The sequence below is a fragment of the Manis pentadactyla genome, chromosome 4 (assembly GCF_030020395.1).
Source record: "Manis pentadactyla isolate mManPen7 chromosome 4, mManPen7.hap1, whole genome shotgun sequence".
Taxonomy (NCBI): domain Eukaryota; kingdom Metazoa; phylum Chordata; class Mammalia; order Pholidota; family Manidae; genus Manis; species Manis pentadactyla.
The window spans coordinates 87023859-87085560 of record NC_080022.1 but is presented as its reverse complement, the minus strand read 5'-3'; the positions used below and the strand labels follow the sequence as shown (position 1 = coordinate 87085560).

Below are 61702 nucleotides of genomic sequence, written 5' to 3'. Positions count from 1 at the left end.
GGAGGAGGGGATACTCCCAAACTCATTCTATGAAGCTAACATCACCCTAATACCAAAACCAGGCAAAGACCCCACCAAAAAAAGAAAACTACAGACCAATATCCCTGATGAACGTAGATGCAAAAATACTCAACAAAATATTAGCAAACCGAATTCAAAAATACATCAAAAGGATCATACACCTAGACCAAGTGGGTTTCATCCCAGGGATGCAAGGATGGTACAACATTCGAAAGTCCATCAACATCATCCACCACATCAACAAAAAGAAAGACAAAAACCACATGATCATCTCCATAGATGCTGAAAAAGCATTTGACAAAGTTCAACATCCATTCATGATAAAAACTCTCAGCAAAATGGGAATAGAGGGCAAGTACCTCAACATAATAAAGGCCATCTATGATAAACCCACAGCCAACATTATATTGAACAGCGAGAAGCTGAAAGCATTTCCTCTGAGATCGGGAACTAGACAGGGATGCCCACTCTCTCCACTGTTATTTAACATAGTACTGGAGGTCCTAGCCACGGCAATCAGACAAAATAAAGAAATACAAGGAATCCAGATTGGTAAAGAAGAAGTTAAACTGTCACTATTTGCAGATGACATGATACTGTACATAAAAAACCCTAAAGACTCCACCCCAAAACTACTAGAACTGATATCGGAATACAGCAAAGTTGCAGGATACAAAATCAACACACAGAAATCTGTGGCTTTCCTATATACTAACAATGAACCAACAGAAAGAGAAATCAGGAAAACAACTCCATTCACAATTGCATCAAAAAAAATAAAATACCTAGGAATAAACCTAACCAAAGAAGTGAAAGACTTATACTCTGTAAACTACAAGTCACTCTTAAGAGAAATTAAAGGGGACACTAACAGATGGAAACTCATCCCATGCTCGTGGCTAGGAAGAATTAATATCGTCAAAATGGCCATCCTGCCCAAAGCAATATACAGATTTGATGCAATCCCTATGAAACTACCAGCAACATTCTTCAATGAACTGGAACAAATAATTCAAAAATTCATATGGAAACACCAAAGACCCCGAATAGCCAAAGCAATCCTGAGAAAGAAGAATAAAGTAGGGGGGATCTCACTCCCCAATTTCAAGCTCTACTATAAAGCCATAGTAATCAAGACAATTTGGTACTGGCACAAGAACAGAGCCACAGACCAATGGAACAGACTAGAGAATCCAGACATTAACCCAGACATATATGGTCAATTAATATTTGATAAAGGAGCCATGGACATACAATGGCGAAATGACAGTCTCTTCAACAGGTGGTGCTGGCAAAACTGGACAGCTACATGTAGGAGAATGAAACTGGACCATTGTCTAACCCCATATACAAAAGTAAACTCAAAATGGATCAAAGACCTGAATGTAAGCCATGAAACCATTAAACTCTTGGAAGAAAACATAGGCGAAAACCTCTTAGACATAAACATGAGTGACCTCTTCTTGAACATATCTCCCCGGGCAAGGAAAACAACAGCAAAAATGAGTAAGTGGGACTATATTAAGCTGAAAAGCTTCTGTACAGCAAAAGACACCATCAATAGAACAAGAAGGATCCCTACAGTATGGGAGAATATATTTGAAAATGACACATCCGATAAAGGCTTGACGTCCAGAATATATAAGGAGCTCTCACGCCTCAACAAACAAAAAACAAATAACCCAATTAAAAAATGGGCAGAGGAACTGAACAGACAGTTCTCCAAAAAAGAAATACAGATGGCCAACAGACACATGAAAAGATGCTCCACATCGCTAATTATCAGAGAAATGCAAATTAAAACTACAATGAGGTATCACCTCACACCAGTAAGGATGGCTGCCATCCAAAAGACAAACAACAACAAATGTTGGCGAGGCTGTGGAGAAAGGGGAACCCTCCTACACTGCTGGTGGGAATGTAAGTTAGTTCAACCATTGTGGAAAGCAGTATGGAGGTACATCAAAATGCTCAAAACAGACTTACCATTTGACCCAGGAATTCCACTCCTAGGAATTTACCCTAAGAATGCAGCAATCAAGTTTGAGAAAGACAGATGCACCCCTATGTTTATTGCAGCACTATTTACAATAGCCAAGAATTGGAAGCAACCTAAATGTCCATCAATAGATGAATGGATAAAGAAGAAGTGGTACATATACACAATGGAATACTACTCAGCTATAAGAAAAGGGCAAATCCAATCATTTGCAGCAACATGGATGGAGCTGGAGGGTATTATGCTCAGTGAAACAAGCCAAGCGGAGAAAGAGAAATACCAAATGATTTCACTTATCTGTGGAATATAAGAACAAAGGAAAAACTGAAGGAACAAAACAGCAGCAGAATCACAGAACTCAAGAATGGACTAACAGGTACCAAAGGGAAAGGGACTGGGGAGGATGGGTGGGTAGGGAGGGATAAGGGGGGGAGAAGTAGGGGGGTATTAAGATTAACATGCATGGGGGTGTAGGAGAAAAGGGAGGGCTGTACAACACAGAGAAGGCAAGTAGTGATTCTACAACATTTAGCTATGCTGATGGACAGTGACTGTAAAGGGGTTTATAGGGGAGACCTGGTATAGGGGAGAGCCTAGTAAACATAATATTCGTCATGTAAGTGTAGATTAGTGATAGCAAAAAAAAAAAAAAAAAAAAAAAAAAGGGCAGTTCCTGTGTGGTAACCTCCAACGAGTTCTACACAAGGGTATAAAGGGCATATAAAAGTGTAGGCAAAGGGTCTGTTTGTGTTTATACAGAGGATCAAACCCTAATTGGGCTACCCCGAAAATGAACTAAGATACGATATGAAAAAGAACTTCCAACATCTGCACCCTCTGGAAGACTCATGCCAGAAGATGATCATCAAAAAACCCCAACAAAGATCCACGCACTGCTACAGCTGTAGATGCACTCATCCCACCAGTTCCTGGACCTGCCATGGGAATGAGGAAGGAGATATCTAAGCTGGCCTGTGCATATAGTAAAACAACAAAATTGGACTGGATCTATACTGTTGGAACTCAACCAAGAATTTGGAGAAGTGCAAATTGTAGCGCTCCAAAGTCTTACAACTACAAACTATTTATTGTTAAAAGAACATATGGCATGTGAACAGTCCCCAGGAATGGGTTGTTTTAATTTGTCTGATTTCTCTCAGACTGTTCAAGTTCATTTGGACAATATCCACCATATCATAGATAAGTTTTCACAAATGCCTAAGGTGCCTAACTGGTTTTCTTGGTTTCACTGCAGATGGCTGGTAATTACAGATATGCTTTGGTTATGTAACTATACTCCTATTATGTTAATGTGTGTGTGCAATTTAAGTAGTAGCTTAAAACCTATACATGCTGAAGTTACTCTACAAGAAGATATATCAAAGAAATAATCAATCTTCCCAAGTTTTCTTCCGCCTGCTACTTCTATAGCTTTTCTTCTTCCTTCCTAATTACAACCCTTAAATAGAATTCGTGCCTCATATCAAATTTACCGAGTATCATAATTCTTCCAAGTGGTAAAGATACCTCAAGACAAATGCTGGGCATAGAAGCCACAGGGCATAAATATGCAAAGAAGTAAAAAGCTAACTTTTTCAAACAATAAGGCTTCTCTCTCACTTACCAACTTCACATTTCCCTGTATGGCCCCGGAAGATGACTGGTTAGCCAGAGACGGGTAAGATTCCTCAAGGGAGGAACAACCTAAGACAGGCACAGTCGCAGGGGGGCCATCAGGTGAGAAATTGGGGATCAACAGAGGTGAGGCTTAGAACCTCACCCCCCCGTTCTGAGAGAAATCTTCTGCATACGTGGATGTTTTATTGCCCTGGTCTAGCTTGGATTAACACATAGTCTACAGGCACACACCTGATCATCTACATGTGCTCTCTTACAACACTAAACTATGTTTTCTACCTTTATCTTGTATCTACCTACCACTTCAGCATTTTATTAAAAATAATAATAATAAAGAGAGAAATGTGGTATCCACATATAAATCAAGTATAAAAACCAAATGAGTATTCATATTTGAACTGACTGTTTATAGTTCATAATGCATGAGCAAAACCGAAAGTTTCTGTGATGACTGCCCTTGTACTGTTCACTATGTAACTTATTCATTATGTAAGAATTTGTTCTACATGTAAAAACTTGTTTGTTATGCCTCAGAAGATTGGAGACTGACAAAAATTAGGCTTGGGGTGGAATAATGATTGTGCATTGAGCATTGACTCCCCTATACAGAATTTTATTGTCGTTAACAACCATTTGATCAATAAATATGAGAGATGCCCTCACAAAAAAAAAAAAAAAAAGGACAGACTTCCAATGGTAAAATAAATTAGTAACCGGGATGTGATGTATAGCATAAGGAATATAGTCAAGATATTGTAACAGCCTGGTAGGGTGATAGCTGGAACCTAGAATTATGTATATAAATGTTCTACCACTGTGTTGTACACTTGAAACTCATGTAATGTAATACTGTGTGTCAACTACCCTTCAATAAAAAATAATTATTAAAAAAAAAAAAATGAATATATAAATAAAATATGGTATATACATAACATGGAATATTATTCAAGCTTTAAAAAGAAGGAAATTCTGACACACTTGAAAACATTATGCTAAATAAAATATACCGCTCACAAAAGGATAAATATCATATGATTCCCCTTCAGCGAGGTACCTAGAGTAGTAAACTCACAGAAACAGAAAGTAGACTGGTGATTGCCAGGAGCTATGGGGAGGGAGAATGCAGGTTTTTTTTAATATGTACACACTTCTGGGGAAGATCAAAAAGCTCTGGAGGTGGCCAGTGATGCTTGCACAATGGTGTAAATGTACTTAATGCCACAGAATTGTATTCTTAAAAGTGGCTAAAGTGGTAAATTGTAAGTTAGTTAAATTTTACCACAATAAGAAAAATGTTTAAAATTTTTCATGAAGATGCTTAGCCCTGTGTAAAAATACCTAATATTTATCAGACTTATCCTTCTAAGATAAGATCATAAATAAATAGAAAACACCTAACTTTAAATTTTTAAAATATGTATATTATTTACTTTAACTGATGAATAACAACAAAATAATTTTTCTCCAAGTTGACCTTCAACCCTAGTGGGGACTAAACCCCACAGGTTTTTCATGTCTGGGTGAAAAGCAACTGGGTTTCTTTAAGGCTTTGCCTAGTTCCCTTCAGGCCTGGAAATATACCTCAAATTCTTGGCAACTTGATCCAGCACAAAAAAAAGTGGACCAGAATGTCATTGGAAGAAAAGCATGATAACAAATCCTGTATCCACAATATGACATTTGTTTTTCACATTAATATGGTATACATATATATATACATACACACACACACATATATTACTAAAATATTAACAGTAACCAACTCCAAGCAGTGTGATCACAAAAAAATGGTTGCTTTCTCTGAATATTTGTCTTCTTTTTCCAAAGTGTAGATGTGTTACCTTTAAAATCTACTAATCTAAAAAGGCAGATAGTTATCAGGCTTTGAAACTGTTTTGTTAACTTTGGGAAAAATCTTCCAGAGTGTATGCAAGAGTGGATCATTGAGAATCACCTACCCTCCAGAGATTTCCTTTTTTTTCTTTAATTCAAGTACATTTGACACTTCCTAATGTAGGCTTATTTGTTGTAATTTAACACTTTTCTGAGGACCAGAAGACAAGTCTCTTGCCAAAGAACATGTCACATAAACAACTTCCTCAGTGATTTTAACCTTCATAACAAATATTTCTGTCCCAAAGAGCACAGAAGTGACAGGATGTCCAAGTAAAATATGCAACAATGGCAAGAAATGCATTTATGAAATGGTCCCTGAAGTCCTGCAAATGCAGTCTTTGTATTCCATTTTTCCTTTTTGCCCCTCATTCTTCTGACTCCTTTGTTTTGATTTTCTCATTGTGGTGTCTTTTTTTCAGTCGCCTCTGAGCATCCTTTATGACAGTTACTGGGCGAAAGGGACCATGAGCCCAGTGCTCATTTTATAAGGACACAGAGCCTGGTACAAAGCAAGCAGTGAAGGACTTTTTTTGAAAACAGCCAAGATTGAAGCCTGCAAAGGCTGCTGTATGGTAGCAGTGTAGAGTTTAACCAGTTCTTAACGCAGTCCTGATTTCAGGGAGGCTTCAGGGAGGCCAAATTTGTAAACCCTTGGGGAAGAGCTGAGACTGACTGACATTCTGGTCAACTTTTTTGTGTGCTGGATCAAGTTGCCAAGAATTTGAGGTATATTTCCAGGCCTGAAGGGAAGTAGGCAAAGCCTTAAAGAAACCCACTTGCTTTTCACCAAGACCTGATTCATTTTTATTATCCTTAGAGTAAGGGGGGAAAAAAGTGTAAATTCAATAGCAGCTTTGTTTTACACACTTTCACTAACGTTAAGGTGCCTAGAATTTGAAAAAAAAATTTCTTGCATTTCTTCTTGGGCTTAGTCACACCTTTGTCTTTAATTGAAGTTTTTGGATGAGTGGTTGCTTATATCCTCCAAAGTGACTTAGGATCCTGGAATATCAGAATCATGTTTTGTGACTTCTCTGATATCATGGGCAGAGTTAAGCATTTTCCCAGGCACATAGTAATTACTTAATATGCATATGTTTATTTTTTTTTAATCAAAGAAATATATGTACTTTTCAAACAACAATGATAATAAAAATATTCTAAATGTTTAAAAGAGTTGCATAGAAAAAACAACAAGACAGTCCCCTGTACACACCCTCTGCTCTGTACTCCACCCATCCTTGACTTAGGCAACTACTTTTGAATTTTTATGGCCATTTCTGCTGGTACTTTATCCATATTGCTTTCCAACGTGCATACTATTTCTTGATTTATCAACATTGCATCTCCCTGTTGACTTTTTGCCTTGGTGGAGGATTTAAAGCCCTTATACCAACATTGTTTGCACACTCAGTTCCCATTTCCTCTCGTCCCAATAGAATAATAACACAATTTGGTGTTTAAGAAATAACCAATGCTCTATGATGATGATGATGATGTAAATTTTATTCACTACTAAGTCAAAGAGTATTCAAGAATTAATTTGTCTTTATCAACAACTTCTGTTTTACTTTCTTTCTTCATTGCAAAGTTTTCTATGTGACTAATTATTCCATCAAATCTGTCAAATGCTTTGTCAAATTTTTAAGAGCTCTTTCTTTTCCCTTTTCCCTAAAGCTCTCCCTTCTGGATTTCTGCATTTTTCTGCATAGCATCATTTTATGCCTCACAGCATCATTCTACGCCTGCACAGCATTATTCTGTGTCCCAAATCTTGTCGTCCTCCTTCTTGTTTCATCCATCCCCAATAGCTTTCTATGACAGGACATGGAATCTACATCTTTTGAGATCCTAGATGTGTAGAAATTGATTGTTTTTCCACCCTAGATTCTGAATCTGAAGGAATCAATGAATGGGAGAAGGAATAGCATGTGCACAGTCCCAGAGGCAAGAAAGCATGACACATCTGTAAAACCATGGAAGAGTCACAGGTTTGCACCAACCAGACGAACAATGAGAAACTAGATGACAGTGTTATTTTCATAAGAAGATGACTTTAAATGAGAACAAAAGAAGTAACTTCAGCTGACTATTAATTCAGTGATTTATGTAAGCCAAGAGTCATCTGGAAGAGCATGGGAGAGTCTTATCTTTGTAGTGAAACAGAGTTAGAGAAAATAACACTCATGATTTTATATTCTAAACCAAAATTCTAACAGCAGCAAAATGGTGTGAGGAAAGATGACTCAAAATGTTTGTCTGCTGCCTTCAACAATTTATCCTACTTCCATGTTAAATTATTACAGCTATTAAGTTATATGGTGTTTCCCAATCTTGAATGTGTATCAGAACTATTAAGGAGAGCTTTAAAAAAAAAAATCAAGTTCCAGTTCTCATCCCAGATCTGCTGAGTAAGAAACCCACTTGGTCAGAGTTTGGGAATAAGGATATGGGGTGAGGGGAAAAGAAAAGGAGATCACTGTGGGATCAACAATTAATGGAAGCCCACCTCTCTTCCATGCTCTTACAGCATCCAATTACCCTTCCATTCAGGGAGAAAAGGCTATGCCTTATTATCTCACTGTACTCCAATGTCCAGAATGCTCTGTGGCTAATGACACACTCAACAAACTTGTGTTGGATAAAAGAATACTCTTCACCTTAAACTATATAGGTATACCCTGCTTTTTGAAAGTTCCAGTTATGCCACTTTGTTTTTAATAAAAGATCTACACTAGTACCTCTTTTCACTAAAAGAAAGAATCCAAAGAGAATTTTCACTTTCACAAAAAATTATGAAAAGTGAAAATAGCCTTCAGCATTTGTTTTGCAGTAAGCCGTTATAGAGGCAGCGTGCACCCCCAGCAACAAGTGTAGCCCCACCAAGATCCTCCTTGGAAACTACACTCAGCATCTCAGCATCAAGCCACCAGAGCTTTGAACAGTGTCTGTGAGCCTCTGTGCTTTACCTTGATTTATTTTGTGCATCTGTTAGCAAGAGGCAACTGAAGGTATGAGAAGCCTGAGAGAGGCTATTTTTGGGGTCTGGGAATGCTAACATTTTTTCCATATAAATTAATGGTAATTGCTTCTTCTCTTTATGCCATTTCAGCTTACAAAAGTTTTCATAGGAATGCTCTACTACTTTCAGATGGGGAGGGAACCTTTAAATGCTGATTAAGAGAACTACCCCACAAACCTTGTCAATCCAAACTTACCTGCAAGATACTTGAAGGCCTTAATGATATGTGTTATACCAGCATACCCTAGGTATAATACCAAAGGTATAAATACATGAAACAGTAAATATAATAAGAAAGAAGTTATTGAAATATAGAACAAATAGAGTGTATAAATTTAGTATCAATTTTAACTGGTTGTTTTCTTTCTGATATCAAAGGCATAAGTCAAGGCATGCTACATTTTGTTGTCATTTTTTAAAGAATATATAAGCAAAAATGAAACTTCAAGATGGGAGATATGGCTGAGAGGGAGGGACAATAAGAAAGTCAAAGGCCAAAGGCCTCTGAGACACTCTGTTCCAAGCTAAGACAGTATTGAATAGGATGTAGGAATCCTATTAAAAGGAAATCTTAGAATGTTCTTAATACATTAACTTAATTAGCAGCATACAGTCTCTGTTAGATTTTCAGATAAATACTTACATGAAGGGAACTATCTGACTATTTGGAAGAGATAACAAAAAGCTGACTAATACCATCTTTAACAAGGACACTGAAAACTTCCTCATCCAGGAAGACAATGCTTAACAGGGTAAATTTAACTAATGAAGTGCCAGTATTTTTTAAAGTGTCAAATAATAATAATACAAACTTCAAAACAATTTGCCCCAAAATTTAAAATTCAAGTATCCATACTTTTAAGTCATCTAAACCAAACAAATCTTGAAATGCCCACACATGTAATTTTGGTGTGTAAGTCTCATACAAGGACAAACTGTGTGGTAAGCAATTTTCCTTCTCTTCCTTTGGGGAGAAATAGAAATTCTATCAGAGTATCCTATGGTCATTTTCTTTCCTTTCAGTTTTAGATTATTTTTCTGGTTATTAAAATAATACGCATATATTTGTAGAATCCATACAAGTGTAAAGGAGCACAAATAAAATAATTCAATGTTTTAGGATATTTTATTATAACCTTTTCGTATTCCTTACATAAAAGAACTATAGCCTGTAAGTTTAGAAACTTGAATTTTTTCCATTTATTGTCTTTATTAATAAATTTTGAATTATTTCTGATTATTCTATTGTAATATATTCCTAAAAAAATAAGTATGGTGTGAAAACTTTAAGAATTCTAATATATACAGCAAATTGCTTTCCAGAAGTTTTGTACCAAATTATCCATCAGCATTTGATGAGGGTGCTCATTCCATTTCACTCTATTTAGCACTGGATTTTTAAAAAATCATTCTTTGCTAGTCTGGAAAACAAATAAAATTTCCTTTTTGTTTTAATTAGCATTTATTTTTGTACTTGTAAGGCTGTTTTATTTACTAGCTAGTTACATTTTTCTTATGTGAATGGAAAATTCATGTCCTTTGCCCATTTACCTCTCAAGGTGTTACTGCTTTTATAATCATTTTGTATGAATTCTTAATATGTTAAGATTATAAACCTGTCTGTCATGTTTCTTCCAAATACCTCTTGAGTCTAAGTTGAGTTGCCATTGATTAGAAGGTACACCATTACTCTAATAACAGCTTTTAAGAAAGAAAAAAAGAAATACTGTATTTATAAGGTATTGATGTAAGACATCTTGATTTCAGAGATGTTAAAATGAAGGAAATGATAAGGTATTAACATTGGAGAATGTTGAAATGTAGAGTTGGCTCAGAATCAGTATAATATGTGTTTACTGTGGATTCTTATAAATTGATCACATCACCTGATGAGGATTGATACTGGACAAAGTAATATTGCCCAGTATCTAAAAGTGTACCCCGTTTGATGTTATACATGGATTTTAATAAGTCAGTGACCTATTAAGTCAGTGACAGTTAACTGAATTTGGATCATAAATTAGTCCACGCCGTTTAGGTGGTAAGTGCTGTAGAAATTGATGGGCAAGAACTCTGCTGTGAATGCTAACGTCATGTGTTGAGTTATATGCATCAGGAAACTTCTACATATGTATATATAGTCATACCTCTATATCTATATGTATAGCCGTACCTGTCTATCTTGAATATGTATGTATATGTGTACATGCATGTTCATGAGCACGTGTGTGATTGTGTGTATATAATGACCTATTAACATTGAGTGTTTAACATTTACAGAAGCTGCCATCATGGGGCCACTTTTCCAGAACTCTTCTCATATCCATTACCCAACAAAAATCATAGATAGGTCCTAGAAAATGTGGTGGTTTTGAAATATGAGGATTTACTGATGTGGAGTTATATATATGTAAAATTTGTTATAATCACATAATCTAAATTGGACTTCTCTTATTGTACCAAAATACTGAAAGTGATACTGTCATTATCATTTCTTACTAGTCACAGGTCTAGGGCTATTTGTAACCCCTCACAACAGCAATAATTATGTTTCTCATATATTGAGTGTATGTTCATGTGCTAATCACTGTAGAAGATTTTTTTAAGGTAAAGGAGTTCAGGCAGAACCAATAAAGTGGCTCCAACTTATTCATTCCAATATTTATTGAGCACCTGCTGTGTGCCAGGCACTGTTCTGCGTGCTGAAAGTACTGGGGAAAACAAGAAAGATAAGGGCCCTAACCTCCTGATACAGATCCTCCCTAACTGATCATGGGATTACATCCCAATAAACCCATATAAGTTGAAAATATCATCAAGTCAAATGTATATTTAATATACCTACTGAACATTATAGCTTACTTTAAACATGATCAGAACGTGTATTAGCCTATAACTGGGCAAAGTTATCTGATACAAAGCCTATTTCATAATAAAATGTTGAACACCTCATGTAATTAATAGACTATTGTTCTGAAAGTGAAAAACAGAGTGGTTGTGTGGGTGCAGAATGGTTATGAGCTCACTGGTTGTTTACCGGTGTGACCACGTGGCTGAGTGGGAGCTGTAGCTCACTGCTGCTGCCCAGCAACAGGAGATCATTTGGTGCTGCACATCACTTGCCCAGGAATAAATTTCAAACTCTAAGTACAGTTTCTACTGAATGCAAATCGCTTTCACACCATCATAAAGTCAGAAAATTCTAAGTCCATCCATGATAAACTGGGACCATCCATATTCACAACATGGTGAGTTTGCTGTGAGAACAGACAGTAAACAAGTTAACAACTAAGTATGAAAATGTCAGAGTGTGAGAAGTGCTTGAAGAAAATAAAATGCAGTTGTGTGACAGTGACCGGTGGAAACGTCTGTCTAAGGAAGTATAACCTGATAGGGCACCCAGGACTATCCTCTTTTGAGTCCCCATCCACCTGCATCTGCCACTTTATAATAAAGCCTTTTCTCTAAGACCAACAGACTTGGGCTTTAAGTTAGTTGAAGTCTGTTAGTCTTGCTTTAAAAGCAGTTTGGTGCAACTTGTCTGTAGTTTATAAGAGTTTATATTTGGGTATAAATATTCAAGATACAAGATAATGGCTGCTTTTTAGTGATAAAATTCTAAATGGTTACTGAGTATCTTGTACATGAGCAACATGGCTGCTCTCCATAAAAATAACCTCAGCCCCCTAAACAAAAGGCTCTTTCGGGCTGTTTTTCCAGGGTAGCCACCAACCAAAGCCTGCCAGTGGAAGACCTGAACCTCCCCGTCCGGAGGAGCCAAGCAGTTCCTTGGGATCCCGTGGTTGCCAAAGTGAAGCTCACTCCAGGTTCTGCACCCTTGAGCTCCATCTCTTTCCTGGGATGATGAGAAAATGCACTGTTTGCTCCTTCACTGGTCTAGAGACACAGTTTTCCCTTTGCCGTGGATCTAGGCATGGTGCCAGGGAGCAATAACGCAGGCTTTTGTTTTGCGCACACCTAGGAATTTACATTTTCTGAGTAAAGGTCATTCTACCGTTAGTGGATTTTTAAAATTTGCCTCTAATTAGGCAGCATGACCCAGTCTTAATCTCTTCACCCTATCCCAGCTGTATTCATCATCATTTTTTTCACATTAGTTTTTTTTTTCACAGTATTGCATTAAGATATTATTTATCTTGATTAGTTAGTTTTTTGTCTCTCCCTTGAATTTTGCCCCTGAGATGTGTGCCCTGTTCACCTCATCCTTGTCCTGATCCTGCTCTGAATGACTGTGTGGAGCAGAGCCCACCTACCAACCACACAGGACTGGGAGAAATGAATGTTTGCTGTGCTAAGCCACTGAGGTGTGAGAGCATTTGCTATAACATAAATATATATAGATATATATAGATGCAGATATAGATGATACAGATATAGATTTTAAGCAAAACTTACTCTGTGTTTACTAAGACATTTCTATTAATTTAAATAAGTGCAGCTGGCTCAATAAATTATTATTCATGTATTATCACACATTCAGGAAAGTTTCTGAGGAGATATATCAATACACTCTTCTCTTATGATTCAAGCTGGATTTCAAATAATCTCTTTAAAAATATTGAGTAATGAGTAATGGGGGAACCTATACATCAGAGTCTTGCTCTTTTCATTCCCCAAGGCAGAATATCTACTTCTGGGAGAAAAATCCATGGTATGAACAAGAGAAATAATCTTTTTAATGACTGGGAAGTTTGAAATACTGTACAGGAAGGAAGGTGAACCAATGCAACTGCTTCTTTGAATTTTTCTGAAGCAATGGCCAAGATTTCTGTCAGAAATCTTGAAGGATTGAAGGTCAGAGGAGTAACATTTGCAATCAAGTTAATTATAGTCTTTATCAACTTTGGGTTTGTTTCTTGGAGACGAGGATCTTTATTGTGTGTTTACCACTCTACAAGTAGATCCATAAACCACACACTGTCCATTCCTAGACGTGGCAATGCTTAATCCATATAAAGTGTCTTCACCAACTGAAGTCATTTACCTTAACTATTACAATTTATTAATTGCCCCTGAATTAATTGCAACCTGCATACCCAGTGGATGTCTCTTGAGTTTATCCTTTATCTAGTAAAGACTTTTATTTGTGTATTATCCAAAACTTGTCTTGTGGCTAACTCGGGAGACATGCCTGACAATTAGCTTCTACTACTATTTTGGAATCCATTAAAACCCTTACATCAGGGGTTCTGCTCAGAACTGTCTCCCAGTTCTGGTAGCATATACATATTGTTCTTGAGAGGTAATATAGCACAGTGGTTATATGCTATGGAGTCAGATATTCTGAATCTGAGCATCAATTTGGTGAACTGCATAATCTCAGACTAGCTACTAACTTCTCTGTGCCTCAGTTTAAATAGAACCTGTATCATGGTTGTATGAGGAATAAATGAGATAAGACTTGGCATAGAGTCAGTACATGACAATTATTAGTGGTTATTATTCTAATGTCCTTTAGGGTGGAGGCCACTTCTTTCCCTCTCCTACTCTGGTATTTCGTGTAAAAAGCTAAATTGAGAAGAGCGGCCCTGATTTGTCTTAGCAGAATCATTGATGTTAAACAGAAATTTGAACTGGGATTAAACACGCTGTTCCATAAAGAAGCCCTGTGGCAGTCCAGTCGCTGGGAAGTCAGCGATGCTGGTACTGGTCTTGGTGCAAGTGGGTCACAGGAAACTTGTGGGCTACCACGTCCCAGAAGCTCAGGTGCCAAGCCTGGCTCCAGGGAGCCTAGGTTCCACCCACAATGGGAGCTGTCAGCAGAGGAATTAGAAATCAGGATGGGATCTCCTCTCTCACTGGATTAAATTCAAAATATGCAACAGTGGCTAGAAATAAGATATCTTTGCCAAAAAGAAGTCAAGAAAAACAATGGACATTGGAATTTTCTCTTGAAGTTGATTTCCCACAGGGGCTTTTTAAAAACTTTTCTTGCTTGTTACCTGTAAATGTCTCAATTCACAGAAAAGATTAGTGACAAAAAAAAAGAATATTACTATATCCCCCAGTGTCCCAATGGCTATTTACGGAAGAGAAGATATCAGATAAAAGAATTAACTTTTTACTTCAATTTACTGAAAATATTTGCTTCCTGAATAATGGAGCTTAAGCCAAGAGTGACCTTTGAAAGCACTCAGACACCAATTTCTTTTCTTTCTTTTTTTTTTTTCCCTTGCAATGAGAGAAACAAGGCCTCAAAAGGAAGTAGGAGCTGCGACCCCGACTCTTGCTCTAGTGCTTGTTGTGATTTTTCGCCTGGCATACATTGTCTTCCTGGAGGTTCTGTAATGGAACAACAGTCCTGCAATGACCTGCACGCTGCCCAGAGGATTCATGGAGGGACACTGATAGCATGGTAACACTTGTAAATTCCAATTTCATCTTATACTCAAAGTGAGAAGGATCAAGCAAAGTTTGAAATCAAAACGAACATCTACTTCAAAGAGAGAAGCAATACATTTTTGGCTGTTTGGGGCTGGGACCCCAGGTATACATCTAGTCTTGTTATTTGGAGACTTAAGCCCTCTCAAATAATATTTGTGTTTTGAAGAATACAGAGAGAAGGAGAAGCAGCAGGGGAGGGGCTGATGGCCAAGGAGATTATCTTTGAAGGCATTTATGAGACCCTAAGTGGCATAAAGCCCAGACAAAATGCACTGTTAAACCTCTTTTACATCACTTCAATGAATATGTGTGCCACGCACTGTGTAGGAACTGGAGAACCAAAGGCTCTTCCCTAAAGGGAGGCAAACATGTAAAAATCTGTAATGCGATCTGATAAGCACAGGAACTAACTTGGATTTAAAGAGTCAGGCAGAACAGTTATGAGCACCGGTGACCTGAGTTTTGCAGCATGAATAAGTACAAGTGGACAGGATAGGAAGGGTGTTCTGGCAGAGGGAACAGTAAGTTCTTAGTGTTAACCACCAGAGATGGTGGCTCATGGCTAAAAATTCTGAAGGATGAGGAAGACTAGGTAGACAACATACGAAGAGCAATCCTGGCATTTGAAGTAAAGTAAATCTTAAAAGTTTCGTTCCAGATTTGATAAGCTCTGGAAGGTCCAAGGTCACATGCTGCTCACCTTTAGAGCCCTAACTCTAGCACAGTGCCTGGCAGATACTAGGGTATGTGGGATGAATGATTGTTGAGTAAATGAATGGATGCCTGCCAGGAGCAAGTATCTTCCATTGCTAGTCCTCAGAATTCGGCACTCTATCCCAAATGGAGCCTGGGAACCTCTGTACTTTTCAAAGCTCTCCTGAACCTCTGGCCTGAGACATGCTTCAGACACCTGTGACCAAGGGTAACACCTGGCAGCCGTTGTTTGTAAAGCACTGTTTTCTTAGCTTTGGGCTCTGCTGGGAAATGAAGAAATCTTAATAGAGAGATAAAAGTAAGCTGCAAGATAAATCAAGTTGTCCCTTAATAAAAACATGGACTATTAGGGGTGGGGTGTGCGGGTTGGTGAACGTATTAAATTTCTCCTTACAGAGTCTCCTCTTTTGATGTTGCATTTTGAATTAAGATCATTTTAGAGTATCAGAATAAGGTTAGCTGTGCCTCTAGCTATGTAGCTGACAGCACTCAAGAGCAAAGTGGTTAGCCTTCCCCAAAACCCTAGTCCATGAAGCCTTCTTTTTCTGAGTGACTAAAGTGTGTGCTAAGAAGCCTGTGGTTGTGAAGGCATTGGGGCAAATCACTTTCATTATGTTGGACTTTTAAATATAAAAACCATGCATATATCAGTGGTGATTTTTTTTTCAAACAGGACAGAATAATCAAGTAATCAAGTAATACTGATAACTGTTGAACCTAGGTAATGAGTAAATGGGAGAGGAGAGTATTGGTATATTATTCTTTCTACTTGTATATGTTTGAAATTTTCCATAACAAAATATATTTTTAAAAAGGCTCTCCATCCCTCCCAATGGTCTGTAACTGCTTAGGCCTCCAATTCCACTCTCTGGAGTTAGACAGGATAAAGATTTCTTTTATGTTCTTCCAAGAGTGTTCTGACAATATATAAGCACATATATGTATATATGGAGCCCGTTTTTTAATTTTTATATATATTTTTTTACTGAAGTATAGTTGACATACAATATTACACTGGTTTCAAGCATACAACATAGTGATTCGACAGTTATATACATTATTAAATGCTCACCCCAACTACTGTAGTTACTGTCAACATGGAAAGATGTTACAGAACTATTGACCATATTCTCTATGCTGTACTTTCATCCCTGTGACTAATGTATATTATAACTGGGATTTTCTGCCTCTTTATCTCCTTCATCTATTGCACTGGCCCACCCCAACCTCTCCCCCGTGGTAATCACCAGTAACTTCTCTGTGTCTAGAAATCTATTGCTGTTCTGACCATTTCATTTTGTTTTGTTTTTACATTCCACAAAAAAGTGAAATTAAAAGATATTTGTCTTTCTCTGCCTGGCTTATTTCACTTAGCATAATACCCTCTAGGTCCATCCATGTTGCTGCAAATGGCAGAATTTCTTTCTTTTTTATGGCTGAATAATATTCCATTGTGTATATGTACCACTTAGCTATTCATATATTGATGGACACTTTGGTTGCTTCTATATCTTGGCCATTGTAAATAATGTGGTAATAAACATAGGAATGCATATATCTTTTCAAATCAGAGATTCTGTTTCCTTCAGGTAAATTCCTAGAAGCGCAGTTACTGGCTCATATGGTATTCCTATTTTTATTTTTCTGAGGAATTTCCATACTGCTTTCCATAGTGGGTGCACCAATTTTGTATTCCTACCAACAGTAAAGAGTGTTCCTTTTTCTCCACATCCTCACTAATACTTTTTATTTCTTGTCTTTTGGATAGTGGCTATTCTGACTGGTGTGAGGTAATATCTCATTGTGATTTTGATTTGCATTTCCCTGATAATTAGTGATGTGGATCATCTTTTCATGTGCCTCTTGTTGGCCATCTGTATGTCTACTTTGGAAAAATGTCAATTCAGTTCCTCTGCCCATTTTTTAATTGGGTTATTTGGTTTTTTTTGGTGTTGACTCATATGAGTTCTTTATGTTTTGGGTGTTAACCCATTATCAGATATATCATTTATGACTATATCCTCCCATACTGTAGGCTGTCTTTTTGTTCTGTTGACAGTTTTCTTTGCTGTAAAGATGCTTTTTAGTTTGATGCTGTACCATTTGTTTATTTTCGCTTTTGTTTCCCTCTTATTTATTTCTTTGTCTAGGGAGCCTTTTTTAAATGTCATTTTACAATGCACGTAATTCTGAACCTTGATATTTTTTTTCCTTCTTAACAATGTATTGAAAAGCTCTTTCCATAGTTCTACCTCTTTTCTTTAATGACTGTATAGTTTTCCATAAGAAGTAGATATCAACTCTTTTTATACTCTGCAGCATTAATTTTTCATATATCTTTGAAATATAATAGGTAAGAAAGTATCTCATTAATTATAACTGGGTCAGCATTTTCCACATGTTTATTGGTCATTCACATTTCTTTCTCTGTGACGTGCTCATTCAAGTCTTTTGCCCATTTCTCCTTTAGGGACTTCTCTTTTTGGTCTTTTTTCTTATTTGTTTATAATATTTATCTAATAACAAGGCAATTTTCCTTTTGTCTGATGTAAGCTACAGGTATTTGGGGGCATAGTGTTGTGATATGGTCAAGAGTGGCCCTGTGGACCTAGATGACCGCTCTGCTGGAATACTTGTAACTCGTGAGAGGCGATATGGCCATGTGACTCCAAGCTCCCATCCACCAAAATATACTATCCACACACAATGTCAGAAGACTTGCCACTCTTAAGACCAAAAATACCAGATAGGAAAACCTTTTCTCAGCAAGTGCACACACACACACACACACACACACACACACACACACACACACACACACACTCAATTTAGGAGTCTTCCTACAAGCCTTTCATAGCAGCCTTCATAGATGAATCCAGACCAAGGTACTTCTATCAGAGGCTGCAATCTTTCTATTTCCAGAATGATGGCTGCTTTGGAAGTTCCACCCCACTGGGATGCCCTCTCCTCTTCTTCCCGTTGTGTTCCATTTGTCAATACACTCATACTAATCCAACTCTCCTCCCAAACACGTTCCACTTCCTGTGTTGCCATTTGGCTCTGACTCTGCACCTTTGCATTGGCACACCTTAGATAGATCACAGGTTCAGTGCCAGGCCACCACAGTGCAGCATATATTCCAATAAAGAAAGTCAAATGAATTTTTTGGTTTCCCAGTATATATAAGTTATATTTACACTATACTGGAATCTATTAAGTGTATGATAACATCATGTCTAAAAAACAATGTACATACCTTAACGAAAAAACACTTTGTTGCTAAAAAAATGGTAACTTACATCTGAGCTTTCAGTAAGTCATAGTAACTGCCCACAGATCATCATAGCAGGTATAACAATAATGAAAAAGTTTGAAGTATTTTGAGAATTGTCAAAATATGACACAGATACACCAAGTGAGCAAATACTGTTGGGAAAATGGTACCAATAGACTTGCTCAACTCAAGGTTGCCACAAACTTCTAATTTGTAAAAAAACACAGTATCTGCAAAGCACAGTCAATTATCTGCCTGTACCACCACTCCTTCTGGAGGGACACTTCTCCTCTATCTATTGGCTCTCTACTTATTCATTCTTTACGTCTTACATCAGCATCCTCTTCTCCAGGAGGCCTTTCTTAATGTTCTACCCTCAAGTTGACAGATGCACCCCCTTCTATGTGTTCCCACAGCACCCTGACTTCCATAATTCTTTGTCTACATCTGTGACTACATATGGAATGAGGGTTTACTATTTTCCATGCAATGTTAACAAAAATGTGTGACCTCATTTAATCCTCACATCAGTGGTATGAGATAGTCTCTACTGTTTAAAAATTCAACTGAGTGAATTTAAGGATCTAGCTTTATTCAGTGATTCATGAATCAGTTGCAAACTGTCTAGCAAATAGAAGGGAGCTTCCAGGAGCTGTACAAAAGGGAAGGATTTTATAGGTAGAAGGAAGGTGGGACAAGGAAGTTTAAAGAGTGGATTATTTCAGGCAAGATTGCCTTCCCTTATGGGAGGGCAGGCGGTTTTATTGGGTAGATTGCCTCAGTAGTGCTGATCAGAAAATTCCAGACCGACTGGCTAAAATTAGGTTAGGTATTGAGTCCTGGTGGGACTTAGCAAAAGTGACTCCATTTGTTTCTTTTTAACACTATGTTAAATGAAGAAGTTTAGCTGCTGCCTCATACACCCAATACATATCACAGTGCCTGATACTTAGTAGGTTTCCAAACAAATATATATTGAATAAATTAATTCTAAACCACTAAAATAACTGCTTGCCAAATTCTGCATTATACTATTCACAGCTTTTGTCCCAACATCTTATTAATATTCACAAATTCCCCAAAGCTTATAAATAATGCTGAAAACTGAAAAGTTTACCCACTAATCTCCATAAATAGCTGGTACAAGACTCCTTTTTCAGGAAACAACAACCAAGAGTGCACCTGAATTGCCGTTAGTCAGGCCCCAACCCCATACTTCTTCTGGGTTTCCATCCACCCATCAAGCCTCAATGGCTGGGATTCCTCCTCTAAAAGCACTGGCTTCCTGAGGTCCTGCAATATGCTCAGGCTGTTTTTCAGCATTTTGGCTTTAGGCTGTGATCTTTCCATGACCACCACTAAGATTCAGTTGACCTTTTGTCATGGTTTCAAAACAGCAGCCAAGAAACTAGGTTTTGAAATTGAATTGGACACCGAATGTTCTCCCAGCAATTTGGTTGCACTGTGGACTATTCAGGCTCAGCTGTCAATAAAGTTTTATCCAACAAAAAATGCCCCTCAACAAAATGATATTCATATGAGAATGAAACTGTCCCCAACTGACTTTACCTCTTGGTATTCATGACTAATGTCTATAGCACCCTGGTGGGACCTTGCTTATCAGTGACTTCCACAAGGCTCTCTCTCTGTTGTTCCACTCTGCATTGGTTCCTAAAATGGACTCAAAGTTCCTAAATAGCCTAAGAGCTTCTTCTCCTTGGTAGGGAACTAGGTGCTCTCTGCAGGCATAGAAGTGGTTTGTTTGAACCATTAAGCAAACTCAACCAAATCAAAGTAAAGGACTTTTTCAAGTCAATTGATTAGAAGTTGGTTCCTTTTTCCATGACATCTTAACCTAAAACTTTTATTGATTACTCCTGAAGATTAGGTATCAGAATTATACAAGGAATAATTGGAGGAGAATCGATTTGAAGAAAACTGAAGTAAAACTATTCTGTAAGAAGGGCTTATTCTCCTTTTTCTTTAATCTCCCTTGACAACATATTTGTAACATAGCAAAAAAGAATGAAATCAACTTTGTTATGAGAATTTCATAAAGAGGGCTATTTACCTGGTTCAGATTCCCATAATTCACCATACTTAAATGGGATTCTTTAAACTCAAGACAGTAAGAAATGAGAAAAATACTTGTTGATAATAGATGAACCCACATTTTGTACTGTGTATCATATGCACAACTAACAGTAGCTTATATTATTACTATTGATGTCCACTATGTATGGAAAAGCTATTTTGTTAAAAATCTCCTATGATGCTTACTTTTCTAGGCATGTATTATGCTTAGACAACTATATTTGCAGGGAATTTTTGGATATAGCCACATTTTATCATCAGTGTATCACCAGTGAAAAGCTGGTGTTTTCAGTATAAGCTTAAACTTTGTATCTCCAAATAAACAACTGAAATGTTCTTTTTTCTTTTTTTGAGAAATTAAGGTATTGTATACATACACTAAAGTGTTTAAATCTTAAATACACTGTTCAATTATTTTCTGTGTGTGTGTACACCTGTGGAAATACCACACAGACAAGACATAAAACATTTCCAGACTCCCAGACTGGTGCCCTTTCTCAGTCAATATGCTCCAAAGATAACCACTCTTCTTTGATCACCAAAAGTTAGTTTTACCCGTCCTTGAACTTTATGTAAATGGAATCATAATTGTATTCTTTTGTGCTCAGCTTTCACTCATTATGACTGTGAGATTCATCCACACTGTTGCACAGAACATAAGTTTGCCCTTTTTCATTGTTTATTTTTTTTTTGACATTTTACTGTTGATGGACATTTGGGTTATTATGAATAAAGCTACTAAGAACATCCTCGTATATCTTTGAGGTAAACATTTTTTCTCTTGGGCATAGACCTAGAAATGGATTGCTGGGGTACAAAAAAAGCTGAGTTTGGAATCTTTATCTTTAGTTAATTGAAAAAAAATGGTGGTAAGGGAGGAAAAAATCTATTTTTACTGGTATCTATTGTGTTACTTGACATTCTTAGAGAGTATTTATAGCTGCACTTGGCCAGATGGAACAGATTTGCTTCTAGGTAAAATCTCAAGGATCAAGTGGGTAAAGTGAGAAGGCACTTGAACTACATCAGTAATATATTGTACATGGGCCAATGAGAATTATTTGTGTGATTTATTTGAGCTTTTCAGGAAATGCCAGAGTCCCAAATATTCTGGTCATTGAAGATTCTTGGAAAGATGAGAGTACTCTGATTAGACTCAACTGTAAGAACACTGACACAACACAAAATCATGGACTCCAAGGAATGTGATGCAATTCAAGGGCAAGTAAACAATGCTCTGCTCTAGCTTTTGTCTTTTCCATTGACCACTGTGGGACATGGAACTTCCACTTGGAAGTTGCCAGTGAGAGTAAAAAGATTTTCACCTATTATATCATCCACAACACCCACCTTCAAATAAAATGTCTCCTCTTAGGGTTTTTCCTAGGTTCGAGCTTAAAGTTTTTATATGGGAATAAATCTGGTACCAAGTTCAAGTAAATAATTTAATCATGCTTATCCTCTGGGGAAGCTGAAATTTGATCAACTCCCTCCACATTGTAGAATTATTTCTTCTTTCCTCTGAATGCTTCTCTACCTTCCACAACTCTGCCCCCAACTCTCACAAGCAAATGATTTGTGTTTACCTTCTCTGTCAGAGCTTTCTTTTGCAAATCACTTTATTCTCTGTAAAACCTCTTTGAGAAGTCAGAACTCTACCTACCTTTTCATATCATTGATGTTAGATTAATTGTACAAAGGTTATTGTAGGGCTTTGTCTAGATTTTTTTTTAAAAAGGCATTCTGGGCCTAGTTCCAGATTTTTTGATTAACTGGGTAGTTCTGGAAATTAAGTCTGCTTTTGCGATTCCTCCTTGAATCACAGTATTTGTCCCTGGCCTCCTGTTTATGGGCATGCTGCTGAGAGTTTCTGCTCAGACAGGATGTGACAGCTTGGATTCTCATGAAAGTGCTCATCCTGAGGTCATTTCACCTCCATGTGTAATTATTTAGTTTTCTTAATAAATGAGGGAGTCAATGTTAAACCTTTTTTTTTTTAAATTTCTACCACGTCCTTATTATAGAAAGCAGCATGGCCCTCAAATCTTTTCTTCCTGATGACTTTAACTTCTGTTGGTACAATTTAACTTTGTTTCCAAAAAACTTGGATCAGAGCAGACAATTTTATACAACATGTAGGCAACCACTCCTCAAGACTGTCAAATTTGTTCCTACATTGGAATCTACATGCACAATTCAGAGAATTATGATGACTATAATTTTATTCAAATCAGTAGCATGCGGCTACATGAGAAACACCAATAAATTGAGAATAGTCAATATGTTGATTATAAAGCCAGATCTGCTCCACCTTCATGCAATGGGTCCAGGAGTTGCTTCTTGCTAAGTGGTCTTTCACATACCTTGCCATTAAAAAAACGAAGGGAAGGAGCTAATGTTCCTTAAGTGCCCCATGCCAAATACTCTGGAAACATTTTCTATGGGTTAACTTTCAATTCATTACAGATTACAGGAGGTGAGTGAAAGAATCTCACAACAACAAAAATGGGGAACTCCTTAGCCTATGGGTGTTATGGATTTTACAGATTCTTGTCCAGTCTGAGGGAAGTTTATTTTGGGGTGACTGGAAGGGCTTGAGCAGCTGAGTTTAGAAACTTTCTTGTCTTGTATAATTATTGGTTCAACTCATGAGTGTATTTTCTCAACTGCTGCTTCCGGCTCTTTGGGTCTTGTCCTATTTCAGTCTCATTAAGCATTTAAAGGAACTTGTTAATAATTTGCTTATCTGCCCCTATACTGTTGTTTAGTTGCCCCCCTGGGGGTGACGTGTCTCCTGGGTTGCTGCTCTGTTCTCATGTTGGATCTTGTCCTACTCAGGCTGCCTGTTCTCACTTTTCCAGAAATTCCTGGCAGTAACTCTTGCTTGGCTCCTGATTTTGTGCCTTCCAATGCTTGCTGACTCTCTCCACTTACCTCAACCACCAGTCAGTTCTGGACTGGCTCCACCTCAACTGGGACCACCTCATCTGGTTTACCACTCTTGAGAAGCCCCGCTCTAGATCCGATACACGGGACGTGATCGACCGAGGCACATGTGATTGTCCCTACAGCAATACCCCTATACAGTTACATTGAATGGACTTCATTGACCAAGAGTTATAAATGAGATAATTCTGGAAATTATTCTTTCCACTGGCCTATAGATCTAGGTGTAAACAATAAAAACAGGGTATTCAAGTGGTTGATTCTGAAAACCAACAAAGAGTTGCAGGAGAATCTAAATCTGTTTATTTTTTCAGAAAGAGAATCTGATGATTTGATAGTATCTCTGAACTAAGGAACTATGTGTCAGAATCATTTTCTGATGTTGAATAAGTTTTGCAAGATACAAAACAATGGGCAACCTCTGATTTTCTAACTATACAATGGATTAACATATTGCTACTTACCAGATCTTTAGTATTTCCTGATCTAATTAATCAGAGGGTTGATATTTTAAAAATAATTTTTTGTGAAAGGCTTGGCAGTTCCTCTGTGAGAGGAGAATGGTTACAAAGAGATTAAATGTAGCTCATCTCCCAAATGGCTGTCATCCATCCTTTCCCTCCTATATGCACACCACACCTCCATCTAAAGATGGACTGTCTCCTTTGCAAGGTGGAATCCGGGCTGCTTCAACAAATAGAATATGGTGGAAATGACATTGTGCCAGTTTCAGGCCTAGCTTTTGTATGGCCTGAATGTTTCTCTTTGCTGCTACTTGGAGCCCTGAGCCACCACGTCATCAAGTCCGAGTTACTTTGCTTGAAAGACCACTCTGAGGAGCACAGTAAAGCCATCTTGGATGCTCGGCCCAGATGAGCCTTCACATGGCTCCAGCCTCTGCAGCTCTATGACTGCAGCTGCACGACAGACCCATAGTGAAGTCTGCCTGGACAGGCTCATTCAACTCACAAAGCTAGAAAAGGGAACAAAATCTGTAGCTAAGCTGCTAAACTTTGGTGTAGTTATTTGCACAACAGTAGTTAACTGAGACAAATGAGTCCCAAGGTTCAGGGTAAAGCAAGAATCCAAACCAAGTACTTTCCATTACAAAATTTTATCTCTGAATTTCCCTTTCCACATTCAACTTAGCTGGCCTTCTCCAGTTGTTTTATCCATAGTTTTAGTAGTGAATGTGAGTTTTTACTGTTAAGCATAACTCTTATTATATGTAGGAATATATATATAAATTTTAAATTTTTTAAAATTTACTATGTGAATACACACAATCCACTAAAGCTTTTGGCACATCACAAAGACAGGCTTGTAGAATTAATGGTGGGGATTCCCAGTGGAGATCACCAAATTTTACATGTCAGTGATTTATTGGGCAACAGGGATACACCATCTGATATGTGCTCTTATTTGTTTTTTCTATAAGAGGGTACTAATGGAAGCCATTCCATGACCCACTAAAAATATCCAACATGATAATTTGCTCTCTGGCTTCCTAGACAAAATATCCTGCCTGATAATTTGCTATGTGGCTTCCAGGAGAAATTAATCCTCTACCATAGAGACTATTGCATCCCCCGGAAAGTAGAACTATCAAACTTCCTAGATCCTCAGCTTGGCTTCTGAAGAGCAAATCAGTCTCCCACTTAAACTTTTGACTCTATATCCTGATTACAGTAACTGAACCTTTGATTTGCTCTTTGTGTCCAAAAATAGAGAAGGAATGTATGTAAGAAAAAGAATGGTCAAAAATATATTTGACATTTACGACAGATTGGTTATTCTTGTATGTGCTTATAGGTCATCTTCTAGTCCAATGAAATAGGTACTTTTATTCCCCCCTGTTCTCCACTTCTCAGCAAATGCCACTAGTGTCTGTACTGTTGCTTAATTGCTAATCCAAGTGACATCCTTGATGCCTCTCCTACTGAAACAACTCCATGATCAAGTCATTGTGTCTATCTCTAAAACCACTGAACTGTGCAGTTTGTATGGGTACAATTAAACAAAATGTTATCATCTGTGAATTATATCTCAATAAAGCTGTTATTTTAAAAATTTAGAATATGTCTAAATCTTTCTACCTCTCCTCATCACCACTGCTGTCACCCTTGCTCGAATCTCCATCTTCTCTTGCCTAGATTAATGCAGCAGTTTCCTAAACTGTTACCTGGTTTCAGGTCTTGCCCTTTTAGGGTCTATTTTCACATATCAGTCAAAGCAATCCTCTAAAAACGTAATCCCTAACAAGTTACTTTCTTGCTCAAAGCCCATCCAATAATTTCCTCACACAGTGAAAATAAAAGCCTTCAAGGTCCCACATGATCTGGCCTCTCTTTCCAACCTCGGAACCCCCACTCTCCTGCTCTCTTTTCTCCCACCACACTGACCTTTAACTATTCCTAAAATGTGCGAAGTTCACCGCCTGCCTCAAGAATGAATAGTCTCAGCATTAGCTATTCTCTCTGCCTTGGACATGCTTCCTCCAGGTCTTTCAGACCCGTGGCTAGCGTTTTCTCATCAGAAACCTTCCAAGACCATTCTACATGAAACAGAAGTCGCACCCAGCCCTCTCCGTTTTGTCGCTCTCTCTTTAACCTGCTTTACTTTTTGTTGACAACACTCTTCACTACTTGGCATCATACGACATTGTTATTTTGTCATAGCAATGTAACCTCTATGACTGAAGTGGTGCTGCCTGTCTCTGGCACTTAAAATTTTACCTAGCACATAGCAGGTGCTTAGTAGGTACTGTGGAATGTTTAATAAGTGTGAACGATGAAATAAGGAGTGAAGGGATAAATATTTTAAACATTCCTCTTTGCTAAATTCAGCAGTTCTTCCTGCTTGAGGACACTCTCCTCGTATCACAGACAGCAATCTAGCATAACATAATTGTGCTCTGGGGGGTTCTTAGTTTCCCTCCCGAGGTTTGTAGGTTGCAAATGTCCCAGCCACTTTGAAGAGATATCAGCAATCTCAAACTGGCAGGAAGAAAAGGTCTCTAATATGCTCTCATTAAAGACTTAAAGTACCCTCGTCCTGCTGAAAGAACATTCAGGCTAATTTACAGGCTCCAGGCCACAAAAATATTTTCCTAAAATTATAAGTCCTAAAGCCCAAAAATATAGTCTCCAATAACTATTTATTGCATGTGGATATATGGCAGGCCCTGTGCTGGACACTGAATATATAAAAATAAATACAACATAGTCATTTGGAAGGTCCCTTCAGCTTCCCTTGGCTGGTTTTATGTCCATGATTTAAAAGAAACAATTCTGATTTTTCAACAACACATAATTTTGTTTGTTTTTTTTAATTTCAAAGAATGAACATATTTCTTATTCTCTACCCTGGTAGAAGCTGCCTTGAGATCCCTCCTTCCCAGTGACACCTCCCCTCTTCTCCCACTGCCCCCCACTACAGACTCTGTTTGCTTTTCACTTACTGTGCTCTTGGTTCCCACCCACTTCCAACGGTCCCTCCATCATTCCATCTCCACAAGGTTCACTACCAAACATCTCAAAAATCTCCATTATGCACTGAAGTTGTTTCCTTCCCATCACCAATGAATTCCTCTTCGAATCTCAGCGCCAGTTCCTACATTTGCATCCTCTGGTGCTTTCCAAAGTATATAACCCTGTTGGCTTCTCCCTCCTCCTCAGACTCATGTCCAACTCAGCTCAGAGATCCTACACTATTCTGTTCTCCTCTCCTCTCCTCCCTGTCAGTGCCCCTGCCTCCCTCCCTCCCCGGCCTATCCTCATCTTCCCACATCCCCATGTGGAGTCTCCACAAGGCTCTGCCTTTCAGCCACAATTCCCCTTTGATATTCTCATCTGCAACCACTGCTTCAACTTCCACATTTTAGGGGGACTCACAGGTCCACATCTTCAATCACAACCACAATCCTAAACTCTATTCCCACAGATATGTATGCTTACTAAACATCTCTACCTGAAATTCCTCAAACTCAGCATAGCTAAAGTAAAACATTATTTTCCCATTCTACAAATCAGTTATCTTTCTTATTTTTCTAATTCCATTAAGGATATCACCAAAGTCCAATCATCTTCAGCTTTTCAATCTCCCTTTCCCTCTCCTTCTCTCTCTGCATTGCTCCCCAAACTGACCAGTTTTGAAGTCTGGGTGATTGCCTTTGTGGCTTACCTGTATGTTTCTGCTGTGCTCATTATACTTGTCACTTCCCTGGTTCTCCCTTTACTATTTCCTGCCTGGACTCTTCAAGCAGCCTCATAAACAACTTCAGCTCCCTCTGATCCATTTTTCAATTAGCTTCCAAAACCCTATATGGCTTATTGCCTGCTGAATAGACTCAATTCCTTAGTCTGGAATTTAGGTCACTATTATTTCTCTATGTGACAACTGACACCCCACCAAAAGTAGACTGTTCCCTTTTTCCCTGACTACACCTTTTGCTTGAGCACCTTCATGTCTTTTTCTATACTCTTCTATATACCCAGACCGCTTTTTCCCCATTTCCATCTTGCAAAATCTTGCTTTTTAATGCCTGGTCTAAATCATACATCCTCTATTAAGCCTTGTATGACTAACCCCAGTCAAAGGAGGAAATGTCTCCTTCCTCTTACCTCTAGTTATTTGTGTATAGCTTACTTCCTCAACTGTATTCTAAACTCCTTAAAAATGGGATGACTTCTCTGGTAGGTTATATTATTATTCCCAGATATTCACTGCCTTCCTTGTGGGGGAATTATGCTTGTCTGCCCCTCATAGGAGGTTTAGCTACATGATTAGCCTTGGCTGATAAAATTTGAGCATTTTAATTATGCCACTTTGGGCCCATCGTATGTTTCTATTATCTCTTTTGTCCCCCTGCCACATGTAGGTTCATCCCAATTAACTGCTCTTCCTGCATAGACCCCAGAATAAAAAAGATGGGAAGTAGAGCTGCACATAACACACTGGACATTAACATAGATGAGAAATAAACTATTGTGTTGTAAATTACTGAAATGTAGGGCAGCATAACTTAGCCTAAACTGAATCATCTTCTTTCCAACTCAACAAATATTCAGTCATTCCTTCCACAATACTGAGAACATACTCTATGTCAAACTACACACTACAGAACATACAGAAATTTGTAAAGCATTATGTCTGTCTTCAGTTGTCTTAGTTCTGAATAGTAAGACATGTTTTCAAGTTGCTACAAGGCAATGCAAAATGCCATAAGTCTGTTTGGATACTTCAGAACAAATTGCTACCAGGTTTTGAGAAAGGGAAAAATAGCGTTATACTGGAGGAAATCAGAAAAATTTGCATGTAGTATTATTTGCATCTTGAAGCACAGGCAGCACACAGTAAACTTTGAAGATATGTTGAACAGAGAAATAAATAGACAACTAGTTATAGCCATTAAAGGCTGACATTTCTGTGTCAATGAAACCACACCAGAGCAAGTGAAATATCCCAAGGTTAAAAGATGATGGCACTTAAGAACTTGTGAGTGGGTGAATTTGCTTTAAGTAAATCTTTTGTTGAAAGAAATCTTACTCATCGACTCTGGCATCTTTTAAGCTCCAATTATTTCTGGTTAGTCATGTGGCTTTTCATATGATCTGCTGCTTTTGGCAGGCTGCTTAGGCGAGTTTATCTCACAGTCAGCAACTGAAGGCTTTCTATTTTCAGTTTTATCCTTGATGGGAACCATCAAACAGAACCTTCGCGGTTGGTACTTCTGAGTTCAGTAGGGCTGGGAGGATTGGGGATTGACGAGGCATGGACAAACCTGCAAAGTGGGCAAAGACAGCCACCTTAAATAGCTCAGAACAGAATTTTCAGAAGAAATCTTTCCCTCCCTAACTCTGACACATGTTTCTGTGATGATTCAAATGATAAATGCCCTTTTCCCGGCTTCATAAATTACAAATTCAGGAATTGGTTAAACAGCTTAATAATTCAGCTGTGCCACAGATAAAGAAATTTTAAAGACAGGAGAACAGGAGGGCCACAAATTAACTTTTGCCCGAACTGTCCCCTAATCTAGACTGAACCATTGAGCAAAAACCCTATCTCTAAGGTCTCTTCAGCTCTGAAATTCCGTGAGTCTATGCAACTATGCATATTCAAAAGATTTTCCTCTGGGAAGTGGTTAGCCTATCCTCACTGGACATTTGTCCAAATGGCAGTGGGACTGGGGATCCTTATCCACACTGCCACGATGTTCCTGACTAAGCAGGGTAAACAAGTTTGGTGACATGCCAGCTCCAGAGGCCCCCACAGGATGACAATAGAAACCTCACATGCCTACACCTGAACCTAAATGCCCCACATTGGAATATCTTTGGATAATGCCAACACCGTGTCAGATGTAGGAAAGCAGACTTTCGCCTTCTCAAGCAGAGACCATTCTCTAAAGATAAATAAACTGAGAAAGTGAGGGGTGCTGAGTCTGACAGGGTTTCTGAGAGAAGAATAACTTCACACCCTCCACACTTCAAACCTGACCTCACCCCCCATGGTCATCCCCTGACTCTGGACAAGTTGCTTATTCTCCCTGTGCCTCAGGACTCAGATCTCAGTCCTCGCCATGCTTTGCCAGAATGAGGTTCTTTTGTGGATATGAAAGTTCCCAGGGCCCAGCACTCACATGAATTTAATGTGTGTTAATTCACTTCCTCTCAGGACTCCCCCTCAGCCCATTTCAGTTCCATGCATGAATATTATATGATTAATTTTCTTTTTCTTTGTCTTTTAGTTTATTATTGCTCTCACGTATGCTTAATATGTTTCACAGTGAGCTGAAAACTATACACACACAAAATGTACAAAATCCAACATGAAAAAAAAGTGCTAAATCACCCAACATAGAACCAGCATCTACTTTCAGGCTTATCAACAAAATCTGAGATGTCTTATCATCCAACAAAAATTCACTTGGCCCATAACAATTTTAACTTTAAAATTCTCTAAATACTAATGCAGAGCTATCTCCTTGTTCATCCCTGATAATTACCCAAGTCTGGAAGCTCCCATTCTGGAAGCTGGTGGTCTTATCTCACTCCTATTCCTACCCTAACTACCCAACTCACTCAAATTCTTCTACCCACCCAGTGCTCACCTTGGCCTTCACCAACAAACTGTTCTTCCCACCGCCCAGTCTCAGAATTCCCAGAGTGACCGTCATCCCTCTCACAGATGAATGGAAAGGGGTTTCAAACCCTTCCTTTTTCCACTCTCTATATTTCAGTTTTTTAGGCATAATATTGGCTGTGTGCTCTGCAACTAATCACCCTTCAGTTTACAGAGGAGGAAACCAAAGGACAGGAAGATGAATGATTTACTTAAAGCTAAGAAGTTACCAGCATATGTCAATGTTAGAACAGAGCTCCCTGCCTTTTCTTCATCTCATCCTTTCTGTGGACAGCAGGGCCTGTGGTGCAGGGCAGGCTCTTCATAAACATTTATTGAATAACTGTTACAAGAATGAATGCTTTCTTCCTGCACTGTAAACTGAGGATGACACTAACTCTTTTCTGAAATATGTACAAGCTATTATTGTCTTCAGGATTAAGTGTTGGAATATAACTTAGGAGCTCAGATATCTGTGTTTAGTTTGCCTACTTCAGTTTGATGATGCTTGATGATGCCTGATAACACACAATGAGACAACTTGCAGATATTTCATAAGCTAAGACAGGAAGCAAAAAAGAGAAAGTTTGCTAGAGTCTCACACTATTAGGAGGCAGAGGAAGGAAAATGATCACACCACAGATCACCATCATAGCATGATAATTTACTGTATGCCTCCATAAACTTTAGCTTATTTCAACCTTACATCAATCTTATGCCTTGTATGTGCATGACTTTTATGGCACATTTTTAACTCTTAAATGATTTAGCTCACTTAATATTTCTTTATTCATAGGAACCCTTGGCATGGGAATATCATTATTCTTACCACACAATTCAGACGACTGAGTCTTAGAGATCACATAGCTAGTAAGTAGCAGAGTGAAATTTGATCTGAGGTCTCACTGAATTTGGAATTTAACAACTATACTATATAAATTCTATCACTATTGATAGTGGCAGATGGACCTCACAGTGGAAGATAGTCTCAATTTCCCTTTGAATACCTGGTGGACTAAGCTACTGACTGACAGAGCAAAAAGCCTAACTCATCCGCACACCTTATCTGCAATTATGTAAAGGGTTTTTACTTCAACAATTCTCTGTACTAGTATACAAAACTACAGTGAGATACCACCTCATACCCATTTGGATAGCTACTAATAAAAAAAAACAAAAACAAAAACAGAAAATAAGTGTTGCTGAGGACGTGGAGTAATTGGAACCATGTGCACTGTTGGTGGGAATGTAAGTGGTACAGACACTGTGAAAAACACTGGTGATTTCCTGAAAATTAAAAATAGGATTACCATATGATCCAGCAATTCCTCTTCTGAGTATATATACCCCAAAGTATGGAAAGCAACATTTCAAAGTGGTATTTGTGCACCCATGTTTACAGCAGCATTATTCACTGTAGCTAAAATGTGGAAGCAACCCAAGTGTCCATTGACAGATGAATGATAAATATACATATAATGGAATATTACTCAGCCTGAAAAATGAGGGAAATTCTGACTATGCTACAAATGCATTCAAAAAATATGCCACAACATGGATGAACCATGAGGACATTATGGTGAATGAAATAAACCAATCACAAAAAGTAAGTCAGTTATTAAGTCTGATTCCACTTATTTGAGATACTTAAGAATAATCGAAATCATAGACAGGTTCCCAGGGACTAGAGGTAAGGATGCAAAGATATTATTTAATGGGTATAGAGAGTTATTGTTTAATAGATATAGTTTCAGTTTCACAAAATGAAAAAATCCTGGATATAGGTGGTATAATGATTGTATAATATCATGAATGTATTTAATACCACCGAACTGTACACTTCAAAATGATTAAGATGGTGTACAGAAGCTTTTTGGCTTCATGTAGTCCCATGTGTTCATTTTTGCTTTTGTTTCTCTTGCCCAAGGAGATGCGTTCAGGAAAAAGTTGCTCATGTTTATATTCAGGAGATTTTTGCCTATGTTGTCTTCTAAGGGTTTTATGGTTTCATGACTTACATTTGGGTCTTTGATCCATTGAGTTTACATTTGTGTATGGGGGAGGGTGGGAGGGTAGGGAGGGAGAAGGGGATTGAGGAGCATTATGTTTAGTACACATGGTGTGGGGGATCACGGGAGAACAGTGTAGCACAGGAAAGGCACATAGTGGATCTGTGGCATCTTACTACATTGATGGACAGTGACTGCAATGGGGTAAGGAGGGTACTCAATATTATGGGTGAATGTAGTACCCATTGTTTTTCATGTGAAACCTTCATAAGAGTGTGTATCAATAATACCTTAATTTAAAAAAATCAACCAAAAATGATTAAGATGGTAAATTTTGTTATGCATATTTTACCACAATAAAAAAATTGGAAAAAATAGATAAAAGTTAAGTAATTGATAATTTATGGTCAATGTGAAAATGAATCCATATGTGTTAGGTTAAAAAGTAGAGTCATATTTCACACAATAAAAAATAAGCAAAAACACGTAAGAGTCATATTTGAGAGGTAGTTTGTTTTTATGCACCTGCAACAGATAATGTGGCTTGTGATTAAAAGGTAAGCCAAATGCCCAGGCCCTCTGATGAAACAGCTGCTGTGTGGTAAGGCAATGGGAGGCCTGGCAGTCCGGAAGGCTCATTCATTACAGTACGGAAGGCACCCTCTCAAGAACATGTAAACGAGATGAAGAGTGCTCTCGGAAGGCTAAAACAAACATGACCCAGCCTTCTGTGTTCTCTGTCTAGGGTTATCTCACTTGTAATGATTCATCATAACCTTTTAAGATTCTGGGAAGCATATGATACATCAGGCCGGAGGTACCACATTTCTAAGCTGCTAGCCTTTAATACAGGGAAGAAATCCTTTCTGGTTGACCACACTGCAAGGTAGAAAATAGCAGGGCAGAGTCCAGAGTTCTGCATGGATTGTTTATTTTAAAAATCCCTAATAACAAACAGAGCAAAAACTGGATTGAAAATATTGAATTAAAAACTTATTTTTGTGATCTTCAGAAAGGACACTTCAGAATAAAAATTTATCATTAATTTTACCATACTTTGCTCTTTGAAATGAAATCCATTTACTTCAGATTAAATATCACTGGTTATATCACCCCCTCCTCTACTGCTGTATTTCTTAACTATATTCCCTGTACTTTCCACACATTTGGGTCTTATTTTCACTAGAAAAGGAGTTTGGTGGGTCATGTGTCCCTAGAATTCTTGTAGTTTGTTCTAAGTTATTCTTATCCCCTCTCTTAGTCTGTCATGCCCTCTGAACCACGTGCCCACCATAATGAGTGAAAACGGCTAACCTAGATGCAGCTCAATTTAAGGCAGAGAGCTCCAGCTGAAAAGCCAACTGGCCTATACAGGTATCAAGTTTAAAACTTTCCTATCAGTAGCATCAAATCCTTCTTCCGTGAATGAGCATTAAATCTAACAGTTAACTGAAGCACTTAATGAATATTGTATCACTGCAACAACTTTTTGTCACCTATAAGCCCACTGAAAAGGAGACCCATAAAATACCTGGGAAGTTACTGCACAAGATAATTGAATAACATATGATAATTTTACTCTAATGTGAGGTTCTGTCTTTCATTCATTCATTCATGCATTCATGCATTCAGCAAGTATTTACTGAACAGCTACTATGTTCTGGCCACTAGGAATACAATGGTGAACAAGACAGATATACACCCCACAGTCACAGAACTTACATTCTAGTGGAAGGAGGTGTACAGACAAGTTGAGAGGAGATCACAATACCTTGTAATAAATGCTATCATAATGGAAGAATTACGATGTGCTATTGGGACCACAGTGGAGAGGCAACTAGCACAGTTCTGTGTGTGTGTGTGTGTGTGTGTGTGTGTGTGTGTAGGGGCTGATCACCAAGGGCTCCCAGGATTAAGTTATAGTTGATATTTAAAATATGACTTTTAGTTAGAGACAGAGAATAGGGCATGAGGAGGGAGAGAGGGGATCAGCATGTAAAGGCCCAGAGACTAAAAAGAACATACCATTAATTCCATGTTTTGACCACATTACCACATTTTACTTTTCTTCTCTGTGACAAAAAGCAGTATCATGGCCAAACACTTGACCAAGACTATTTATCTGGAGTTGCTGAAAGCTGTTACCCATAAAACTTGTTTTCTCTGTTTATAATGGTTAAACTGCTTGAATATGTCATTTATGGCTTTCCCACTTAAAATGTGACCAACTTGCAGACAGGGAGCATAGCTCACTATATTTCCCAGAACCCAGTGAAGCCTTTTGTACACATTGGAAGCTTAGGAAATGCTAGTGCTAAACAAATAGATAAACAGCAAAAAAAAGGTCAGCAATCATGCTGGAACTCCCAGAATTTTCAAGGGAGTAGCAGTGTTTATCCAACAATGATTTTTAGCCAAAATTACTTGGTTAGGTTTCAACTTTAGGAGCGTTGTCACAAAGATCCTCCTTAAATAGTATCTTGACAATCCAGATACTCACTGTGCCCTCTGACTTGAGTTAGTTGGCCTAAATCAGTTGATTAAGGGGACCAGAATTAGGAGCTTCAAGTCCCATGAAAGGTTACCTTAAGGGAGAAAAAGAAGATCACGCTATAGTCCCACACCAGCCACGCCCTGAACTCTGGCCAGGCTAAGGGAAATAGCATCGCAGACAGCATGTGGCCCATATTATGGGCTGGGTATTATACTAGGTGTTGCTGACGTGAACATAAATAAGAAGTAGTTCCTGCCCCTATGGGGAGCCTGGCACACAGAAGTTGCTCAGTAAATATTTGTGGAGAAACTTACTGAGCATAGTCTCACATATCTAAACAAAGCACTTATCACAAAATATGTTAGTTTTGTTTTTATAGTCAGACTCTTTCCCAAGCTGTGGAAATTTTTGTATCTTATGAACTCTTTGTTGTCTCTATAAAACTCAAATTCCTCCTCTGAGGCCCTGAAGGAACCTTTATGGTTGCTTTTAAAGACAGTAAGAGCGGCAGCTGCTGAAGGCGCCCTGGTCCCTCAGTCATGGAGACTGCAGCCCAAGCCTTTCTTTCAATGTCACCCTGCCCTGGGCGCAGCTGTTGGGGGGCGCTGCCCTCAGAGTCACAGCACAGGCGGCAGCCCTAACCCCTCTCTCTCTTCAGAAAATGGTCTCCTACGTCAGTCTAAGTAGCCCTTGGGTGCCCAGTGCCCGGGCTTTCAGCGCTAAGAAGACAGAGTCTGGATAGGATGAAGCAGTGATGTTATTTCCTGATGCAGAGAACAAACATATTCCCTTCCTCTGAACCTGGAAAATCACAGTCATTAGTGTCATATTTATTTCACCGGCACACTTGAAAGAAGATGTCTCTCCTTGGGTAAGGACCAGCTGAAACCTCAGGGAGGCAAGCTCTTCTTTTTACCACCCCCAATAATACTGGTCAGAAAATGGGGCTTCGGAGTTTCCTGAGCCATGAGCAAGCTGTTTTGCTTCAAGGGTACTTTCCTCAGGCCTCTCAGGCGTGAACTGCAGCCAGGTCTCAGCTCTTCCCTGGGTGAAGGAGCTGCTGGGTTTCTCCCACCTTCAGATTAACGCGGTCAGGGGGAGAGCTGAGAGAAATGAAGAGGGCTCTGCCATGTTGCGGGCAAACAAGATTAGCCCAACGGCAATGCGGTGACAGGCTCAAGATACAACTTTCGTTACTGTTTATTACAACTCACACTGATTTGGGAAGGAAAGAAAATTATAATGAGATGCAATATGCCACAGCTGAGTTTCAGTGACACAAAAATGTTCTTTGTTAAACTCTACCATCTTTCATCCGTGTCTTCCCCAGTTCTCAGCTCCTCAAGCTGACCGGGGATGTTTTCTGCCTCGGTTTCTTTCATTCACTCATTTGATCATCCATCACTTGAGCCCCTGTCATGCACCAGGCACTGGGAGTAAGTCCCAGAGTTTCTGTCTAGTAATTAAATATTTGAACTGTAAAATGGTGTATAATAAAAGGTATCCACAAAGCATGGGAACAGGGAGGGAAGGGCATAGATCAAGAACTCTGTTGGAGCAGTTCCTGAAAACTTTCCTCAAAGTAAGACACAGGAGCTGAGTCTTACAGTACGTAAAGATGCTCTGGGCCACATAAATGCAGGAAGATGAGCAGGTGGCCAGAGACAGAATTCCAGGGGAAGAAAAAAATACTAGAGCAGCCAGCACTTACCGGTGTGTTAGGCATTGGTTCATTCACAGTGTGCTAAGCATTGTTCCACATTTATACCTGCATTGATCATTTTATCCTCACAAGAACCATATGAGGTAGTCTCTATTATTATTTCTATTACAGCAACTGATACACAGAGAAACCAAGTAAACTGGCCAAAATCAAACAGCTAGAAAGTGACAAGCCACAGTGAGAACAAGAGCTGAGCTCTGAACCACTACAGGAGAGTGTACAAATAGACATATGCAAAGGTCCAGAGACAAGAGAGCGGTCCTTCTAGGGAAAATGGGAGTCGATATGACTGGGGCAGGTCATGAGGGAGCGTCAGAGGCAAATGAAAGTGAGGAGATAATGGGCCAGAGTATAAAGGGCCTGTGACCCCCCTAAAGTTTGGTTTAATCCTTAGAGCAACTGGAGCTGTGAAAGATGTTATACCCAAGATCATATCTATGTTTCAGGAAGATGACTGACAGCTGCATAGAGAGTGGATTGCAGTGGGGCCAGTGAGCAGGAGACCAGTTAGAACAGTAATGTAATCGTACAGGTGACAAATGGTGAGGGGCCCAACTAAGGGAATAAGAACAGATGGAGAGGAAGGGAGAGCTACTGGAGCTAGTTAAATGATGGAATTTATAGAACAAGGAGGGATGCTGGCTGGATAAGCAAGTAGATCCAGACGGAAAGGGAATGACATCTAGGCTCAGGATTGAATAAGCAGAGTACCTGGTTTGGGAGAAAGACTGTTTGGTTTGGGAATATTGCATTTAGATGCCCATTCTAGCTGTCTATTGCTACATATCAAACCATCCTAAGCATTAGTAGTTTAAAACAAAAATTTATTATTATTACTGATGATTTTACAAGTCACCTGGGTTCAGCTGGACAATTCTTGCTTGGGGTGTCTCAAATAATTACTATCAGATGTTGGCTGGACTATGATCTTCTGAAGACTCAGTTGGGTTTATTGTCTAAGATGGCTCACTCACATGGGGGGCAGTTGATGCTGGCTTTTGGGTAGGAGTTCAGCTGGGCTTTTCCACCTGCATGTGGCCTTTCCATGCAGCTTGAGCTTCTCACAGCAGAAGAGCTGGGTTACAAGAGACAGCCCAAAAAGCAAGCATTTCAAGAGGCCTGGCAGAAGCTGCAAATATTCTAATGACCCAACCTTGGGAATCATAGGGTGATTCTAAAGGTGAGTCACAGGGTCAGCCCAGATTCAAGGAGTGGGGACTCCACAGACTTGGACACTGAGGAGCATACCTTGTTGGGGCCCATCTTTGGAGACTAACACACATCTTTGTGTGCCTTTGGGGCATACAGTTAGAGAAGTTTAATAGGTATTCAAGCTATGGGTCTCTCAGAGAAAGACCTGGGCTGGGGATCTAGCTGAGAAGACAATCAGTAGGTAGATAGTGACTGAAGCCACAAATGTACGTGTAGACAACATCAGGAATAAGACCAGGAGAAGGACCTTGAAACACCAACATCTGAAGGGTAAGCAATGGAACAGTGAGTGCCTAAAGGAGATCAGAAGTGTGGGTTACAGAATCAGAGAAAACCATGGAAGAATATGTTCAGATAAGCCAAATGCAGCATGTCAAGAAAGGAAATAATAAACAGTATCAAATGGAGAGAGGCAAAGTCATGTCCCCACACTATGTTCACCAGATTCTACAACCAGGTGGTCATGGGTAACCTTTGTAGGAATAGTTTCAGGGAATAGGGGAAGCAAAGAAAAAAAATAAAACAGACTGAACCGAAATAGACAAAGAATGATAGATGAGAGAAAGAAAGCAAGAAGCTATCATGAGACATACAATTGAGGAGGGTTTGTATTTTAAAGTAGTTATGGCAAAGGCTCTGGAGTCAGATTGCCTATCTGCATGGGTTTGCATACTGGTTTTCCCAGCAGTGTGACTTTGCTCAAGCAACTTAACCTCTGCAATCCTCAGTTTTCTCTGAAGAGATGATACTTAAGCTGATACCTGAAGGATGAACAGGAATCAGCCAGGCAATGTGTTGAACAAATAAAGTTCTTGGCTGGAGTAACAGCAAAGACACGAGTGAGTCTGAAGCATAGTTGTCTTGTGCAGTGAGTGGACAGGAGTAGGACAAGCTGGCAGGAGAGTGAGGGGGACGAGGAGGTCGGAGGAGTAGCAGGTGATTGAGCTGGGGAGGAAGGAGACAGAAGTCTGACATTCCAGGCTTTCTACTAGGGGGAACTTTCATTCTAAGTGCAATAAGAAGTCATTGGAAAATTATAAACAAAGGAGTGATATTATCTGACACCTTTTTGAAAGATCACTCTGCTTTAAAAGTAAACATAAACCTAACCAACAATTCTACTCCTAACAAATGAAGACATGTGCTCACAAAAAGACTTGTGTAAGAGTATTCATAACATCCTGTTCATAATAGCCAAAAGCTGGAAACATTCCATGCATCCATCAATAAATAAAATTAGAAACTCAGTGATATACTCATAAACAGATTATTACTCAGCAATAAAAAGGAATGAATTATTGATATACACATTATTCCATTTCTATGATAGTCTAGAATAGGCAGAGCTCATCTTCAGTAGAAAAATCTTAGAACAGTGGCTTCCTCTGAGATGGGAGTGGAAGTAGGCATTGCCTGGGAAGGGTGTAAGGGAACTTTCTGAAGGAATGGTTAATGTTCTACACTTGATAAATGTTCGGTTACCCAGTGGTCAAAATGCAGCAAATGTAAATTTAAGAACTAAATTTTACCTTAAAACAAACAAAAAAACCATGCAAATATTGAACTCTACTTAATTATATATATATATATATATGCTGGCATGTTTAGGGCAAAGGGTACAGATATTTGTAATTTCTTTGAAATGCACCCAAATTAAGATGGATTAATGGATGAATAGAAGGGTAGATGGATGGACAGACATATAGTGAAACAATGTATCATGGGCTGAATTGTATCTCCTCAAAATTTGTATGTTGATACATATGTTCATATGAGGTACTTAACCCCAAGGACCTCAGAATATGACCTTCTTTGGGGATAGGATCTTTACAGAGGTAATTAAAGTAATATAACATCATATGGGTGAGCCCTAATCCAATATGAATGACATCCTGAGAAGAAGAGATTAGCATGCAGGCAACACAGTCTGAAGGACAACCATAAGTGAACACAGAAAGAAGGTGGCCATTGCAAGCCAAGGGGAGAGGTCACAGAAGAAATCAGCTCTGCCAACACCTTGATTTTGGACTTCTAGGCTCCAAAACTGAGAAAATAAATATCTGTGATTTCAGTAACCCAGTCTGTGGTATTGCGTTAGGGCAGCCCTAGCAAACTATGCATCTAAGTAAACGTTAATAGTGAGTTCTAGGTGGTAGGTATGACTTTTCACTACAAAATCATTTCAGCTTTGCTGCATGTTTCAAAATTTTCATAGTAAAATGTTGGTGGGGGATCACTCTGCTCTCTGTGCATAATGGAGCTCTCTGTGCATAATGGATATAGGGGAAAACTGTGACAGTTGGGAGGAAGCTATTTCAGTGGCCAAAAGAGGGACAGCAGTGTGTACTAGGATAGTGAGAGTGGATTTGTAGAGAAATGGGCAGACTCTGAATTTACATTGGCGATGGGATATAGCAAGACTGTCAGAGATTATATAGGGAATAAGAATAGAATGACAAAATCAAGGATGAATGCTGTAGATTTCTGCAATTGGGAGACCAGTGGCATTTACTAAGATGGAAAATACCAGAGTTACAGAAGTAAATCATAACTTTTGTTTTGACCCTGTTAGGTTTGAAATACCTATGTCTGAGCTGCATCCTGGGGACAATACTCTGAACAATTACTGTATTTGGTCAGATTCAATGTGAAAACAAGCGACTGCAGCAGCTACCAAACATTAGAGTGAATTATTTAATGGAAAATAAATTAGTAGTATGGCAAAATCAAGTTTAAAATAAAAAATTGGAGCTCAGACAATGCAAAACATGTAAACTGTTTAGCCCCAGGCCTGATACATAGCTATGCTTAGTATGCTTAGATTTATATAAATGCTTAGTAGTCTTTCTGATTATTTTAATTATTATAGGAGCCATGGGTAGAGGTAGATCTATTAATATTGTACACTGGGATACTGGAATATTCTTCCTTAGAAAGGAGATAAGATTAAAATATATGGTTAAATCTGAGATGTTATGTGAAATGCCTAATACAAAGCACTGGAACAAGACCCTGCACCAAATACAATGAGGCTGCAAGACAGCTCGGTATGTCCTGTTATCTCATCCATCCCTCAGGCAACTTCACTGCCACACCACCTTGAAAAATGAGAATTTACTTTCCATTAAATAATTCATTCTAACGCTTAGTAGCTGCTGCAGTCACTTGCTTGTTTTCACATTGAATCTGACCAAAGACAGTGATCGCTCGAAGTATTGTCCCCAGGATGCAGCTCCTTAAAGCCCTAACACATGGGGTGACCATGTTTATTTGCCTGATATGCCAGAATCCCTGGAAGGATTTGCAGTGCAATATTCTTGGATGTAAAAATTTAATACTTTTTAGACATCTTTGTTAGAATTTGATTTTTCAACAGATACAGCACACAGAGAGCGCCCGTAGATTAACCATGTAGGCAGGAAAACTGGGGGGAGAATGAAGACCTGTCACCCATGTCAGTATTTCAGCATTAAGCCGTTAGGGAGTAGGAGAAGTGTCACTCAGAGGATCTCTGCAATTGCCTGAGCTGCATCGGTGTCACCAGCTGCCTGACATGACCGTTTAGAGCTTGCTGAAACTCTCACACATTCTCCCCCATTTATGCATCCCCTCCTTTCCCCAGTGGAGATAGGATGAGTGTTCAAGTTCAGTGGAAAATAGTAGCAAGCACAATCATAGTCCGGTTTCTCATTTCACAGTAACAGTTAATAGCTTGCTTGGGTGCTTGAGTAGGTGCCTGGCACCATGCACAGCAGCATTTCATTCAACCTTCATAGCAAAGGTCCTATGGGGTGGCATCTATTACTATCTGTGTTTTACAGATGAAGTATCTGATGCTCTGAGAGGTTAAGCAACCTGCACAGCTAGGAAGTAAAAGAAGTGGAGTTCAAAATGAGGTGAGATGGTTGACAGAGGAAAATCTAACTACTCTGTTCTCAGCATCACTGATGGGAATGACATCAGGAGCCCAGAAGGGAAGGGGAGGTTGGTGATCCTCTTAAACCTTCAAAAATGGCCAGAACGATGCATGGCTTCTTTCTGCCTCTGAGGGCATAGCTGAATTAGCAGCTCCTGCTCTGTACAAGTTGGGAGGCTTCCCTGCCAAGCCCTCCTCCACAGGAGGAGGAAAAAGCTCCTGGGGCTTTTTTCCAGGGCACAGACCTCCACATCTCCCAAAAAAATTATGAAGCTCAAGACAAAGTAAAAGTAAAAGGTGGTTTAGGTTCACACTACACTTCGTGTGACCTGTGTTGAGATCCGTGTGGATTAGATTCAGCTACTGGAGATTGGGAGAAAAGGAGAAAAAGCAGCTAGCTATAAAACGGCATGGAGGGACCAGGAAACTATTCAGAAATAAGTATGCAGGCTCTGAAATTGAATTTCCCCTCCCAGATTGCTGATTGAAATCAGCCCATTCCAAAAAGAATTAAGAAGAATTAAAGTGGTGTACACTGGCCCCCAGTCTATTCTTTCTGCTTTGAAGCCTCACATATCTTGTGTATGGGACTCACATAACACCAAAACCAAGCTTACACCTTGCCTTTTGTCCCTCTTGCTGCTATTTATGTACCTTTATATTGGTTATTTGGAGAAATGAGTGCATTTCTTGGCCAAAATCTGCAGCCAGTGTGAATCAGCGCTTCTCTAGGGCTTTACTCCCACGGGCTCCCACTGGCCTCACCCAGACCTTCTCCAAGGAGGCCCAGCCAACCATAAGCTGTTTATTCCCTAAGAAATGTCAAGAAAGGGCTGGGAGAATAAAGGTAAAGAGATTTTCCTAGTTGTGCTGAGGTAATCCTATTATTTAAGTCACAAAATTGAGTTAACTCCAGTGAAAAATTTTAATTTGTTTACTGCCTATTAGAGTAGAGCTGGATTAAGGAGCAATCCAGGCAGACAGCTGTCCTAAAAGGGGAACCAAAACCCACCTATGGCTAACACCTCACCAGGATGTGATACAATGGAAGAAGTGTGTGTGTTGACCGGCCACTTTTCAAGGACTAAGTATGGATGGAAGGAACACTGGGCTCCCTGTGAGGAGCTGACCTGCTTCCCAGGCAGTGGGAGGGCTTAGCCCCAGGGCTTTTGCTTTGCTGGAGGAGGCTAACAACTCTGAGTCTCCCAGAGCTGAGGGTGGCCAGCAGTCTGGGTGTGGCCTGCCTGGAGGGAGAGCCCCATGCCCACAGGGACTGCAGCTGTTTGGTTCTGGACTGTCCAGGAGCACCCAGCTCAGCGCCCAGCCAAGGTCTATCCCCTGTGGCAGGCCACTGCTCTGCCCCGGAGGACACCATTCTCAGGGTGCAGTGGCGGGACGCAGCCGCACAGGGGGGCGCACCACTTTTTGGGCTGTACAGGCTGGCCCAAGACTTGTTGGTTGACCTACTGAAGAAGTAAATAACAGAGATGGAGGAGGGATTAACTTTTTCCCAAAGGCCCTCTCTTCTAACATGCATTTCATTACCTTAGTCTCATGCCAAACTAATCTGACGTGTGCAAGGCTGCAGTGCTCTTTCTGCCTTGAGACTCCCTGTGCTAATTCACTCTCTTTCAGTAGGAGTCAGCTCTCTATAGCAAGACAAAATCATGCTGCTTGCTTTCTTAAAAGCCTCTGATAGCTTTTCATTGCCCCTGAAAAGGACAAAATTCTCAGCATGGAAAATAAGACCCCTTTGAGTGGCCCCAGTGTGTCATGTCGCGTGTCCTGTCTCACTGCTCCCTCCTTTCTTCCCTCCCTCCCTGCACTCCAGCTATGCCCGGGAGCAAATCCACTGGGTGCTTTCTATCTTGGGGCCAGTGCTCATTTTTTATGACTTTCACTGTTTTGAGGACTCTTAAGTAGGTAATTTGTAGGACGTCCATCTACTAGAATTTGGTGCTTTTTTCATGATACATAGGGTTGGTTTATGGGTTTGGGGAAGGAAAACCACAGATTGACATGCTCATCACATGATATCAAGGATAAACGCTATCAACGAGTCTTACCGCTGTCAGTGTGAACCTTCGTCCCTTGGTGGGGTAGTGTTCGCCAAGATTCTCTTCTATAAAGTTGCTTCCCTGACCCTTTTGGACACTGTATTCTTTGGAAGGAAATCACTGTAATGCAGCTCATACTTGAGGGCTGGGAAAAGTTATATTCCACCTCCTTGAGAAGGGAGCAGCTACATAAATTACCAAATTGGATTTTTAAAAACATTTTGTTCTCTTGAATACTTATACTTACCCACAGATTTCTAGTAACCAGTTTGGCTTATTCTCTGGATTTTTTTGACACCGGGTAGTCACCAAATTAGGGTAAAAGGCAGATATTTGGTTAAGTTTTCTATTTACTTTCTAAGGCCTATCCTCTAAACTAGAATTACTTGTTACATTTAAAATATATAATTTACAGTCTATTTAATCTTTATGGATAATAAAGAATACCATCTATTCTTTGGAAAGAGGAGAAACAAAAGACTTGAAATGTTAGTGATTCAGGTTAGCAGGAAGTGAAAATTATTGGTAAACCAGACAACTATCATTTTACATTTATCTTCCTAAGGAGATATGGTAGTGGAATTCAGACCAGTTAAGAAAAAAACATTTATTCTTAAAGTCACACAAATGCACTCTGACCATCAGAGGACAATTCAGTGCACTTTCAAGAATTTGGTCTTATCTTCCCCAGGTCCCATTTTAGTACATGCTGTTACTTGAGTGTCATGATCTGGAGCAGAAAGAGGTAAGTATTTTTCTTGAATGCCTGCACGGTATGTTCTTCAGTTAATATACTTTACCAAAATAAAGAATTTGCCACTGCCTATTATCAAATTCAGGCAGTTTATTATATTCTTGAATTATTGGCAAACCTTTAGAGTAAACAACGTTTGGCAAAACATATTGTTTTAAAGCCTTTCTGTTTGAAAGGCAGAAAAAGCCACCACCAAAAAAAAAAGTCTTGATTTAGAGTTCCATAAAATCAGTTTGAGAAAGTCCAGCAAAGTGCCCCCGGTTGCTAGTTCATCACTGTGTGTTTTACAAGTCAGCTATCCTTTTTCCCAAGCCAGTTTATGTGTAGATAAGGCCTAAATCTAGATCCATCTAGATTTACAGTAAAGTTTTTATCCCTAAGAGTTCCCAATAACTAGACAGTTAAGACATGGTTCAAATGGCCTGCATTTGATCCCTGGAATCTCCCTGAAAGTGCTTTCCCTCGGGCAGAATTTCCCTGAGGACAAAAAGAACAAAAGAAATGAAATCAGATTTTATTTTAGAATATCTTTATTGCTAAGGGAAGGGAGCTATTAATCACAATGTGTCTTAAAGTTGAACTTTCTAAAGTAGGACTGCACAAACTTAGTAAATTTAAAATACAGAAAGCAAACTAGCTTTGGGCAACAGAGTGAGTGATGGATTCGGGATGGATCAGTCATCTTATTTGGCTTTGAAATGACCAACAATGAGAGTCATGTTCTGTCTACCCCATTATTTCCCCATATTCTGAGCAGATGACCCTGGATATGCCTCAGGAAGACACGACATGGCGGTCAGCACCAGAGCTGCGTGAATGGCTAACAATTCTCCCCAAGAGTGACCCTGAAAAGTTATACACATCTGTGTGTGTGAACATGAAGTGAACCACAGCCAAGTGTGCAAAGGAAGATCCAGTTTGAGTTAAATATAGATCTATGATATATATGTCTGTATTCGCAAAAAAGTTTAGAAAGATACAGACACTAAAATGCTAAAGGTGCTGAAGAGGGAGAGCCTGAATGATCTTTATTTTCCTCTTGGACTTTATTATGTTTTCTTAATTTTTCTAATAGTACTTTTTAAAGCTTTTTGTAAAGGAAGATATACATAAACAACCTTTTCCTCTTTCCTGCTGGAATTTCCTTTCTTTTTCATAGTCATATTTCTCTCAACACTGCACAAGTACAGCACTTACTGCCATACCCTTCTCTATTTGCAACTAAGTGGAAGGAATTCAGACTCTGAAAAAAATATATTGATGGTATAGTATCTGATGGTGACTAGGATCAATTAGAGGCCACATAGAAAAAATAAAGATTTCGTTCCCTTATTTTCCTAGATTTTTAAAGGCCCAAAAGAGTTTACATAACAAATCCGGCTATACATTATTTACAACACCTGTTAAAGTTGGTGGTCATAAACATGACTTGACTTTTTTCCAAGGCAAAGAGAAGTATGCAGTGTTCTATGGTTAAACTATATAACTAAAAGCCTCAAAATCTCCTGTAACTGATAAAGCTTATCAGAATCCCTTCGGTCAGAATGATGCAAAGTTTATGTATTTAACAGGCATATGTTCCCATATTTAAACAAATTTCCAACTGTTCGAACAATTTTTGAATTGTAAAATAGAAGGGTTTCTGGCAGTAAAATTTTAATATGTTTGACTTTGATAGTGCATGAGCCACAGGAAGAATCCTGGTGGTCACAACCGAGGAATACACTTTTCCTGTGCTCTTGACTGTTTTTTCTCTAGGCACAGGCCATTCTGTGTAGGGTCAGGAGCCCAGCTGCAGGAGGGATGGATGCACACAGAACAGTGTGGGAGGAAGGAGATGACCCTATAGCCAACCAGACTCAACTGGACAACGTTCTAGATGCTGGAAAGATTGGCAAAATGCAGAAAACCACAGTATAGGGACTTAGAACACAGGTTCTGGGACCGCAATTCAACTTTTACTTTACATAGGAATCCCTCAAAGAGCTTGTTGAAACACAGATTCCTGGGCACCATAGCCAAAGATTTGGATTCAGCCAGCCTACCGTGTGCCCACGAATTTGCCTTTTAGCAAGTCACTAGGTTTTGTTAATGCTGCTGGTCGGCAGATCACACTTTGAGAATAAACAGAGTCTTGTGCTCTGACCTCAGGTATGTCTCCACCATTTACTGGCTACACGATGTGAAATAAATGAATGAGCCAATCCTTCTCTAGCTCAGTGAGCTCCTCCGTGAAATGGAGCACTATTAATTCCTGCCTCACAATGCTGTTGTAAGGATTAAATGAGAGCAGTCATCTAAGCTCTTGATGAAGCACTCCATAAATATCAGCTATTATTATTATTAATATTAATTTGATATTTTATTGAACCTTCCCGATTTAAAATCAAGAAACTAAGGCCCTAAGAGACTGAGCGAGTGTCACATGGTCTCAGAGCTAACGCTCAGTGGAGCTGGGACAGGGGCTTCCAGGCTCTCTCATGACACCTGCACATCTTGCAGAGAGTGGACATTTTCAGCTGGTTTCAAACCCATGATCTTCATGTAGGAAATAAATGCAAAAACAAGCCTCCAAGGGATAAAAGCATCTAACAGAGCCAACCTGCAACAACCTTGTACTGTTTCTGCCAAACTGAAAGAAGGAAAACTGTAGTGGGTTGTCAAAATGGGAAGCCAAAGTCATGCTGAATGAGGAAACGGTTATAACCCTAGTAACTGGGATATTAGTATTGCTACTATTTCTGGAGAGTACGAGGGGTCTGGTTCACATTAAACAATTAAACACATCCCTTGACCCTAGGAACATGTCACAGGTGCACCTCATCCAAGTCTCAAACTAAGTCTCCAACTGGACACTTGGGATAACAGAGTTATTCCCAGATTGTTGCTTACCCTTGGTCTGCTGAGAAAGAGAGAATTCCTTAACTTTGGATTTAATAAAGTGCACAATTATGAATTTTTTGGAAGAACAAAACAAATTCCCTTTTCCCAGCCAACAGAATGGGATGTGTTTGTCAATAAAGCTGCTGAGAAAGGCAGTAAATCCTAGTCTTGTTATAATAAAATGTGTAAGCTGGAAATTAAGGAAAAAGATGCTGTTCTCAAGTCTCCAGTCAATTTCCCACTTTGAGAAATTGGTAAAAACAGAGGTCCTTAGAATACTTTCTGCAATGCAGATCTGAAAGGAATACTTTAGATTAAGAATAACTTCACAACATTCAGAAGATTCCAGTAATCCTTACATGACATCAGAAAACTGCTTTGAATTTTACTGAATTGAATATTTACTTCTAAAATTATCATGATGATTAATTTGATTAATATATGTAAAGAGCCTAATGCAGACCCTAGCACATAGTAAGTGCTCTATAAGTGTTTGCTGTTACAATTATAAAATACTATGATGATTTGGGACTATAGTAAAGCCACAGACTGGTTCAGATCTCTGTGACTTTAATTATTATGTGAGGTAAAGAAATTTCCTCCCTCAATAATAAAATAGAGAAAGAAGGGAAGTGATTGAGGAGAAGAGAAACATGTTGACAATAAAAGTTTTACTAAACATGGAAATCATACTTTTACAAAGAGTTCGATTTGGTTTTTGTTTCCTTTTATGTGTGTATGTGTGTGTGTGTTTTCAAATTGGTTTACATATTCTGTGGTGAAACGTTTGGGACTTTTCAAAACCACAATTGATTGATTTTAAGCAAAGATTATCAGAATATGCACACATGTGCACAGCAGGAAACATTCTATGTGCTCCTCCCCCCTTTTTTTAGAACATTCTAGTTCATCTAAAGCAGGTTCTTAAAAACTTGATTAGCTCACTAATTCTTAAATGTGTCCTGACATCTTACTGGGCTCTGAATGGTCATTTTTATAATGCTTTTTATTTCTTCTGTCCATAGTACTTACATCCCAAATGCATGTATTTTAATACAATGTTGGAAATATAAAACTATGCAACTATTCATGGGGGTAGTAAAAATATGATTCAGGGCAAGTCAAAAGTATGCTGATTATAATCATTCTTTCACCTCTCTAAAGAGGGTCAAGCTCTTAAATGGGGCTGATAATTCCAGCTGTGTAAAAAATATGTCAGCATGTGACCAGGAAGTCATATAGAAAACAGAACAAGGTTTTCACTTGCAATCCTGTACCTTTCAGACTGTGTGCACTCCTGTAGGCTCTCCTCTCAGGTCCTGTCCTGCTTCCATTTCAATCTATTGCCACCATCAGACTCTTGGCTCTGTTTACTATAACAATCCTCTTCTTCCCTGTGGAAGAGGATTGGGTCTGACCTCTCAAGTACTTGGACTTTCTGCTGTACTTCAAAGATTAGTTTGGAGTTGAGTTCCCAGCTTATTAACTTAGGTAACATAATTTCATATAATAAATATAGGTCAAGAGAGAAATGGGGTGGGGGGTTTCTAATGTAAACTACAAAGCCTCTGTAAAAGAGGTTCACTGTTAGGTAAACTTGCTTTGTGTTCTCTGCCACACTTCGCTTCTTTCATAGCAAATATATACCTTAGACCAACGTGTTCTACTCATGGAGGATGTCTAGATACTTTTTCAATTTCACTCTGCTGTATAGGCCAGCACCTTATTTTTGAAGCCTGCTGACAGACTGCATCAGGTACAAAGTGTTATTAAATTAATCTAGTTCTCAATGCTACTTTCCCCAGAAAGAAAACCTTTGAGGAAATCAAAACAGCAGCTGGTTATTCAGGCAAATACCTATTTAGCAGTCATTAGCCCTCAGTGGGAGTCCTAATTCTATCACTAAGAGCAAAAGAAGGCAGTTTTATTTCTCATCTTCATCTTTTGAATTCTAGCTAAGCAACAGAAGGACACTCTTTCTTTATTAAAGCTTAGAAAGAGATTGTGATATATCTTTGATCACTTCAATGCATTACTTACAGAATATAACAATTTCTCAAATAGCAGAATACTATGTGATCTACATCTACAAATAGAATGATGTCCTTCATAGCAGCATTCAGGCAGATCAGCTAGCTAATTCTGGACCAAATAACAATGATTCATTACCTAAAAATTCACAAAAGGAACAAATCATTTTCCAGAAGGCTTCCAGGCCATCTATCTCAAAGTTCCATTAAGTAGTTTTGCATTCATCGGAACTTACTTAAAACCAAGGGTGCCCTACGCTCTGAAAGAGCAGTGGCCAGGCAGTAATGTAGTGCCACCTAGCTTCCCTCCTGAGGGATGTTCATCCATTAGTAGATGTTCTCAAATGTTTGAAGAAACTAGACTGGGTTCAACAATGTGCTGAAGCTTTATGAGACAGAAATAGACAAAGGGGAAATACCTCCTTTCATATTCATGCAATGACAACTGAATATCAGAGGTGGACCCTGGAGTTAAGCAAGACCCTCTACAGTCTAGACCCTCCACCCTATGTAGCCTTTCCCACCCCACTACCCTACAACTCTGCAGGAAGAGAATATGTAAGGCAACATATACAGAGCCCTGGTGATGACTGCCCAGCTCATATATTCCTCCTGCCCACCCCAACATCTGCCATCAGGGCTCCCACCTCTGTTGTCCTAAAGTCTCCTCCCCATTTGTTCTCCCTTTGAATCCTTCCAGTTCCTCAAGATCCACTTCCTTTATGCAGTCTTCCCATACCTACAGCAAACTCCAATAACAATCTCATCTCTGAATCACATTGTGTTTTCAGTTCTTCATTGTGTCTTTCATTACTTTGCACGAACCTACCTGCCCTTTCCAGTCTTGTACCTGGAGTCTCCTATTCATCCTTTCAGACTCAGCTCAGCTGTCTGCCGCTCTTCCTGACCACACACACTCCTTCCTGCCAACGAACTGATTTGCTACCTCCTTGATGCCTACCTCCATTAGAGAACTCTGTTTCTTCACCCTGTTAGGCTCTAAGCTGAGACTGTTTCAGTCTTCTGCTTTAAGATAACCATTAATAAATTGTTGTCAAATTAATAAGTGGTTAAAAGAATGAAATACAGCCCTCTAACTATTTTATGTTACTCATTATTTCTCCAAGTACTCTACAATTCTTGGAGAAGGACTATGTCTTTTAATCCTTCCACTGCCATAATCTTGAACTCAATGACTGATCCCTGCCTAATCCCTTTGAATTTATAAAAAAACAAAAATCCTACATTTCCCCAGTGAATTTCCTCTCCCATGCTCTAAAACAAGCAGTCTTCCCTTTCTTCCCATTGACACCCTCACTCCCATTCTCAGCTAAAGGTTCTGCTTAATTTGCAGAAAAATAGAAGTAATCAAGGTTTCTGGCAGTATGTTGACGAGAAACTGTGAAACCTTCTTTCTACGTAATAGCTATACGTGCTCAATAAAGTTTAAAAAAAGAAACTTTTGCAAATAATTGGATGAACTGGCAGGAGAATTAGGGAAATGAGCTGAGGTCAGAAATGAGACAAGGAGGCAAATGAAGCCCTGAAGCACACAAGACATGCTGAGACCTACACCTTTGCCTCCAGTACTCAGGAGGGGCTGGGGGTAAAGCCATCACAGGCCCAGGCACTGGAGCCAGGTGGGGGTCTGCTCATAAAATCCGAGACACAACTATTCCCAACACAGGAGCCCGAGTGGCCATTTTCAAATGTCTCCTAGCCGCTAGCAGGTCTCCATGGACTCCCTATGTCCGTGACAGTAAAATCCCAGGCCCTTATGGGCTCTCCACACGTCATCTAGGTGTTTAAAAACCCCAAGAAGAGGAATTAAAAACAGGGTTTTTCTCTACTTTGGAAAAAAAAATAGAAGGGTTCTAGAAAGTAGAGGGCAAATTAAAGCATCAGCAGTACTTTCTAATGCAACCTTTACAAAGCTAAAATCATTTTGTATGAAAATACCTATTATACTGAAGTGGTAGAATTATGGGTGAGCGATGTATTTTTCTCTATCAAACTCTCTGTGTAAGTACATTATTTATATGATAAAAAGCGAATAAAGATAGGCTCACTTTGACAAGCTAATTTACTCATAAAATTATCAGGGATTCCTGGGTTCAAATCTCAGCACCACCTCTTTTGTAACATAAAGCAAGTTAATATCATTATCATTATCATTAGTATTATTAGATAGCATTCAGCATATATTGTGTTCTAGTCATTCTATTAAGTACTTTATATAGATTATCTCATGTTAGTAAATCTTTCAAAATATACTCCTTCACCTATTGAAAAAATTGGTAATTACACCTACTTTGTAGGACAATTGTGAAGATCAGATGAGATTATATATGAAAAACATGTTGTAAACTGTGTAACATTATGCAAGTTTGGGGTTAAACCTTTATATAGTCTGACTATAAAGAATATTCAGGTAATAAATACACATGTGCTAGTGGTTGACTTTTTTAAAAACAATGGTAGGATTGTCCTGCCACTGAAATCTAAGAAATTGGCCACTTTGAACTGTGACCAGTTTCTGAGAAGCAGGTACAATATTGAGAATGGGAAAGAAAACTGTTAGTTTTTATTTTAGGGCTTGCTATTTTCCACAGTTCAAAAAGATGCAGAAAGTACTTATTTCCAGGAAAGTACAAGGGAGAAGAGTGGGAGAAAGGGGAAAATACCCGAAGTCCTTGAATACAGACTAATGGGAATTGCGTTCTGAGCTCTCTCCACTAATCAGTGTCATTTCTGATGCTCCACTTTCAGGCTCTTTACAGACTCACTAAAACAACTGTGTGTTCACAGTGAGACAAGCTCTCTCCCTTTTCTTTGCTAGTTTAAGTTGTAAAATATGCAAGTTCTTTTTCAGCCTGCAGTAGACAAGCAGGTAAGCAGGAAGGCGACCTATGTCCCGCAAAGAAAGGCCTTACCACCTGGTCGTGGCAAGTTTGGCTTCGCAGACTTTATTTCTGGTTCAAATTTTGAGCTATGTTCTGTGTTGCATCCTCCCAAAAAAGAACTTTTTGGTCACCAAATTGCTCAAGCCAGAATCTAAGAGCTCTGTCTGCTTCTGTCTTCCTCTTCCTGCTCTTCCACAGCCAATCTGTCAACAAACGCCAAGTTTCTATCCCAGAGGCATCTTGCATCCTCCCACTGATCTCCATCTCTGTTGTTGCCCCTCTGCCGAGTCCTCCTCATGTCTCACATGGACATCTAACTCACCCTATCTCTTCTTTCATTCCTGAGAGAATATCTGTACCCCTCCTGGTGCTTCATTTTTCTCTCAGATTTTCTTTTTACTCTGTTCTGGGATAAGTCCTTCAATTAGATCTCCAAGATCTATGTCATCCAATATGATAGCTACTAGTCACAAAAAGGGAAAAAGAATTGAAATATCTCATAAGAATTGTTTATTTTGATTACATGTGAAAATGATAGTATTTTGTATTTATTGGATTAAACAAAATATATTGTTAAAATTAATTTCACCCGTTTCTTTTTACTTTTGTAATGTGGCTATTGGAAAAATTTAAATGGTATTTGTGCCTTGCATTTGATTTCTATGAAATAGACCTCTTCTCCATTGCTAACTCAGGGGTCAGCTGTTCCATGCAACCTTTTTGCTGAATGAAGGGTGTGGGACATTCTGGAAGTAAGTTTGAAATTTCCTGAGACTCTTAAGTGTTCTCTTTTTCATAGCAACTATTCTTATTTTTATGAGTTCAACATCTCATATCTTTCTGGAGATACATAAATAGAATTTCATTAATTTCCTATTTCCTGTACTAACTCTATTTCCTTAGGATTAGTTTCTCCATTTTTTTTTTTCCATGTTAGAGCCTCTCATTCAGGCTGCTTCTTTCTCCTCCAGTTTTTTTTATTCTTAGCTACTTATCTCTAAAATGAGTATCTGGCCTAAACAGTTATTGGTGGCTGTGCTTTGTTTCCTCAGCCTAAGAGAAATGGCCCTTCTCTTAGCAATGAATAAGGTTGTTAGTTAACATAATCCTTGATGGGAGGAGTGGGCAGGGACGTGTGTCCTGGCTGGCTTCTCCTCAGGGTGCATGAAGAGCTGGCCTTTTTGGTACAGAAACTCCTATTGATAAAGCCTGGGGCACTGCCTTCCTTATCTCCCTATCTTCCTTATCACATTTATTTTGGAGCTCCTCAAGATATATCATCCATTTTAAAGTTTTCAGGCTTTTACAAGAAATAATTTTAACCTAAGAAATGAAAACAAACATTGCAGACCCATGTGGTGGTATAGTCAGTAGAAGAATAAAAGAGAAAAGGAAAAGACAAAATATCATTATGGAAATAGCTTTTGGACTATATAGGTAGGTAGAACTACATATCTTCTTCAGACTAGCCCGAACTTTGCAGGAAGGGAAGATAAAGTAGAGATGAGAGGTGTCAGTGATTCAGACATCTGACTGTTATTCAGACTGCCTGACCACTAAACCTACCCAAAAATGCATTGAGCTGCCTAAGATTTCTTCTCACTGGATAACTTTGCACTGAATAAAGAGGAAAAGAAAGTAAGGTCTTTAACATGTTTAAAACTGAAGATTTCTAAAATCTACTCTAGGGGTGTGTGTCAAGAACATCACAGAGTATGTAATAAATAACACTGACCTGGAAGTCTTGGCATAAAGTTCCAGCACTGCCAATAACTGGCTACATAAGTCAGGAAAGTGTCTTTAACCTCTGGGCCTTATTGTGAGCAACTCAAAAGCAGACTTTGTACCCAGACAGACTGCCCAGGGTACAATGGACTTCCTTTTAGCTCAGTTGCTTCATCTAGAACAGGGCTTGGTAAAATTTTTCTTGGTAAAGGGCTAGATAGTGAATATTTTAGGTTTTGCAAAGCCTAATACAGTTTCTGTAGCATTTTATACTCTCTCTCTCTCTGCTCCCTACCTCTCTCTTTTTTCAATACCAATCCAAAAATGTAAGAAATCATTCTTACCTAATGAGTCTTACAAAAACAGGCCACAGGCCATTCTTTACCTATTCCTGATCTATAAAACAGATAATAAGAGAACTACTGCATAGGCTTGTTGTGGCTTTTGAAAGACTAAAACATATAAAGCATTGGAACTGTGTGTAGCATATAGGAAGCTCTCAATAAATGTTAAGTGTCATTGTTACTATTATTGTTATTATATCTTAGGCATTGATGACTTAGCATTGGGAACATACTGAATTCCATAAGTGGTTATTAAATAAATAAATAAGCCAAGGAAAGAATGTGTACTCAATATCTTCATTCTCCTCATATCTTAGTCCAATGTCTCTGGTGAGAGTTGAAGGTGGTGCTGAGTAAGGCTGACAAATGAGTTCCAACTATCTGATAGGGAAAGAAGAGGGGAACAGTGAAAATGCCATTCATCAAAGTACTTAATTCTTTAGAAACCCAGCTTTCACATGGTCTTTAGAGGAACAAAACAAAGGAAGTCAGCTTCCTCTCCATGATTTGTGGTTGGAAAGAAAATGATGTTATGTAACAAACGTTTCTTACTAGAAAATTCTTCTCAGATGAATGAATGAATGAATGAACAAACTAACAAATTAGTGAATGAAAGAAAAAGGCACACCATAAATTGTTTCTCTATAGATTATTCCAAGTATACTTTCAAAGGCTGTGATTTCTTCCAGACTTAGACCAGGACATGAGATTGGGACAGAGAGGACAGGAAAGCAGGAAAAGCCACAAGGGGCATAAACAAAGAGACCTTGGCCCCTGCGTGATGGGGCGTCTATGTTCTGGACATTTGTCCTTGTTAAGTCTTTTAAGCAATGACAGCCAACTGTTCTCAAATCCCTTATCTGAAGATGAAATTTCCCTGACAGGGCAAAAATGAGGCAGCTGATGGCCTCTCTAAGGAGGTGTTTTTGAAAAGCAAGCATTTCCCCCTCTGCAGAGCAACCCCCTTCAGAGAAGGTTCATATTCTTGGAAAGGCTCCAGACTGTCTGGAGAGACTCTCTGTCCCTGGAGTCTAAACAGAGCAATAGTAAGAAGGGGAATAAGGCAAGGAGATTATTTAAAAAATCAAAACAAACAAATAACAACAAAAAACCTTTTCATTTGGAGCCTGAAGGATTACAAAGAGAGGTGTGCCCAAGACCCCTGAGAACAGCCACGGCTCCTGGGGCCCTGGCTGTCAGGGGACCATGGCAAGCTGATGCACCCTCATTTTTCTGTTTTTAATTAATCAGTGTCATTTCCTATTTTAAGCCCTAGATTGCCTCTAGATTGTTTGAATGGTATTATACATCCAATTGTTTGATGGGTCTGCCTCATGGAAATGGTAGCTGAGGAAGATTCCACAAGCAGAAGCAAGAATGCATTATGCTGCACACAACTTTCTGCATGGTCTTCTCTCCCCTGCAAGAGAGAAGCTGCTACCATCTCTACCAACCGCCCCTGTGAGAAATGGGCAGCTTGCCTGGAATTATCATTTGTCCCTAATACCTTGAAACAGTGTGAGATAAAGAAAGGAGCAGAGACATTAGATAAAACTTGTTGAGTATCCCAGCTCTACCACATACTTACCACTTGATTTCAGAGAAGTAACTTCTCAGAGCACCAAGTTTCCTAACCTGCAAAATGAATCTGTGAATACATCCTACACAGCATTGTTGCAAGGGTCACATATGATAACATAGACACGCTCATAGCGCACTGTTGGCGCTTAGAAATCACTCAGTAAATGCTGGTTCCGCTCTGTCCCAACACTAGGCTCACTCCATGAAGAAATGACCTTGCTTTTCTTACCCACTCCCGGGGTGTTTTTTGTTTAGCCATTTACTGAACACCTATCGCGCCATGCCTGATCCTTCCCACTGCTCTGGAGGCTTCTGGAGGACACGGAACGCGCAGTGTATGCTTTCATCATTCCTCACTGCCCAGCACGCACCTGCACAGGCAAAGCTGTCCATGGACATTAAATAAACAAATCGTCCTCTTTTATCAAAACAGATCAGTAGGTAAATTTTCCTTGCATTGTTCTTACTTACACATCTTTACGAAGAGAAAGGACTGAGCAAGTCCACTAACAACATTAGCTGGAGGGGGGGAAGGCAGGAGCGCTTGCCGAGTGTTTCCTGCATACTGGGGTTTTTACTTTAAGATCTTATTTATTTCTCACATCAAACCTCCTTTAGTCCCAATTTACAGAAAGGAAACTGACTCAGAAATGTAAATAATTTGCCCAGGATTTCACAGATTAATAACATTTCAATTACCCTAATTGAAATACATCTGTGCAAAGTTAAAACCGGTTGAGATGGAGACAACGGGTTGGGTCCAGGGCCCCTGGCAACCATTAGTTTTGATCTGTCTCTATTGTCCCAAACACTACCCACACTAGTGACAATAACTGAGAACCTACTTCAGTTTACAAAACCTGTCCATTTTTCTCCTAAAAAAAAAAAAAATTTAAAAACCAAAGAAGCAACTCCCTAGAACTCACAAGCCTTCTCTATTTGCTAAAGTTCAAAATCCCATGGTTACCTTTTGTCTCATTCCAACCCAGTCAAGAGATACTTGTCCAGAGAAATGTTGTTTTACAGGCTGAACTTTGCCTTCTCAGCAGTCTTGTCCTAGAATTGGGAACAGTCTGTTCCACCAAAGTCCCTGGAGCTTCACCATCTAAACAAACACAGGGCTTGGACCGCCTCCCCCACCTCGGAGGACAGAGTCTGGGAGGACAAAAGGAAAGCAGTCCTCCTCCTGTCTTTCCTCAACACGGGATTGTCTCTCCAAAGTTTCTGCATTTCAATTCTCTGCTTTATTTAAGAGGGAAAACTTACTTGAGCCCTACTTGTCTTTAGCATCTTGTCCCTCCTGCTGAACAGAGGCAAATGCTGGTTCAGGATGACATGAGGCAGCCGTGGTAGCTGGGTCCAGGCAGGGGTGGAGGTGAGGACGCAGGGGGCAGGTAGGAGGAGGAGCAAAATACCAGGGAGTGCCTCAGATCGTTTGGAAAGATGAATTTAGAACCAACAAACCTAGGAATTAAGGCTGTCTCAGGTTACATAGTCATGACGTCTGAATGTTTTACAGAATTCAAGCCCTGTGGCTGATGTAGGCGCCACCCAGGCTTTGGAGGACACGTCTTCCATTCGTTTCCACTCTCTCGTATAACCCGGACTGTGGCCTGGAATCGTAGCCCTGGAATCTTGGCCTGGCACCACCAAGCCTCTCTCTCCCCCCTTTTTCCTTCCAGTGACTTTATTCAACACCATCCTTATGTCTCTATTTCATGCCCTCTTACTTTTTGAGGGTGTTGCCTCACTTCACCATTTGATTCTCCCTGGCAGTCACATAAAAGTCACCCTACATCCTTCCATTTTCATGATTTTGTTGGTATATTTGAATTTCAAACAAACACGTGATTTTACAAACACAGTATTTCGCACTCTGTCATTTCCTAATCCAGGGGAAATCTATCTCTAACATCAAGTATATTTTTAGGGAGACCATATTTCTACAGATCACGTATAAATGTAGCCTCTGGATCAATAGGCAGGTTTTAGGGATCAGAAACTCCCCCACGAGAAAGTCTAAAATTGAAGGAAGATGGCGCTAGCTTGATATACTTGGGAAAAGAAGCCAAACCTGTCAAGGCCAGGGCAGGCCACACTTGTGTCTGTATTGAGATGACTTTTATAATTGCACAGTGGCAGCCTCACAGTAATTAGGTTCAGTTAATTAATAGATAATAAATCCCTAAGAGGGTATGAAAATAGACTGACTCATGGGCACCCAGAATCATTAAGTTCAGTGGCCAAGGGCAATTTTTGTGAACTCACACAGAACATCCCTTGATGCTCCTAGAAAAAAAGCAACTCTTTTTATAAAAGGGTAAAAGGCTAAGAGGACAAGTATGGTATCTCTCATTTCTCATGAGCTGATAGGTCCAATGAAGAGACTAATCAACTTGCCCTTGCAAGAGTGACCAGAATCATTAGGCAACACTGGGACTTTTTGCAAGAAAAAGTGGAGAGGTCCCATTTTTAAATACTTTTTTTCCTCTTTGTAAAAGATGAATGATACTTTTGACTGATGATTGGGTCCAGGAATTAAAACGGTCAAACAAACTTGAAGGAGAGCTGAATGGGATGGGCAGACCTCACCTTTTGAGGATGGGTGATTGGAGGAGAGGGTTGAGATATCAAGAGTTTCCTGGAGGTGGCTGATTTTCAGAAGAGAAGGGGGCTCTTGGGAGCAACTTTGGCCAGTGCAACCTTGACATTCTGACCCGGTCCTGGGAAACTTCTCCAAGGTTTAAAAAAACAACATGATGGGAGCCCAATAGCTTCAAGGAGCCCCAGAGCCATGTGACACCAGTGGGGGTGATTCTCCCCAGACTCCCTGAGAGGAGCTTCAGCACTGGGGAGGCAGTCCATTATGCAGCCATTATGCAGCTGAGCGGCCAGCTCGGCATCCTGGGCACAAATGGTCATCAACCAATTAAGCCATGAGGAAAGAGGAGCTACCATTAGAGCTAGTTAGCTCCCAGGTGAAGCAAACTGCATCCATCTCCAGGTCACCTGCTTTCACAGCACAATTTCATTTTTTTTTTTAATTAATAAACTTTACTTTTTAGGGAAGCTATAGGTTTACAAAGAATTCATAAAGTATACTCAGAGTTCCCATATACCACCTCTGTGCCCCCTACACACACACACACACACACACACATATGCAGTTTCCCCTATTGTTAACCTCTTGCATTAGTGTGGGAAATTTGTTACAATTGAACAATATTGATAAATTGTTATTAACTAAAGTCCATAGTTTACATTAGGGTTCACTATTGTGTTGTACAGATCAATGGATTTTGACAAATGCATTATACATGTGTCTATTATTATTATATGAAACAGGGTAGTTTTACTGTCTTAAAAATGCCCCGTGCTCCACCTGTTCATTCCTCCCTCCCTTCCTGTGAACCATTGGCAAACACTGATCTTTTTACTGTTTCCCTAGTTTTCCAGAGTGTCATACAATTGCAATCATATAATATGCAGCCTTTTCAGATCAACTTGTTTCACTTAGCAATATGCACTTAAGATTCCTCCATGTCTTTTCATGGCTTGATAGTGCATTTCTGTTTTAAGGGTTGTATAATATTGCATTGTACAGATGTGCTACAGTTTACTTATCCATTCACCTACTCTAGGACATGTTGGTTGCTTCCAGGTTTTGGCAAACATGAATAAAGCTGCAATAAAAATTCACTTGCAGGTTTCTGAGTTGACAGTAAGTTTCCAACTTATTTGGGTGAATATTAAGGAGCATGACTGCTGAGTCATGGTAAGAGTATGCTAGTTTTATAAGAAGCAGCCCAATTGTCTCCCAAAGTGGCCATGCCATTTTATATTCCCACCAGCAATAAATCAGATCCTGTTGCTCCACATCCTCACCAGCATTTGTTATTATCAGTGTTTTGGATTTGGGTCATTTTAATATGCATGTATTGGCATCTCATTGTTGTTTTATTTATAATTTTTTAATAACATATAATGTTGAGCATCTTTTCATGTGCTTATTTGCCACATGTATAACCTCTGGTGAGGTGCTTGTTCAGATCTGTTGTCCATTTTTTAATTGGACTATTTGTTTTCTTATTGTTTTGTTGAGTTTTAAGAGTTTGTAATATATATATAATACATGTATATATTATATATGTATATAGGATACAAGCCCTATGTCAGATATATATTCTGCAAGTATTTTCTCTCAGTTTGCAGCTGGTCTTCTCATTCTCCTAACAGTGTCTTTCATAGACATAAGTTTCTTATTTTAATGTAGTCCCAACTATCAACTTTTTATCTCATGGGTTGTACTTCTGGTATTTATCTAAATACTCATTGCCAAACTTTCTCTATGGTATCTTCTAGAAGTTGTATGGTTTTGTGTTTTACATTTAGGCCTACGATCCATTTTGAGTTAACTTTTGTGACAGGTATCAGGGTGATTATCCTTGTTGACATCATCTCTAACTTGCACATTCAATGATAGCTTTTGAGCAAGTTTCTTCATCAAGCAATATTTTTAGTTATAAATTAGATTTCAAAAAATCATTTAAGAATGAATTTAAACTTACTGACTGTAAATATTGAACTTCCGGTTACTGTAGCTTTAGTAATTGCTCATTGTATTAATTTAGATGCTAATACCACATGTGCTATGCATATTTAGATTTTACTAAAATAAAAAGTTGAACTGCAAAAAAGAAAAAGGAACCATGTTGTTTGCAAACAAAGTCAGTTTTATTTCTTCTTCCCCAATCTATATATATTTTTTATTTCCTTTTCTTGTCTTAATGCATGTCATGTTCACTTCCTTCTGAACATCTTTTCTAATGGCCATAGCTTTGTTGTTGCTTATTAGTTACTAACTATGAACACTTTGTTTTGGTTTAATGTGTTTCATTTGATTTAATGTGTTTGTACAGCTACTGTTACATTTTAGT

General features: G+C 39.1%; 1 long non-coding RNA gene across 1 annotated transcript; it reads right to left on the bottom strand.

Moving 5' to 3' along the window:
- Positions 1 to 29364: 29364 nt before the first annotated feature.
- On the bottom strand, positions 29365 to 58457 carry LOC118911617 (uncharacterized). Its single transcript, XR_008997553.1, has 2 exons — positions 58032 to 58457; positions 29365 to 29791 (listed from the first exon to the last, which is right to left on the bottom strand). It is a non-coding gene; the product is annotated as an uncharacterized LOC118911617 (long non-coding RNA).
- Positions 58458 to 61702: the final 3245 nt, after the last annotated feature.